Genomic DNA, 72,089 nt, shown 5'->3' on the forward strand with positions numbered 1-72,089 from the left:
TCATTTAGTTCCAAATTAGTTTTTCAACTAAATTCGCCAAATTCATTAATTCAAATATATTTAAATTAAGGAAAACCCGTTTAATGAATTTTTTTTGAAATTTCGAAATTTGGAAAACCAAAATCAGAAATTTGAAAATCCGAAAATCCAAAATAATAAACTAACTAATAATAACTATTACTAACTATTAAATTACAGGTATTGGATATTCTTTTTTTTTTTTTTTTTTTTCACAAAGGTTTTTTTTATTGATTGAACATGTAATTACATGGTAGCATTGTAATAGTACATTTGCATAAAAATGGTACATATGAGATTTGGTTTAAATATAGTAAAGGACGGTATATACATACAATATGGTTATAGAAAGTTACAAAAATGAACATTTTTATTTATGCTAAATATATTTTCAAGTAACATCATGGAAATCTTGAATTAGAGTTTTGGGTAATAAGTGACCCAGATTGTGGCTTTAAGGGAAAGAAAAAAAAAAAAAAAAAAAAAAAGGGGGGGGGGGATAGGGGATTGTTTAAATGACCTGTTATTTTCGTTATGTTTTCTTAAACCTTCTTATGAAACCTATTAAATGTTGAGTGCTTTGTACGTCTGAGAATTTTTGAATTCTATCCATTTGTACCATGTTGAAGCAAAATAAGTTATTTTCTCCTGAGATATGCTTATGAGTTCTTCTATTTTTTCTATATTGTTTAATCTGCGGAACCATTCTTTTTTTGACAGTATAGAGTTAGAGCGCCAGTGGCATGGGATACAGTGTCTTGCAGCATTTACCATAAACATGGTTAGAGATTTTAGGTATTGTTTTTTGGGAATAGTATTGTAGTGTAATAGGTACTGTGCTGGGTTGAAACTTAAATTTACTGAGGTGATTGAAGTGATGGTTTCGTGAACCATTTTCCAAAAATTTTTGATTAGTGGGCAAGTCCACCAGATGTGTATCATCGAGCCTTCCTCCCGTTTGCATCTCCAACATCTGTTCGAGGTCTGGGGAAAGAATTTGTGCAATAGGGTGGGGGTTCTATACCATCTAGTGACGATTTTAAAGCCACATTCTTGAGTGGCAACGTTAAGAGAGCCTTTATGAGCGTATATAAAAATTCTTTCCCAGTTTTCTTTTGACAGAGTTAGGTTAAGATCTTGTTCCCAGGTTTGGCATGACGAGCTGGAGAATTCAGAATTACTCACAAAGAGCGAGTTATATAGAATAGATATGATATGTCTCTGTGGGGTTGTTTTAGTGCAGAGGTCTTCTAGAGTCGTAAGAGGTCTAGTCCAATGTTGGGTTTTCTCATTGCTGGTCAAGTAATGTTTAATTTGTATGTAATTCCATTGAGAGATCTGGGGAGGTTCGCTGTCTTTGTTTATTTCGTCTCTTGATAGTAGTTTACTATTTTTGAAGAAGTGTTTGACAAGAATTTCTTTGTGTGGCCATGACTTAGATAGAAAATTTTTTTCTGTACCTGGGAGAAAGTCTGGATTATTCTTTAATGGTGTTAGAGGACTCATCCAAGGGAGTGGGTTGTTTTTTTTATAAGTATTGTTAAATGTTTCAAGTGTGGAACCGATAAGTGGGTGGGATTTAGTGTTTTTTGGGTGGTGCTTCGGACAGATCCATGGGAAGGATTTCAATTGGTGGGAGAAAAGGGATTGTTCTAAATTAACCCAGTCTTTAACTTTGTCGTGGATGTTCCAGTCTACTATTCTTGTCAGAAGGGCTGCTTGGTGGTATTTCTGTAAGTCCGGCAGAGCTATCCCCCCTTTATTTTTAGGTAGGTTTAGTCTGGAAAATTTTATTCTGGGACGTTTGCTCCTCCAGATAAAGGAAGCGCATGCTTTACGGAAGGATTTAAAGAATGAGGATGGGAGTTTGATGGGGATCGTTTGCATTACATACAGAAACCTAGGAAGGATTGTCATCTTGATTAGAGAAGCTCTGCCAAACCAAGAAACATTTAGAGAATTCCATCTTTTTAAATCGTCCTGTGTCTCTTTTAGGATGGGTAGGTAATTGAGTTTGTAGAGATCATTTAAATTTGTAGGGATTTCAGTTCCAAGATATGTTATACTTTGATTGGCCCACGAGAAGGGAAAGTTTTTTTTACATAATTCTACTGATTTTGGGGGTAGTGTGATATTTAAGGCGCTAGATTTTGAATGGTTGATTTTTAAGTTTGAGAGTGATTGGAAATATTCTAGGTCTTGAATGACATTGGGTAGGGATATATGGGGTTCTGAAAGGAATAGAAGCATATCGTCGGCGAATGCTGCAACTTTATACGTGCGTTTGTGGATATCGATACCCTTGATGTCTGGATTGGATCTAATTTTATTTAATAGTGGTTCTAATGTGAGGACGAACAATAGTGGTGAAAGGGGGCAACCCTGTCTTGTGCCATTACGAAGATTGAAGGCGTTTGACAGGTGGCCGTTTACTCTGACTCTTGCTGATGGATTTGAGTATAGTACTTTGATATAGGACCTCATTAAAGGTAGAATTCCTATATGTTTTAATGTAGCATCGATGAAGTCCCAGGCCACTCTGTCAAACGCCTTCTCGGCATCAAGGGAGAGGAAGAAACCCTGTTTCTTTTGGGTTGTTAGCCAGTGATTAATGTTTATTGCTTTGGTTGTGTTGTCTCGTCTTTCTCTTCCAGGGATAAAGCCTACTTGGTCTAAGGAAATGAGGGATGAGAGCAGGGGTAAGAGTCTATTTGCTAATATTTTGGCGTATATCTTAATATCGACGTTAATTAGGGAAATTGGTCTATAGTCAGTAACCTGAGTTGTATCTTTGCCTTCTTTTGGTATTACCGAAATATGTGCTTCCAAGAGTTGTTTGGGGGGATATTGTTCAGAGTGAAGAGACTGAAAGGCTTTTAAAAATCTTGGTTTTAGTATGTTGGTAAATGTTTTGTAATATTGAAGGGGTAATCCGTCTGGGCCTGGTGCTTTTCCAATTTTCATATCCTTTAAGGCTTTATCAAATTCTAGACCAGTTATGGGCATTTCTAGTTCTTGTGCTGAAATTTTCGAAATTTGAGGTGGGCAGTATTTTTCTAGGAACTCTTGAATAAGTTTTGTTCTCTCGTTTGAGTTTTGTGGGCATTTGGGGTTAGATGGGATGTTGTATAAGGATTGGTAATAGAGCTCGAACTGTTTGGCAATCTCCTCATTCGAAGAGTGTAGTGCACCTTGTTTGTCTCTTATTTGATGAATTGTTGAAGCAACTTTCTTGTTTTGGACTGCTTTTGCGAGCAACCTTCCGCTTTTATTGCCTTGCTCATAATATATTTTATGTCTCAAGATATATTGTCTTTTAGTTTTCATGCTCAGCTCTTCTGAGAGTAGAGTTCTTGCTTTAGTTAAGTCTTCAAATGTAGAGAGTGCCACAGTTCTTTTATGGGTTAGTTCTAATCTATGAATTTGTTCTAATAACGATCTTATTTTGGATTGTTTTTCCTTCTTTAGTTTAGCTAACTTATTTATGAACTCACCTCTCATAACACACTTGTGTGCTTCCCACTGAGTGATCAAAGATGTCTCGTCATTTCCATTTAGTGAAAAGTATTCATTTAGTTTGTCATTAAAGTGTATTACGTCTAAAGGGTCTTTCAGTACCGTTGTGTTTAGTCTCCAAGTTTTAGTTATGGTAGATTTTTCTGGGAAAGTTAATGTTATGGTGATCGGGTGATGGTCGGATAACGTCATGGTTTCAATTGTAGAGTCTGTCAGTAAGTCAAGGTCAGGTTGTGAGATCAGAAAGTAATCAATCCTAGAGTACTTTTGATGAATTGTGGAGAAGTAGGTGAAGTCTTTGGTTTGGGGGTTAAGGATTCTCCAGGTGTCATGTAACATTAGCTCTTGTAGTTGGATTTTAATTTGTTTCAGTGCTTTAAAAGGAAGGCTAGATGTACCACTCGAGGTGTCTATGAGCGGATTTAGTGGAATATTGAAATCTCCCCCTAAGATAATCATACCTGCCGCAAAGTTTGTTAAAAGGTCCTTTATTTTACGAAAGAAGGTTACCTGTTTTGAGTTAGGGGTGTATATGTTGGCAATTGTGATGGGATGAGGTCCCAGCTTCCCTTTAATGAATATGTATCTTCCCCCTGGATCAAGCATTGTGTCATGGACCTGAAGGGGAGTTTGTTTGGAAATCAAAATTTAGACTCCTTTGGATTTCCCCTCAGGATTGGTGGCATGATATGCAGTTGGAAATCTTTTATCTTGTAGTTTGGGAGCTTTATTAGTTTTAAAGTGAGTTTCTTGTATGCAAATGATATTAGCTTTGAGTTTATGAAATTCATTGAGGAATTTGGTTCGTTTTTCAGGGATGTTAAGTCCATTGGCATTTACTGAAATTAGCTTGTGTCGTTGAGGCAGTTTGGTGTTTAGGAATAGGCATTTTTAGTGTATTCCTGTATCTGAAAGTAAGGGAGTTTGGGCTCAGGGTTATAAAAAGGTTTACTTTAAATGTGTGTCTTGTTTTAGGTCAGATACACGTTCTCTGGGGCTAAGTGGGGTTAGGGAAGTGGAAGAGGAGAAAGAGAAGAAAAAAAAAAAAAAAAAAGGGGGGGGAAGGGGGGATGTGGGTGGGGGAAGAAGTTTTCCTACCTCAAGGATAGGGTGGTAGAATGTACCGGAGGTAGATTTAGATCAACTAATCTACCCTGTTAAGAAGAGCCGGTAAGTTCAAAGAGCGAAAGTTATTTCACTCCTTGTGTGGGGGCAATGTCTAAGTAGGATCGGATGGATTTTAATTCGAGACTTTATGTTCTCTTTTCTTTTTCCTTTATTTAGTTTACTAAAATTCTTAGCACTTCGGGGCAACTACCTAATTGTAGTGATCAGATCTTACAGGATGTATGAAGGATATTTTGAGCATGGGAGAATATGAAATATTGTATGCAATTTGTGTGTGGATAGGGATTTGGGAGCGTTCTAATGATTATGTACAGAAACGTGTTGGTAATGGATCCTGTTTTTTTTTTTTTTTTTTTTTTTTTTTATAGGATCCTTTTGAGCTTTGGGTTTTGATGTGGTTACTGGGTGTATATAAGATATAATACCCCAGATAATTATATTCGTTAGCCACTGGGGGGAGACCTTGTCATAGGAATTAAGAGCGTCTTGTGTTTAAGGGGATCTGTATGTTATATGGAGAATCTTCGTGTACATTAATTAGTACCATAGCGTTTACTTATTCTATAAATCTTTAACTGTAACAAACAAACTTGGAAAAGAAAAACAAAACTCCTTTTTCAAAGGAAAGAAAATTTTTCCCTTAGATAGGGATTGCAGGTATAAGGCATTATGGTGGTCAACGTGACTTTTTTTTTTTTTTTTTTCTTCCTTTTTTTCCTCAAAAATTCGGCTGTTGTTAGGAGTGCTGTTTACCATTGTTAATTTCCTCCTATTTTACAAAATTTGGAAAAAATATTATATTTTTGTGTATGAAAGTGTCCTTATGTGGACGCAATTGAGGTATGTCTTGAGTGAACCACCATCATGCTTATTCCTTATGTTGAATATAAACATCTTCTGTAATTATCATAACCTTGGTTGGTTTAAGTTCAACCCTTTTTACGAAAATCAAGACGTTAATCAGCCATTTTAGATCTAATAAAGTCAATGATATTCAGTACCACAGTAACTTTTTGCGACTTTTGGTATTTATAAGAGCAGGTGTGTTACCAGTTCTATTATATTTAGAAGAATATATACATTTCTCTCTGAAATTCACCCCTCTCCCTCTCCCTCCCCCTCCCCTCCCCCCGCCCGCCCACCTCCCCTTACCCCTACCTCCTCCCCTCCCCCACTCCCCCCTCCCTCCCCCCTCCCTGAACCCGCCCCATCTTGTATTGCTTACTTGGTGTATTTTATATGTAACAAATTTTTGTAAAAGATTAATAGATTCACTGAGGATATTATCGATCGTGAAAGTTTAAGAATGGTTAATGGTTCGTAGTAAATGAAGTAAAGGGTAGAGCCGTATCTTAATATGCTACAGGGTAAAGATGTAAATATTCTTTAGGTATCTTACTTACAAACATACATTTTTTAGTTTAAACATATCTATCATACCCTTGTGTTGATAGTTATGATCAGGATATCTGTACATATTTTCTTTGGCTTGGTTGTATTGATGTGCTTCTGATCTTGTACGGCCCCGTTGCTAAATAAGAGAGTAGATTGGAGAGTAGAAAAGGGGGATGAAAAGGGGGGAGAGAGAAGAGAGCAAGAAAAAGGAAAAATATAAAGACGAATAAGGGGGGGAAAAAAAGGAAAAAGATGCAAAATATAGGGGGGGGGTGTGAAAGCCAACGTTTTTTTTAGCTTTTAAGCAAGAATTCTAATCTCTGTGGTTGAATAAGTTCTTATTGAGTGGTCTGAGGTTGTTCCAACTGAAAGTCCAATGGCTGACTTGATAGCTGGAGTTTGATTGAAGATATTCGTGCGTGGGGTGGTTTCTGCGGTTCTTATGGTTGAATGCAATTCAGGTGTCCATTTGGTCTTGTCTATCCATGCGATCTCTGCGTCTAGGAGGGGAGAGTCCTGGACTTCCTTGGTTATTTCCTCTTCTGTTTTGATGTGATGATGGTGATCTGCGACGTCTATCTCTGTTTCTTTGAGCTGTAGGAGTATAGTTGTTTGTTACTTCGATCCATGTTTCATTTAGCATAAATGTATTATACCAATCTGGCACTTCAGTTGGCGGGATATTGAGTGTTTCACAGAATGATTGTAAGTCTTCGGGTGTGCGTAGCAGTGCTGTGTGACCTCTCCAGGTGGCTGATAGACAGAATGGGAACTTCAACCTGTATGGTATACCTCTGGTACGCAATTGGTCAAGTATCGGACGCAGAGCCCTGCGTTGTTGTAGTGTGATGTTTGATAAATCTTGAAATAATTTTATCTCAGTTCCATTAAACAACACTCTATTTTTTTCTCTCGCCTTTTTTAAGATGGCTTCTTTCAGGGGGAAGTTTACCAAGCAACATATTATGTCCCTGGGGGGATCTGTGTCTCTTCCTCTCGGTCTGAGGGCTCTGTGAATCCTTTCGAAGTCAATAGGGGAATCTGGAGGTCTGTCTAATAAATCATTGAATATGGTCGTGGCAGTGTGTTCTACAGGGTTTTGGTCTGCTGTTTCTGGTACCCCTCTAATTCTTATGTTATGCCTTCTTCCTCTGTTATCGAGGTCTTCTAAGTGGCGATGAATCTCAATAATATGGTTTAGATGTATATCAGAAGATTTTTGTACCTGTCTTATTGCCTCTGCATGGCGTGATGAGGCCTGCTCCACCGATCCCATCCTTGTTGCAATGCCCTGCATCTCTGTCTTTAGATCCGTGATGGCTGCAGACAGCGTGGCTTTAATGTCCATAGCCACTGCTTGTAGGTCTGCCAGGCAAAGGGTTTGTGAGGCTGATGGGTTGCAGGGATGGGGAGAAGGGTGCTGGGTTGGAGGCTGAGGAGTGTGGCCTTGAGCGCCGATCGCGCCGTCCGTCGCTAGGCCGGAGCCGCCGGGCGGGCCGGGTGGTTTAGGCGAGGCCGCGGCTTTGAGGCCTTCTCCCTGCGGCATCCGGAACATTGCTGGGATGTTGCCTTGAGACATCTGACTATATTCCAGGGGTTCTCGGGCTGTTGAGGGGATCCGGTCACCCTTTCCCATGTTTGGGATTGCTTTAGTGTCTCCTGTATAGCAGTTTAGTTGCCCCTGTGTGCAGGAGAGAGTGGATTAAGCGTCCATTCAGGTCCGGAGTTAGGCCACGCCCCCCGGATATTCTTTTCAAATTTGGCTGTTAGTGAACATAACAAATGTGAATTCATCCAAAGTTAGGAAGTATCCAAAATAACGAATTACACATCTAAAGGAAGGGAACGTAAACAAAATCAATAATAATAAAAATGTTTTATTATTATTTATTATTGATTTGTTACATTCCATTTGTTTGGATGTGGCATTCGTTATTACGGATAATTCCTAACTTCGGATAAATTTGTATTTGTAATGTTCACTAACAGCCAAATTTGAAAGGAAATTCCATTACCTATAATTTAATAGTTAGTTATTATTAGTTAGTTATTATTTTGGATTTAAAATATTTCGGATTTTCGTTATTATTTTCGGATTTTCGTTACATGTGGCAGAGCACATTACATGGAACAGGGCACATGATAGGGGGCATTACATGAGACAGGGCACATTGCATGGCACAGGGGACATTACATTGGACAGAGCATATTTCATGGGACAGGGCACATGACAGGGGACGTTACATGGGACATGACAGGGGACGTTACATGGGACACAACAGAGGACATTACATGGGACATGACAGGGGACATTACATGGGACAGGGGACATTACATGGTACATGACAGGGGACGTTATATGGGACATGACAGGGGACGTTACATGGGACATGACAGGGGACGTTACATGGGACATGACAGGGGACGTTACATGGGACACGACAGAGGACATTACATGGGACAGGGGACATTACATGGTACATGACAGGGGACATGATAGGGGACATTACATGGGACAGGGGACATGACAGGGGACATGACAGGGGACATTACCCCTATGGGGGCAGTGCTACACCAGTTACATAAGCCCAATAGAAGCCAAATGGGCAGCAGTGCTTACAGCAGGGTGACAACATTGTTGACTTTGAAGCAATAGCTTAGTGTTTATGAATTTTATGTGTCAGTAATAACAAAAATCAAGTGATTTTATATATCTATTTATCCCTGAGTGGTACCTGTAAAGTAATATACACTCACTGGCCACTTTATTAGGTACACCTGTTCAATTGCTTGGTAACACAAATTGCTAATCAACCAATCACATGGCAGCAACTCAATGCATTTAGGTATCTAGACATGGTAAAGACGACTTGCTGAAGTTCAAATCAAGCATCAGAATGGGGAAGAAAGGGGATTTAAAGGGGTTGTAAACCCTCATGTTTTTTCACCTTAATACATCCTATGCATTAAGGTAAAAAACTTCTGACAGTGACCGACCCCCAACCCCCCCCCCCCCCCCATTTTACTCACTTGACCCCCTTTGATCCCTCGGCGGAGACGTGCTATACCTCTCTGCCTGGGGTTCTCTGCTCTTGATTGGATAGATTGATAGCAGCGCGGCTATGGACGCCGAATGTTGGACTCGGGAGTGCGCCCGCAATGTAACCCCCCCAGGAGAGCGCTTCTCCTAGGGGGTTATACGATGCAGTGAGGAGCTGATAGCGCCGCCAGGGGACCCCAGAAGAGGAGGATCGGGGCCACTCTGTTCAAAATGAGCTGCACAGTGGAGGTAAGTATGATATGATAAGCTTTACAATCACTTTAAGTGACTTTGAATGTGGCATGGTTGTTGGTGTCAGACGGGCTGGTCTGAGAATTTAAAAAGCTGCTGATCTACTGGGATTTTCACAGACAACCATCTCTCGGGTTTACAGAGAATATTCCAAAAAAGAGAAAATATCCAGTGAGCTGCGGTTGTGTGGAGGAAAAGGCCTTGTTGATGTCAGAGGTCAGAGGAGAATAGGCAGACTGATTCCAGATGATAGAAAGGCAACAGTAACTCAAATAACTACACATTACAACCAAGGTATGCAGAATACCATCTCTGAACACACAACACATTGAACCTTAAAGCAGATGGGCTACAGCAGCAGAAGATCACACCAGGTGCCAATCCTCTCAGCTAAGAACAGGAAACTGAGGCTACAATTCACACAGGATCACCAAAATTGGACAATAGAAGATTGGAAAAACGTTGCCTGGTCTGATGAGTCTGGATTTCAGCTGCAACATTTAGATGGTAGGATCAGAATTTGGTGTAAACAACATGAAAGCATGGATCCATCCTGTCTTGTATCACCGGTTCAGGCTGGTGGAGGTGTAATGGTGGGGGGGATATTTTCTTGGCACGCTTTGGGCCTCTTAGTACCAATTGAGCATTATTTAAACACCACGGCCTACCTGAGTATTGTTGCTGACCATGTCCATCCCTTTATGACTACAGTGTCCCCATCTTCTGATGGCTCCTTCCAGCAGGATAATGCACCATGTCACAAAGCTCCAATCATCTCACCACTGGACAATGAGGTCACTGTACTCCAATGGCCTCCACAGTCACCAGATCTCATCCAATAGAGCACCTCTGTGATGTGGTGGAACGGGAGATTGGCATCATGGATGTGCAGCCGACAAATCTGCAGCAACTGTGTGATGCTCTCATGTCACTATGGAGCAAAATCTCTGAGGAATGTTTCCAACACCTTGTTAAATCTATGCCACGAAGAATGAAGGCAGTTCTAAAGGTAAAAGGGGGTCCAAACCGCTACCAGCAAGGTGTACCTAATAAAGTGGCCGGGGAGTGTAATTTGGGTTTAGTTTGGGATGGTAACTGTATGGGGTTAATAACTGCAATGACAGTATTTAGTATATAAATGTATTTATTTTGCATGCCTTCATTTATGAATTTTTCTTCATATTCCTGTCAAAGAAAACCAATCTGCAGATAAAGCCAGAGGAAACGATCGTGAACATTCAGAGCGGCCGCCTCCCCCTCCGCCTCCACCAAAGAAAGGTATAGTAGCTTCAGCAACATCATCTCTCCTACAAACTATAACACACCAAAGAATGGTCAGTTACATAGATAGGAGCCCATTGGGCAGCTGAGTGCTTACAGCAGGATGACAACGTTGCTGCTGACTTTGAAGCAATAGCTTAGTGTTTATGAATTTTATATATTAGTAATAATGAAATTAAGTGATTTTATGTATGTATTTATCCCGAGTCGTACCTGTAAAGTATAATTTGGGTTTAGTTTGGGATGGTGACTGTATGTAGTTAATATTAGACATGTGCAATTCGTTTCGTTCCAAATTCATTTTTTGATGAAATTCGACAAATTCATTAATTCAAATATATTCAAATTGACGAAAACCTGTTTAACAAATTTTTCCGAAAATTCGAAAGAACGAAAATCCGAAATTGGAAAATCCGAAAACCCGAAAATCCAAAATAATAAACTAACTAATAACTTTTACTAACTATTAAATTATAGGTATTGGAACTTCTTTTGAAATTTGGCTGTTAGTGAACGTAACGAATTCGAATTTATCCGAAGTTAGACATTATCCGAAATAACGAAAGCTGCATCTAAACGAAGGGAATGTAACAATCAATAATGATAAATAATACTAATAAAACAATTTTTATATTATTTATTATTGATTTGTTACATTCCATTAGTTTAGATCATTTCAGATAAATACGTATTTGTTATGTTAACAGGCAAATTTGAAAGGAAATTCCAATACCTATAATTTAATAGTTATTTATTATTAGTTAGTTGGTTATTATTTCGGATTTAAAAATTTGCGGATTTTTGATATTATTTTCGGATTTTCGTTCTTTCGGTTTTTTGTTATTTTTTGATTTTCGAATTTGCGGATTTCCCCATTTCAGATTTTTACAAATTATCGAAATAATGAATAACGCATCTAAACGATAGACAAAAGAAAGGGTTTCACCATGTCAGATCCAAAAAGTGCGGTTGCCACATCCCTAATACATGATTAAGAAAAAAGGAAATCCCCCTTCATTGGGACTTTAAAGGCAACACATACTTGGGTAATGCAAAAAAATCGAATTTATTAAGTGTACATAAAAATAATCGATCATGGGGATGATCAATGGTTAAAAAACATCACAGTTTGTGCAACAAATACATACAAGAAAAACAGAAGAAACAAAAAACAAAAATTTTTTACATGAACAGTATGATAACAAAATAATACTCTCCAGTACTGGGGATTACTATATGCCGGAGAATTTTTTGCATTATCCAAGTGTGTGTTGCATTTAAAGTCCCTAAGAAGGGGGATTTCCTTTTTTCTTAATCATCGAATCATCGAAACGAATGGAACGTAACTAATTAAAATTTTTCCGAAGTTACAGATTTATTCGAAATAACTACTTTCAATCATAACGAATGACCTGGAAAAAAAAACAAAAAAACGAATGAGACGAAAACTAACAAATTTTTCGGCAGTGCATATGTCCAGTTAATATCTGCAATGACAGTATTTAGCATATGAATTTCTTTATTTCACATAAGTTCGCTTCTTTAGCATAATTTCTCCTATAAATTGTAACATATATCTACAGTGCATTCCCTGGTGTACTGTTTCTACTACACTTCTGGTGGTGCAGCCGTAGTGCAGTTGCTACTACTTTTCTGGTGGTGTACACAGCACACAATACAGTGCAGCCATAGTGCAGTTGATACTACTATTCTGGTGGTGTACACAGTACACAATACTGTGCAACCGTAGTACAATTGCTACTACTTTTCTGGTGGTGTACCCAGTACACAATACAGTGCAGCCGTAGTACAGTTGATACTACTGTTCTGGTGGTGTACACAGTACACAATACAGTGTAGTGTGGTGTTGCAAAACAAAATATACATCATGTCTGGAAGGCCACCAAGGAGAGGCAGACGCTCACAGGCCAAAAAAGAGGGCAAGAAGCCTCTGTGTCTACTGTCAACGCTACTGGTCATGAACATGGTGCATCCTCTGCATGTGGCCGTGGGGCACGCTTGTCCTTTTTTTCTGCTGCTGGTCGTGTTGTTGAGCCAGAACATGCAGAAGTGTTGGTGGAGTGCATAACAAAGCCGTCCTCATCCTCTGTCACCCAGGCTCAGAGTAGTTTGCCTTCTTATGCAGCTGCCAAAGTGGCCTATTCCACCGGCTCCTTGTCCACAGTCACTCCTTTCCGTAGCCCCACCATTATGCACAGAGGAGTCCCCTGAACTATTTGACCACAGTGTCGGGTACAAACTGCTGGAGGATGCACAGCATTTTGAAGGCTCCGATGTTGGTTCCCAGGTTGAGGAAGGAAGTAACGTGAGCCTAGAGAGAGGGGGTGCCCAAGAAGGACAAGAAACTGGCAGTCATGTTCCACCAGCTGCAGCATACTGCCAAGTTTGCTCCAGTGATGAGAAGGGAGGGGATGATGAGGTCACTGACTCTACTTGGGTGCCTGATAGAAGAGAGGAGGAGGAGGAGGAGGCAGTGGCACAACTACAACGAGGCAGGATGTCCTCTAGGGGGAAGCCACCCTACTGCATCACACCACAGAGCTCCGCAGGTGCAGGGTCTTTTTTGACACATGTGCAGCAGATCGCACTGTTGCTGTTTGCAACCTATGTCTGAAGTGGATCAAGCGTGGCCAGAACAGCAACCGCTTGGGCACCACATGCTTGACCAGACATATGATGACCTCCCATGCAGTCTGTTGGCAACAGCACTTGAAAGACCCACATCAAAGAAAAAGGCGGACTTCTTGCTCCTCATCTGGGATCTCCAACCCCACTATAGCTCCAGTCCTCTCAAATCCTGCACTGAGAGGAATGAAGGTATAGCAATAGGTGTCCCAAGTACTTGCAGCCAATCTGCTATCAGTACACCACCATCTGATTTTAGCAGGCAAATTTCCCTACCCCAGTTGCTAAACCGTAAAAAGAAATTTGGTCCCAGCCATCCACATGCTCAGCGTCTGAATGCTAGCTTGGCAAAATTGCTAGCACTGCAACTGCTGCCTTTTCAGCTGGTAGACTCGGCCCCCTTTTGTGAATTTGTGGAATGTGCTGTACCTCAGTGGCAGGTTCCAAAACGCCATTTCTTTTCACAGAAGGCCATTCCGGCTCTCTACCGGCATGTGGAAGGCAATGTTTTGGCCTCGTTGGACAGGGCGGTCAGCAGTAAGGTGTATATTATCGCTGACTACTGGTCTAGCAGGCATGGGCAGGGACATTACCTCTTCTTCACGGCGCACTGGGTAACTCTGCTGGCAGCTGGAAAGGATGCAGGACAGAGTTCAGTATTGTTGTATTATTGGAGCTTGTTCTGCCACCACGCCTCCAAAATGCTAGTGGTGATTCTGCCACAGCTATCTCCTCCACCCCCTCCTCTTCTTCTTCCTCTATGGCCTCTTCTGCAGATTTGTCCTCTGAACCAGCGGTGCTCCGTAAGCATTCAAGGGGCTACGCAAGTACTAAGGCAAAAAGATGCCATGCGGTGCTTGAGTTTGTCTACTTGGGGGACAGGAGCCACACTGGGGCAGAGATTCTGTCAGCTCTGCAGGGGCAGGCTCAGAGGTGGTTCATGCCAGGCCAGATTCAGCCAGGAATGGTTGTATGCGACAATGGCACCAACCTTCTCTCCGCCCTCCGACAGGGACACTTGACCGATGTTCCATGTTTGGCACATGTCCTGAATTTGGTGGTGCAGCGGTACTTGAGCAGGTACCAAGGCTTACAGGATTTCCTGAGGCAAGCCAGTAAAGTCTGTGGTCCCAAGGAGTTGTACGTGGCTGGGTAGTGGTTGTTACGGATCATGTGATCCTTAGTTACCTAGAGGACTCAGAATCGAATGCCTCTGCAAACTTACGCTGCATGGCCTCCCTGATTCTGCAAAGCCTGTGAAAGGACCCTAGGATTCGTGGTATCAAGGAGAGGGGTCATTACTGGCTGGCCATCCTTCTTGATCCACGTTACAAGGTAAGGTTGCAGAACTCACCCTACCTTCACAGAGGGAGCAGAGGATGAAACATCATCAGGAGGCCTTGAAGAAAGGTTTGTGCAATGCATTTCCAGACCCTGGGAGATTACCATTTTCTAGTGCTGGACAACGTGTTGCTGAAGTTTCATTCAGTCAGAAGAAGAGCAGTGGAGAAGGTGGCCAGCTGACCAATGCCGTTAAACAATTTTTCAGTCCTCAGCGCCAAGGTCTGATTGGTTCAAACAACCATCACCAGTGTCTGCATTACATGGTGCAGGAATATCTAGGGGCAAGAGCAGACTTGGAGACCTTTCCAACAGACCATCCACTGGGTTACTGGGTCTTGAGGATGGACCACTGGCCAGAACTTGTTCAATATGCAATTGAGCTACTGGCCTGTCCTGCATCCAGCGTTCTTTCTGAACGCATATTCAGTGCTACTGGAGGGTTTGTAACAGATCATAGAGTGTGCCTGTCCACAGACTTCGTTGATAGGCTCACATTTAAAAAAAATTTAATCACTCTTGGATCAGCAGCTATCAAGCACCTGATGCTGATGTAACTGATTGATTTTTTCTTTGGATGTGGGATCCTTATGTGAGATAGGGATGTGGGATGTGAGACTGCCTATGCTGAGTGACTATCCTATTCCTCCTCAATCTTGATGATGCTAGCTTCCAACAATATTTTTGGTTTAAGGCACCACCACCACTGCCTAAGGCCCAATTTTTCTGCCCCTGTTTAACAGGGGCATGTAATTACAATTCTTGATCCAATATTTCACAGCAGGGCCCATTCCTGCGCCCACCAAGAGTAACTGTGAGGGCTTACAGTGTTGTGGCACCACCACCACAACTAAAGGCCCAATTTTTCTGTCCCTGTTTAACAGGGGCATGTAATTACAATTCTTGATCTAATATTTCACAGCAGGGCCAGTTCCTGCGCTCACCAAGAGTAACTGTGAGGGCTTACAGTGTTCTGGTACCACCAACACCTAAGGCCCAATTTTCTATATTCTATATTTCTATATTTTCTAGTATATAGGGCAGGCTGTATAGTATATATACTTCTGTTCAGAGTATATAGTGCCTGGGGGCCCCCCACGCCATTTTTTTAAAATTTGGGTGCGGGGTTCCCCTTAATATCCATACCAGACCCAAAGAGCCTGGTAATGGGCTGGGGGGTGGGGGGGGGGCCATGCCGTTTTTCTTAATGATTTTCATCTATATATCTGGGACCTGACAATACATTACAGCCGCAAGCAGTTTTAAATGACTTTCTTTCCTTTATGACTTTTTGCTGTGGTATTGTTCTAAACACAGGAAAACTGCGCCACTTTACAGGCATACTATAGACACCCCGCAGGCATGATATTTAATTATTAAATTCACTGCTCGGCCATTTTTAAAACTTTTTTTTGCATTGATACATGTCCCCTGGGGCAGGACCCGGGTCCCCAAACACTTTTTATGACAATGACTTGCATATAAACCTTTAAAATTAGCACTTTTGATTTTTCATGTTCGTGTTCCATAGACTTTAACGGTGTTCGCGTGTTTGAACAAACCTTTTGCATGTTCTGCTGTGAAACCGAACCAGGGGGTGTTTGGCTCCTCCCTAGTATTTAGTATATGGAGTCATTTATTTATTCTAGGTGCCTTTATTTCAATTTTTTTCTTCATATTCCTGTTAAATAAAACCAATAAAATCAGCAGATAAAACCAGAGAAAACTGTCCTGAACATTCAGAGCAACTGCTTTCACCAAATAGAGGTATAGTAGCTTCATTAACATAATCTCTCTTACAAAGTGTAACACACCAAAGAATGGTCAGTTATCAAGCCACAAAAAGGAGATGCACACAAAAGGTTTTGTTACCTTAATACAGAGAAAGCATTAAGGGAAAAACCTTTTACCTTTACCACCACTTTAAGGTGCAAGTAGAAGTACAAAAAAGCAAGTATTTTAAATGCTTAAAAGTTTACAACTTTATTGGAAGTGCTACATGTTTACATTTTAATCATGCCACTGCTCAGCAGCACGGTGCGTTTTGCTGCTGTGTGATGACATGTGTTGGCATCCAGTGGAGTGCAGAAAAATTCAGACACAGCACAGCACATGATGCCAGAATTGTGATGTTAACCAGGCACATAGAAAACAAATGTTTTCTACAGTATCTCACAAAAGTGAGTACACCCCTCACATTTTTGTGAATGTTTTATTATATTTTTTCATGTGACAACACTGAAAGTGGTTGTAAACCTAGTTTCACCACTTGTACCTACAGGGAAGCCTATAATAAGGCTTCCCTGTAGGTACTGTAAATATCTCCTAAACCTGCACGGTTTAGGAGATATTTACCATATATACGCTTGCCCCCAACATCATCGGCACATGCGCTGTAAAGAAACGGCCCACGCCGTTTCTTCACTAGCAAGTGCCGTGACTGACGAAGAGGGGCGAAGATGGATGCGGCCACCAGCGGAGACAGTGCGGGCTTCGTTTGCAGGTAAGTGCCACATAATGAGCTAGTACGCCATGCAAACTAACCCATTATGCTTTTACTTTGCAGGGGGGAAAAAAGAGGAAGTAAAACCCATAGGGTTTACTTCCTCTTGAAGAAATGACACTTTGTTACAATGTAAAGTAGTGAGTGTACAGCTTGTATAACAGTGTAAATTTGCTATCCCCTTAAAAAAACTCAACACACAGCCATTAATGTCTAAACCGCTGGCAACAAAAGTGAGTACACCCCTAAGTGAAAATGTCCATATTGGGCCCAAAGTGTCAACATCTTGTGTGGCCACTATTATTTTCCAGCACTGCCTCAGCCCTCTTAGGCATGGAGTTCATCAGAGCTTCACAGGTTGCCACTGGACTCCTCTTCCACTCCTCCATGACAACATCACAGAGCTGGTGGATGTTAGAGACCTTGCGCTCCTCCACCTTGCGTTTGAGGATGCTCCACAGATGCTCAATAGGATTTAGGTCCAGGGACATGCTTGGCCAGTCCATCACCTTTACCCTCAGCTTCTTTAGCAAGGCAGTGGTCATCTTGTAGTTTTTTGGGGTTTTTGGGGTCATTATCATGTTGGAAAACTGCCCTGCGGCCCAGTTTTCGAAGGGAGGGGATCATGCTCTGCTTCAGTATGTCACAGTATATGTTGGCATTCATGGTTCCCTCAATGAACTGTAGCTCCCCAGTGCCGGCAGCACTTATGCAGCCCCAGACCATGACACTCCCACCACCATGATTGACTGTAGGTAAGACACACTTGTCTTTGTACTCCTCACCTGGCTGCCGCTACGCCTGACACTATCTGAACCAAATAAGTTTACCTTGGTCTCATCAGACCACAGGACATGGTTCCAGTAATCCATGCCCTTAGTAGGGATGAGCCGAACACCCCCCGGTTCGGTTCGCACCAGAACCTGCGAACGGACTGAAAATTCACGCAAACTTTAGAACCCCATTAAAGTCTATGGGACTCGAACGTTCAAAATCAAAAGTGCTAATTTTAAAGGCTAATTTGTATGGTATTGTCCTAAAAAGGGTTTAGGGACCCGGTACCTGCCCCAGGGGACATGTATCAATACAAAAAAGTTTTAAAAACGGCCGTTTTTTTCGGGAGCAGTCATTTTAATGATGCTTAAAGTGAAAAAAAAGTGAAATATTCCTTTAAATATCATACCTGGGGAGTGTCTATAGTATGCCTGTAAAGTGGCGCGTGCTTCCTGTGCTTAGAACAGTCCCTGCACAAAATGACATTTTTAAAGGAATAAAAGTCATTTAAAACTGCTTGCGGCTTTAATGTAATGTCGGGTCCCGGCAATATGGATGAAAATCAGTGAGACAAATGGCATGGGTACCCCCCCAGTCCATTATCAGGCCCTTTGGGTCTTGTATGGATATTAAGGAGAACCCCGCACCCAAATTAAAAAAAGGAAAGGCGTGGGGCCCCCAAGCCCTATATACTCTCAACAGCAGCATACAGGCAGTGCAAACAAGACAGGGACTGTAGGTTTGTTGTTAAGTAGGATCTGTTTGTAATTTTGAACTGGTACATTTTTAAAGTGTAGCTCCAGCCAAAAAATCTATTTTTTAAGCTTTTTGGAAAACATAGGGAAGGGTTATCACCCGTGTAACATTTGTTTTGCTGTCTGTGCACCTCTTCAGAAGATTTCACCTCACTTTCTGTTCCAATGACAAATGTTTTTTGAAAATGTGGGGTTTTTAGTGAAACAAGGCTTGGTGATAAAGCATCAGTGAAGAGGAGAAAAGTTTTTCCCATATTAACTCTTACAGGAGAGAATTTCCCTTCCTAGGGGTAGATTTCATCTCACTTCCTGTTGTCTCCTTCCGTTTGCAAGTAGGAGTCGTTTGTAAGTTGGATGTTTGAAAGTAGGGGCCTGCCCTATATACTCTGCAGAAATTGGGGCCTTAGGTGTTGGTGTTGCCACAACACTGTAAGCCCTCACAGTTACTCTTGGAGGGTGCAGGAAAGGGCCCAGCAGTAAAATATTAGATCAAGATTTGTAATTACATGCCATTGTTGAACAATGGTAGAAAAATTGGGTTTTTGGTGGAGGTGGTGGTGCTGGTGCCACAACACTGTAAGTCCTCACAGTTACTCTTGGTGGGCGCTGGAACGGGCCCTGCAGTGAAATATTATATCAAGAATTGTAATTACATGCACCTGTTGAACAGGGGCAGAAAATCTGGGCCTTTGGTGGTGGTGGTGTTGCTACAACACTGTAAGCCCTCACAGTTACTCTTGGTGGGCACTGGAACGGGCCCTGCTGTGAAATATTAGATCAAGAATTGCCTGAATGTTCAATCAAAGCTAACAGTCAAGTTTTTGTCAGCATGTTGAATTACCCACCAGAGGGGGCGTGACCGGATGCAGGTGTGAGCGGTGAGTGAGTGCTCTCTCTGGCTCCAACCCTGATGCTGCACTAGCGCTGCTGTTTGGGCTTACCCAGCCCTGTGAGATCCCGGTTCCTGCCTGTGATTTTTGAAGGCCCCTTCTGGTTCCTGACGGAGGGATGGTATGCTGACTGGCTGGGGCGACAGGAGAGGGGACCAGGAAGGAGTATCTGCCCTGCCTTACTGCTGAACTGAGCGGAGCGGAGCGGAGTGCCGGAACAAATATCGCAGCTGTGTTTGTGGTTGTGTCTGGTTGCCTAGTGACACACTGCAGACACCGCGAGAGGCTGAGCAAGCTGAGTAAGCCAGGTCCGTGACGGACGTAAGAGAGAGCGACGGAGACCACCTCAGACGCTGAACGAGGTAAAAGTAAGGAGATCCAGAGCGGTAGACAACGGGCCTGGATGAGTCACCTGTGAGTAGGCTGCAAACACCCTGCAAACATCCCTTAAGTTAACTGGAGAGAGGTAAAGAACTTGATTCTTATATATTTATAAAGCAAAGTGCCAGTGACTGTTATAGCAGGGTGCCTGGGGCTCGTCTTTTATTAATGAGACCGGATACTTAAAAGCAAGGACAGACTGGTTGATAGCCAGGGCTATAAAGTATTTAAAGTTACCTAGTTTGTTATGACTAAGAAGAAGGGGGAAGACCAGCAACAACAGCCCCAGGAAAGTATGCCTATCCAAACTACCCACTCAACTAAAGAAAAGGAGAAGGGGACTCAAAATGTGGCTGCAGCGGCAGCTGCTGTGAAACTGGAAACATTTGCTCATAGCTCTATGCAGTCCCCTACTAAAAGTATTCAGCCACCTCCGGGGAAAACGTCGGTAGGGGGCCTTGGGGACAGAAAAAGCCTCGGGAATGGTCCTGATAACCCGGCGGTTAGCAGAAGAATAACAAATAAAAAAAGTCCTGAGAGGGAGCACTCGGGAAAAATAGGGGATAGCAGTTCCAATGCAGCCGGAGTCAGTGAACAAGAACCTGCCTTAAAAGAGGTATTATGCGCTGTAAATGCTTGCAGGAGCTCGATAAGTGGGATGTGGGAAGAATTAAAAGCTCTAAGCGAAGAATTTGGCACTATTAAACAAGAGCTTCAGAAAACAGTGGAGAGAATTAAAGGTGCAGAGGAAAGGGTTATTCAACTAGAGGATATTGTAATCCCAATGCGGCAGGAATTTATCAAAATGCAAGCCCAGCTGGATACTAACAAGCTTAAACTGGATGAATGGGAGAACAGGTCGCGAAGACAAAATGTAAGAGTGATGGGTCTCCCCGAGAAAAGTGAGGGTTCCCGCCCCGAAGAATTCATGGAAAGATGGCTTAAGAAAGTTTTTGGGGCTTAGACTTTTTCGCAGTTTTTTTCTATTGAGCGAGCTCATAGAGTGCCTTCCAGGCCAACACATGTAGGAGATCGCCCGAGACCAATGATAGTGCGGTTGTTTAATTACAAAGATAAGCTGAACTTAATGCAAAAATCGAGAGAGAAAGGTGATATCTTCTTTAATGGGGTTAAAATCTCGATATATCCAGATTATTCCCCAGACCTTCAAAAAAGAAGAGCAGGTTTTTTGGATATTAAACGGGTCCTACGGAGCCATAATATACCATATGCTTTGCTATATCCAGCACGGTTGCGTATTGAGGCCGTAGGGACTATTCGTTTCTTTGAATCTGTCAAGGGAGTCACGGACTGGTTTGAAGAGAATAAAAAGAACTTATAAAGATGACATTGTATATGTGTAAATGAACGTTTTGTTCTTTTTTTTTTTTTTTTTTCCATGTGCAGCATTAAGGGTTGGGAGGGAGAGGGATGGGTGGATGAAGTGTCGGATGAGAGTAAGGTTTAGATTGGTGACGGGGGTCTTTTTGGTCCTCAGGGTGTTGGGGCTGGTGGGGGGGAGGGAGGGGGGGTCGAGAGGGGATTGAGAGGGGTGGTGGGGTGGATGAAGTGGGGCGAGGGGATTAGTAAGGTCACAAGGAAGGCCCCTAGGGCACGCCGAGTTAGGCAAGGGGGGGAGAAGAAGGGATTATTTACAATAAGGGGTATCACAGTTGCAACAAAAAAGGTAAAAATGCACAGTTCACTGTTAAAAAATTGTTTGAAACTGAAAGAAGTGAAGTGTAAACACGTAAAGTTTATAAGCACTAGTAGGATTAGGAACACTGACCTGGATAGAGTCGGGAGGGGGGTGGGGTGTGGGGGTAATTTTCCTCCGGACTCTTTCGGCCCCCTCCTCACAACATTAGCACTGAGGGTGGTGAGAGGGAGTACTGATGAGGTGAGTCAGAAGGTTAAAAGGCCAAGGGGAATAAGGGCACATGTGGTGAATTGGTATTATCAGAATGGAGGTTGGAGTTTGTTTTTTTTGCAGTTTTTTACAAAATATTATGGGTTTAGAACGGTGTCATATTTATGGCCGTGACCACGGTATATAAAAGTAGAAGGTTAATCTCATCCCGATATCTCTTTAGCTGGTATTTTTCTCTATTGATGTTTATTTGGAATGCAGAATAGAACAATTGGTTTAATTTCCTGGAATATTAGGGGGATGGGTGACCCTATGAAAAAAGCCACTGTATTCCAGGAATTAGAATCTTGTGCTGCCGAGGTGATATGCCTGCAGGAAACTCATTTGACTAATGAGACCAAGTTATTTATTAAAAATAAAAAACATTTTCAGACACAATATCATTCAGTGTACTCCTCCTACTCAAGGGGAGTGAGTATTTTGATCAGGAAAGGGTTGACGTTTTCTTGCAGGGATGTCAGTATCGATAGTTTGGGTTGTTTTATTTTTCTGTATTGTTTAATTGAGGGTAGGCCATTTGTCATAGTAAATGTGTATATCCCCCCACCATTTAAGATGGAGATCCTGTTTTTGCTACTGGGGTTCTTGGAGGATAAGAGAGAGGTCCCGCTTATTATAGCGGGAGACTTTAATAATGTGCTTGATAGCAGGTTAGACAGGTTCCCGCCTGGGCTTAGTGGTGGTAGAGGGTTGGAGGGAAGGCTGGCACAGTTCCTCGAGGAGGTAGGGTGTTGTGATATGTGGAGAGCGCGTAACCCCAGTTGCCAGCAATATTCTTGCTTCTCGGGGACCCATCACACTCTCTCCCGTATAGACATGGCCATTGGTAATCAAGAATTCCAACCCTTAATAGGTAGAATTGAATATCGCCAACATGGTTGGGGTTATTGGGGAATAGGGACGAAATTGGTTTAAGACTGAGAGAATTTATCGAATTTAATACTGGCACTGCCTAGGGGGGTGTGTTCTGGGACTCCTAGAAAGCATACCTCAGAGGGCTCTTGATACAGCAGATATCTAAAATAAAGAAGCAAACAAGGGCAAGGGGAGAGTTGATTAGAGAAGAGGTCCGGGAATCAGAAAGAAAGTATATAGTGGATCCAACTACTGAAAATCGGGAATTCTGGGTAATGAAGCAACAAGAATACAAAAAGGAAGAAATTAGAAGAGCTGAAAACAGGAAGGTGTTCCAGAGGCAGAGGAACTTTGAGGAGGGGGAAAGAGTGGGTCGGACGTTGGCCTTATTGGCCAAAACTAATTCTCCCTCTTCAATAATTCCCATGATTAAAACTAATGAAGGGGATATTTCATCAGATCCTGGGGTAATTATTCAAACATTTGCAGAATTCTATAGAGATCTATATAAGACGCGTCATTGCCCGGAACAAATAGAGATGGAGACATTTTTGGAAGGTACTTACTTACCGGTGTTGTCAGATACAGATATGAATAGCCTGGAAGCACCGATAACACTGGAAGAAATTGGGCAAGCAATAAAGAATATGCCGAATCAAAAGTCCTCAGGCCCTGATGGATTGCCATCTGAGGTTTACAAACATTATGGGGAGGTGTTGGCCCCGGAGCTTTTGAAGACACTGAATTGGTCAGCTGCAGTTGGTAGTTTACCCTTGTCAATGTCTGAAGCTATTATAGTACTGATTCAGAAAGAGGAGAAAAACCAATTAGATACATCGTCATATAGACCAATTTCATTTTTGGGTACAGATGTCAAGATTTTGGCAAAAATCTTGGCATCCAGGCTGAATAAATGTATATCTTCCTTGATCCACCCGGATCAGTCTGGGTTAATGCAGAACAGGTCTACTAGTAAAAATATAAGAAGGGCCTATTTGAATCTCCAGACCCCGGTAGAGAACGCGGGTTCCAGGGTTGTCTTGTCCTTGGATATTGCCAAGGCATTCGACACCCTGGAATGGGGATATTTATGGTGGGTACTGGAGAAATTTGGGTTCGGCCCCCTATTTATTAACTGGCTTAAGATCTTATATCAGCATCCCAGCGCTAGATTAAAAATAAACAACACATATTCAGAACGGATATCACTCGAGAGGGGGACTAGGCAGGGTTGCCCCTTGTCGCCCCTGCTATTCGCCCTGGCAATGGAGCCTTTCGATGAGGTAATAAGAAACTCATCAGGTCTGCAGGGTTATAAAAGAAAAGGGACAGAGGAAAGAATAGCATTATACGCTGACGACGTACTGTTGTTTCTGGGCGACATGGGGCCATCGCTAGTAAAGGCGATGCATTTGGTGTAAGGGTTTGGGAGGATATCGGGGCTAAAAGTCAACTGGGAGAAGTCTATACTTCTGCCGCTTGACTCGACTACTGGTTCTCCCCCTCAGGGGTTTCCCCGTTTCAGGGTGGTAGAGAAGTTCAAGTATTTGGGTATAGTGTTAACCAGCAACCCAACCCAGTATAATAAAGACAATCTAGCTCCGTTTTTAGAAAAGTTTAAAAAGAAGAAAGATATCTGGTGTCGGCTCCCCCTGTCTATGGCTGGACGCATAAATTTGATAAAGATGATTTGGATGCCACAATTAATGTACATATTACACAATTCACCGGTCTGGATTGGGAGGGACTGGTTTCTAAAAATCAATTCTCTCTTTCGTGAATTAAAATGGAAGAAGGGTCAGGCCAGGATTAGTCTCCAGACCTTGCAGCGCCCTAATAGGGAGGGGGGATTGGCGGTGCCTCATCCATATAGACATTTCTTGACGGCCCAGTTGCAACATATGGGGGGGTGTGAACGTATGGGTGAGGTGAATTCCAGCGTAAATATTATGTTATCAGGGAATCCGCATAAATCCTTAATAGGTGCACTGGAAGCCGGGTCTGTAGGAGGCCCATTTCCAACATATAAATTGGTCATGAAAGTTTGGCGGTTAGTGAAGATTGAAATGGGATATAGGGGTGTTACGGAGTTCTCACCTATATGGCAGAATGGGCAACTACAAGAATTAAAGGCTATTGAAATAAATAGGATCTGGGAACGGTCGGGTATAAATAGGCTGGTGCAAATATTTGATGGTAATATATTAAAGTCCCTTTCGGACCTGAGAGGGGAGTTTGGAATGGAGCAGCGTACCGCTGCTTAGTAAGGTGGTAAGGGCACCCAGCCTTAAGGGATTAATATCAGGAATTTATGATCAATTAATGGCTAGGGAAACTAGTTTAGCTTCACTCTCGCGCGCGAGGGAGGGGTGGGAGACTGATGTGGGGGAGTTGAGTGATGATCAGTGGGAGAGAATATTGGAGCTTGGTCCACTGGTATCCCTCTCTCCATCACAGCGGGCTTTGCACCTCTTGCTCGTACACAGAGCTTACTATACCCCCAAGAGATTGCATAGATTTGGTCGAAGACCAGACGATAAATGCCCTAGATGTCTAGAGACAGATGATCTTATTCATATAATGTGGAGATGCCCGAAACTAGTCTAGTAAAGGGAAAGAAAATGAAATGAAAGGGAAAAATAGCAAGGTTAAGCTAATAGGTATGGATTGTGTTACGGGACAATACGTATATGAATGTTTGTAGTTTTATATTGGTTATGATGAATAATGTATAACCGGAAAAATTTATAAAAAACTACTTGATTTAAAAAAAAAAAAAGAATTGTAATTACATGTCCCTGTAGAACAGGGGCAGAAAAATTGGGCCTTAAGCACTGGTGCCACAACACTGCAACCCCTCACAGATGCTATAGTTGGAGCACAGAAATGAGCCCTGCTGCAAAGTATTGCATCAAAAATTGTAATTACACGCCCCTGTTCAACAGGGGCAGAAAAATTGCCACAACACTGCAACCCCTCACAGATGCTATAGTTGGAGCACAGGAATGAGCCCTGCTGCAAAGTATTGCATCAAAAATTGTAATTACATGCCCCTGTTAAACAGGGGAAGAAAAATTGGGCCTTGGCCACTGGTGGTGGTGCCCAGAACCAAAAATGTTCTTACAAGCTATCAGCATGAAAATTGGGGAGGAAGAGGATTGTCACTCAGCATAACAGGATAGTCACTCAGCATCAGCATAGGCAGTCTTGAAGGGATCTCACATTAAAAAAAAATCAATCGGTTACATCAGCATCAGGTGCTTGGTAGCTGGTGATCCAAGACTGATTCATTTTTATGAAGGTCAGCCGATCGACCGATTCAGTGGACAGGCGCACCCTGTGATCGGTTACAAAGCCTCCAGCAGCACTGAATGTGTGTCCTGAAAGAACGCTGGATGCAGGACAGGCCAGTTGCTCAATTGCATACTGTGCAAGCTCTGGCCAGTGATTCATCCTCAAGACCCAGTAACCCAGAGGATTTTCGGTGAATCAGACGCTGACGATGGTTGCTGGAAACTGATCAGACCTTGGGGCTGCGGACTAAAAAATTGTCTGAACGCATCGGTCAGATGGCCGCCTTCTCCAACGCTCCTCCTGTGACTGACCGAAGCCTCAGCAACACGTTGTCCAGGAGCACCAGGAAATTGTAACCTCCCAGGCTCTGGAAACGCGCTGCACAAACCTTTCTGCAAGGCCTCCCGAAGATGTTTCATCTTCTGCTCCCTCTGTGATGGCAAGATAAGGTCCGCAACCTTACCCTTGTAACGTGGATCAAGGAGGGTTGCCAGCCAGTAATCATCCCTCCCCTTGATACCACGAATACGAGGATCCTTCCGCAGGCTTTGCAGGATCAGGGAGGCCATGTAGCGTAGGTTTGCTGAGGCATTTAGTCTAGAGTCCTCTGGGTCACTAAGTACAACATGATCGAGCAGCCACCTCCTCCCAGCCACGTACAAGTCCATGGGTTTCTTCGGGCTGTATATGATCCCTTGAAGACTGCTGCTGATGCTGAGTGCCAGGCTCCACCTTCATGCTGACACAATCCTCCTCCTCTTCCTGTGTGATCGGCGTGCACGCAGGATCACTGTCTGGATAAAAGGGACCTTGAGAGGTAAGGAAGTCCTCCTCTTCCTCCCTCTGTTCTGCCTCAAGTGCCCTGTCCATTATTCCACGCAACGTGTGCTCCAACAGGTGGACAAGAGGGACAGTGTCACTGCTCACCATCCTCGTGGCCTCCTCAAATGGTGACAATGACAGTGCATGCTTCCCTGATCATAGCCCACTGGCGTGGGGAAAAAAACCAAGGTCCCCTTACCCTGTCCTAGTGCCATAGTCGCATAGGTACTCATTGATGGCCCTCTGCTGCGTGTGCAGCCACTGCAGCATGGTCAACGTTGAGTTCCACCTGGTGGGCATGTCACAGATTAGGCGGTTCTTGGGTAGGTTAAATTCCTTTTGGAGGTCAGCCAGCTGAGCAATGGCATTATATGACCTGCGGAAATGCACACAGACTTTCCTGGCCTGCCTCAAGACATCCTGTAAGCCTGGGTACCTGCCCAAGAACCACTGCACCACCAAGTTAAGGACGTGAGCCAAACAGGGCACATGGGTCAGTTGTCCCTGTCGGAGGGCGGAGAGGAGGTTGGTGCCATTGTGGTAAACTACCATACCTGGCTTAAGCTGGCGTGGCGTCAATCACCTTTTAACCTGCCCCTGCAGAGCTGACATAATCTCTGCCCCAGTGTGGCTCCTGTCCCCCAAGCACACCAGCTCAAGCACTGCATGGCATCTTTTTGCCTGCGTGCTTGCGTAGCCTCTTGAACGCCTACGGAGCACCGCTGGTTCCAAGGACAAATCAGCACAGGAAGAGGCCATGGAGGAAGAAGAAGAGGAGGGGGTGGAGGAGAGAGGTGTGGCAGAATTACCACTAGTAGAATTTTGGAGGCGTGGTGGAAGAACAACCTCCAACATTACTGCACCCTGTGCTGCATCCTTCCCAGCTGCCAGAAGAGTCACCCAGTGCGCGGTGAAAGATGGGTAACGTCCCTGTCCATGCCTGCTGGACCATGAGTCAGGGGTAATATGCACCTTATTGCTGACCGCCCGGTCCAGCGAGGCCAAGACATTGCCTTCCACATGCTGGTAGAGAGCCGGAATCGCCTTCCATGAGAAAAAGTGGCGTTTGGGAACCTGCCACTGAGGAACCGCACATTCCACAAACTCACGGAAGAGGGCAGAGTCTACCAACTGAAAAGGCAGCAGTTGAAGTGCTAGCAATTTAGCCAAGCTATCATTCAACCGCTGGGCATGTGGATGGCTGGAAGCGAACTTCTTTCGGTGGTGCAGCAGCTGGGGCAGGGAAATTTGCCTGGTACAATCTTACATCGGTGTACCGATAGCAGATTGCCCGCAAGTACTTGGCTGTGACACACCTAATTCTACACCTTCATTCCTCTCAGTGCAGGTTTCAGAGAGGACTGAAGGTATAGTGGGGTTGGAGATCCCAGCTGATGAGGAGCAAGGAGAGGACCGCTTTGTTCTTTGGTGTGGCTCTTTTAGGTACGCTTGCCAACGAACTGCATGGCAGGTCAACATGTGTCTGGTTAAGCATGTGGTGCCCAACCGGGTGATGTTTTGGCCACATGAGATACGCTTGAGACATATGTTGCAAATAGCAGTGGTGGGATCTGATGCACTCATCTCAAAAAAAGGCCCACAACAAAGAACTTTTGGAATAACGCACAGAGACAGCAGCGCCCTGCACATGCGGTGTGATGCAGTTGGTGTGCTGCCCTTAAGCTGGCCCCTGGAGGGCATCCTGCCTCGTTGGAGATGTGCCTCCTCCTCCTCCTCCTCTCTCCTATCAGGCACCCACGTGGAGTCATCCCTGTCCGCCTCATCACTGGAGCAAACCTGGCAGTATGCTGCAGCTGGGGGAACATGACTGCCAGATTGCTGTCCTTCTTGGGCACCCCCTGTCACGTTACTGCCTTCCTCTAGCTGGGTAACATCATCGGAGCCTTCAAAATGCTGAGCATACTCCTGGAGCATGTACCAAACACTGTGGTCAAACAGTTCGGGGGACTCCTCAGGAGGACATGGTGGGGCTAGGGAAGGAGTGACTGATGCCATTGAGCCGAGGGAAGAGGCCACGTTGGCAGCTGCTTTGCCAGACAAAGTACCCTGATCCTGGGTGAGAGAGGATGAGGAGGATGAGGACGGCTTGGTTATCCACTCTACCAAGTCTTCGGCATGTTGCGGCTCAACGCGGCCAGCTGCCGAAAAAAAAGGACAAGCATGTCCCACGGCCACGTGCTGATGAGAATGCACCGTGTCCATGACCAGCACTGTTGCCTCTAGACACAGAGCCTGCTTGCCCTCTTTTATTGGCTTGTGACTGTCTGCCTCTCCTTGTTGGCCTTCCAGACATACTAATGGCCTGCAGTGAGATGTAGCTGCACAAAGCTGGGATGTGTATATATATATATATATATATATATATATATATATATATATATATATATATATATATATATATATATATATATATATATATACTGATGCTGCAGCTAGCAGAATCAACTGCCTGCCTGTAGTATTATTAGTATGAGAACACAAGCAATTGTCTTCAGGTAGCTTTAGGAGGACACAGTACACTAACTGTAAATACTGCAGCTGCCTGCCTGTGGTACTAATAGGATCAGAGGAACACCACCAATTTTCTTCAGGTAGCTTTAGGTGCACACTGTGTCCTCTACACAGTACACTAACTGTAAATACTGTAGCTGCCTGCCTGTGGTATTAATAGGATCAGAACAACAGCAATTGTCTTCAGGTAGCTTTAGGTGCACACTGTGCAGAGGACGTAGTACACTAACTGTAAATACTGCAGCTGCCTGCCTGTGGTACTAATATGATCAGAAGAACACTACCAATTTTCTTCAGGTAGCTTTAGGTGCACACTGTGCAGAGGACGCACCACACTAACTGTAAATACTGCAGCTGCCTGTGGTACTAATAGGATCAGAAGAACACCACCAATTTTCTTCAGGTAGCTTTAGGTGCACACTGTGCAGAGGATGCACTACACTAACTTTAAATACTGCAGCTGCCTGCAGTACTAATAGGATCAGAAGAACACCACCAATTTTCTTCAGGTAGCTTTAGGTGCGCACTGTGCAGAGGACGCACTACACTAACTGTAAATACTGTAGCTGCCTGCCTGTGGTACTAATAGGATCAGAAGAACACCAGCAATTTTCTTCAGGTAGCTATAAATACTGTAAAAACACCTGCCTGCCTGCCTGTCAATAGGAAGAGAATAACAGGAACGGATCTTGCTAAACTGAATACAGTGTATATATATATATATATATATATATATATATATATATATATATATATATATATATATACACACACACAACACCTAGGATGCATATATATATTTACACAATACACTGTAAGTGCAGCTAACTGAATCGCTTGGCTGCTAACTCAAATGAAATGACACTGTCTCTCTCTCTCTCTCTCTCAACGCCGGAACACACTACACAGGGCCGTCGTGCAGGCGGCCTTATATAGTGTGGGGCGTGTACTAGACCCCCTGAGCCATAATTGGCCAAAGCCTACCTGGCTTTGGCCAATTACCGCCCTCTGTACAGACGGCACTGTGATTGGCCAAGCATGCGTGTCATAGTGCATGCTTGGCCAATCATCACCCAGCAATGCACTGCGATGCCGCAGTGAATTATGGGCCGTGATGCGCCACTTGAATTTGGCACGAACGGCCCATAATGTTTTGCAATTCGATGAATGGTCGAACATGCGATGTTCGAGTCGAACATGGGTTCGACTCGAACTCGAAGCTCATCCTTAGTCCTTAGTCTGCTTGTCTTCAGCAAACTGTTTGCAGGCTTTCTTGTGCATCATCTTTAGAAGAGGCTTCCTTCTGGGACAACAGCCATGCAGACCAATTTGATGCAGTGTGCAGCGTATGGTCTGAACACTGACAGGCTGACCGCCCACCCCTTCAACCTCTGCAGCAATGCTGGCAGCACTCATATGTCTATTTCCCAAAGACAACCTCTGGATATAATGCTAAGCACGTGCACTCAACTTCTTTGGTCGACCATGGCGAGGACTGTTCTGAGTGGAACCTGTCCTGTTAAACTGCTCTATGGTCTTGGCAGCTCAGTTTCAGGGTCTTGGCAATCTTCTTATAGTCTAGGTCATCTTTATGTAGAGCATCAATTCTTTTTTTCAGATCCTCAGATAGTTCTTTGCCATGTTGAACTTTCAGTGACCAGTATGAGAGAGTGAGAGCGATCACACCAAGTTTAACACACCTGCTCCCCTTTCACACCTTAGACCCTGTAACACTAATGAGTCACATGAGACCGGGGAGGGAAAATGGCTTATTGGGCCCAATTTGGGCATTTTCACTTAGGGGTGTACTCACTTTTGTTGCCAGCGGTTTAGACATTAATGGCTGTGTGTTGAGTTATTTTGAGGGGACAGCAAATTTAGACTGTTATACAAGCTGTACACTCAATACTTTACATTGTAGCAAAGTGTAATTTCTTCAGTGTTGTCACATGAAAAGATATAATACAATATTTACAAAAATGTGAGGGATGTACTCACTTTTGTGAGATACTGTATATACCCTAGCGTTGACCTGCAATTATCCAATGTGGGAAAATTGTAGGTTGCTGCAGAAAGTAAGATTGAGCCCTAATAGTCTATGGAAGTTCAACGGGTTTTCTCCTTTTAGAGGGGATAAACACTTTTTTTTTGTCTAGTGGATGACTGCAGATTTCTTCACCATATATTCCAACCCAGGATTTTTTTAAGTTTTTTTTATAGAGTTGCACAACCATACCATGATCCATAATATGTAGGTGGTACTGATCATATGCATGTGATGATGCAAGATTTTCAATTCTTAAATAATTTTATATTGTTTGAATGTTGCATTGTATTTTTTTTATGTGTTCTTCCATACACTGACATTGAGTATGAATTTCTACAGCAGAGCTGCCTGATCCAAAAATTGGAGAAATAATGGTACCAGAACTGATTGAAGGAGAACCTGCCACCCTGAAGTGCAGAATCTACAATTATGAGGAGAGTTTACACAGAATGGAAGGGTATCAAATGCTAGAAAAGAAACCAACAAAGACATATAATAACTTACCTGTAGAAAAAGACAAAACATCTGATGACCCAAAGACCTACATAGCGACCCTAGAATTGGAAGCTGTCCAGATGACAGATGATGGATCAGAATACGAGTTCAGACTACAATTTCCAGGTGCACGGGATCCCATAAAGAAAAGTACAGGCCCAATACAGGTCAAAGGTGAGAAAAAACAACATATTTTATAGAAACCCTGTAGTATTTGTAAAGAAACACCATGCAGAAGTAACATTTGGGTCATTATAAAGCAATTTTGTATTAATAAGACTTAATGTGACCCTGTCACCACAGGGTCCCTTACAGCACAAAAAAAAAAAAGCTGCCCTGTAAAGGACGAGGCACTATAATGAACTTTTAGTTAGCGTGTTCCTTGAAATACCACTGCTTCACCACTCACCAGCCATGGCATGCATTTGAATGGTCAGGTGGGTTGAATACCTGCTCCCCCGTCACAAGTATATGTATGAGCTGGTGGGAGAAATACCGGGTGCAGTAGGAGGAGCAGATATTCACATGCCTGAAAATTTGAAAATACCTGCGGCTGCCAATGTGGAGTTTTAAGATGCAGGTTACTGGGAAAGTAAATATAAAGCCTGTTTGTTTATGGGACCTTTTTTTTTGTTTTTTTACTTTCAGTCTCGGTTCACACTGGACACGGACTCTGAAGCCGCCCTGCACATTGCGACTTCAGCGTGGCTTTCAAATGACTTCTTTAATAGAAGTCAATGCAAGCCACTCTGAAGTCGCTCCCAAGTAGTACAGGAACCTTTTTTCTAAGTCGGAGCAACCTGAGTCGCTCCAATTAGAATGGTTCCATTGCGTAAGAGCGTGACTTGTCGCCTCAGTGTGAACCGAGACTCAATCTTTTTAGTATTAATAGGGAAAGACAAAATACAAGAGATTCATTATACAAAGATACTGTAACAATTTTTTGTGGTAATTTTAAGCCAAGTGCCTCTAAACTTTCTAAACAAAGTACCAGTTTACTGTCCTTCAGACTTTAGGGTGGCCGGACTGTGGCCAGTGGCAATAGAAAACTGTCCCAGCAACAGTTGGAGTGGACAATGTCTCAAGCTTGGTGGCCAGTGGGAGTAAAAAAATATATACAGTTGTAGCGCCCTGGGGTTTAGTCAGGGAGCTCCTCACAAATTTATTTGCCAAGAAGAGTTATCTTGGTCGATTGATAGAGATCTATTGATATCTCCCTAAGCTTGGCCTTGTTGCACTTTTCTCTTCTACCAATAGGTGGCCGGGTACTTGGTGGTACTAGATACGAAAAGGGCAACCCAAGGTCAGGTTATGGGTTTGTGGGTGTCCCAGCCAATGGGCAGGGGTTTTCTCTAAGTCCTTGGCCTGCTGGGAGAGTCTATATATTCGGGTGAGGTCTGGTGATCCATGTTCTGTGCCACCCAGACCACTGTCTGGGTGGACATGTGTCGTCTGCCCCAGGCTGCTAGGTCAGAGATTGGGCCTATCCCAGAGGAATCTGGCTGCCAGGCTGTGTGAGGGCCTATCCAGAAGTAAGAGGGCAGTGCAGGGTTGGGACTGTGACAGTTCTGCCGGCTGGAGAACCTGTCAGTGGTCGGAAGTAGAAGGGAAGCTGTCACCATGAAGTGACCAAATCGCCTTTACCAGGGCCCACAGTGAGTAACTGAAGCACCGGCTGCCCCTCCTCTGTACAGGTTGCATGTGGCCTCAGGTGGTCGACCTGAGGGCCTGAATCTGAGTAAAGCTGCAACCCATATGTCCTGCAGAGCTGTCTAGAAGGGAGACACACCAGGAAGGATCTGTTACTGCCTACTGTGAGTACAGACCTGTGTCATGGGGCCTGTCCTGTGAGGGCCACCCCTTCAGCTAGTAGAGTCAGTGTATGGATGTAAGCCAAAGTGCTAGTGAGTGTCCTGAGGATAAAATATTCAAGTCTGCTGCCAGAGCAAGCAAAGGACTTATGTCTCCCATACGGGTGCAGTATGGTATAGCGGAGAGTCTGCTACCACCACACTCAACCTGGTGAGGCAAGTGAGAGTTGTCCTCATCTGTAAATAGTTCCAGTTGGGGTATCCCACTAATCTCTTCTCCTATCCAAGTTCCAACAATAAATAAATAAAAAAAAAACCCTGGATTGATTATTGGATAACGATGAGAGTACGATTGGTCGTGTGAAAACACCTAGTAACTGGCTGAAAGATAATCAGAGGGAGGCCCAGGGAAGTTCACACACAGCAATCCCTATGGGGGCAGTGCTACACCAGTTATATGGATAAACCCAATAGAAGCCCAATAGACAGCTGAGTGCTTACAGCAGGGTGACAACGTTGATGCTGATTTTGAAGCAATAGCTTAGTGTTTGTGAATTTTATACTTTAATAATAAATATAAAGTGATTTTATGTAAATAATAAATAACAAAAAAGTAATATAATTTGGGTTTAGTTTGAGATGGTGACTGTATGTAGTTAATATCTGCAATGACAGTATTTAGTATATAAATGTATTTATTTCATACGTCTTCATTTATATTTTCTTCCACACTCCTGTCAAAGAAAACAAATCGGCAAATAAAACCAGAGAAAACCGACCTGAACATTCAGAGCGACTCCTTCCACTAAACAGAGGTATCGTGGCTTCATCAACTTAAAGCGGAGTTCCACCAGCTACAAATACTGTATCTGCTGACTTTTAATAAGGACACTTACCTGTCCAGGGAGGCCGTGATGTCAGCCCCCCGAGGCCGATCCGTCCATCGGATCAGGTTCAGGTGCCGCCATTCTAATTAAGGGAAACAGGCAGTGGAGCCTTGCGGCTTCACTGCCCATTTCCTACTGCGCATGCATGAGTCACGCAGCACTTTGTGAATGGCTGGCTGTCTTCTGGGACACACATTCAGATGGTAGGATCAGAATTTGGTGTAAACAACATGAAAAGATGAATCCATCCTGCCTTGTATCACCGGTTCAGGCTGGTGGAGGTGTAATGGTGGGGGGGATATTTTCTTGACACACTTTGGGCCTCTTAGTACCAATTGAGCATTAATTAAACACCACGGCCCACCTGAGTATTGTTGCTGACCATGTCCATCACTTTATGACTACAGTGTACTCATCTTCTGATGGCTCCTTCCAGCAGGATAATGCACCAAGTCACAAAGCTCCAATCATCTCACCACTGGACAATGAGGTCCCTGTACTCCATTGGCCTCCACAGTCACCAGATCTCATCCAATAGAACACCTTTGGGATGTGGTGGAATGGGAGATTGGCATCATGGATGTGCATCTGACAAATCTGCAGCAACTGCGTGATGTTATGTCAATATTGAGCAAAATCTCTGAGGAATGTTTCCAACACCTTGTTGAATCTATGCCACAAGGAATGAAAGCAGTTCTAAAGGCAAAAGGGGGTCCAACCCGGTACTAGCAAGGTGTACCTAATAAAGTGGCCGGGGAGTGTAATTTGGGTTTAGTTTGGGATGGTAACTGTATGGGGTTAATAACTGCAATGACAGTATTTAGTATATAAATGTATTTATTTTGCATGCCTTCATTTATGTTTTTTTCTTCATATTCCTGTCAAAAAAAACCAATCTGCAGATAAAGCCAGAGGAAACGATCGTGAACACTCAGAGCGGCCGCCTCCCCCTCCACCTCCGCCAAAGAAAGGTATAGTAACTTCAGCAACATCATCTTACCTACAAACTATAACACACCAAAGAATGGTCAGTTACATAGATAGGAGCCCAATGGGCAGCTGAGTGCTTACAGCAGGATGACAACGTTGCTGCTGACTTTGAAGCAATAGCTTAGTATTTATGAATTTTATATATTAGTAATAATGAAATTAAGTGATTTTATGTATGTATTTATCCCCAAGTGGTACCTGTAAAGTAATATAATTTGGGTTTAGTTTGGGATGGTGACTGTATGTAGTTAATATTAGACATGTGCAATTAGTTTAGTTCTGAATTCATTTTTTGACGAAATTCAACAAATTCATTAATTCAGATATATTCAAATTAACAAAAACCCGTTTAACAAATTTTTCTAAAATTTCGAAAATTCGAAAGAACGAAAATCTGAAATATGAAAATCCGAAAACCCAAAAATCCAAAATAATAAACTAACTAATAATAACTATTACTAACTATTAAATTATAGGTATTGGAACTTCTTTTCAAATTTGGCTGTTAGTGAACGTAACAAATTCGAATTTATCCGAAGTTAGAAATGATCCGAAATAACGAAAGCCGCATCTAAACGAAGGGAACATAACAAAATCAAAAATAATAATAATAATATAACTTTAATAATAACTTTTTTTTAATGATTATTTATTAAAATAATCGATCATGGGGATGATCGATGGTTAAAAAACATCACAGTTTGTGCAACAAATACATACAAGAAAAACAGAAAAAACTAATTTTTTTTTACATGAACAGTATGATAATAAAATAATACTCTCCGGTACCAGGGGTTACTATATGCCGGAGAATTTTTGCATTACCCAAGTGTGTGTTGCCTTTAAAGTCCCAGTGAGGGGGGACTTCCTTTTTTCTTAATCATTGAATCATCGAAACGAATGAAACGTAACGAATTAAAATTTTTCCGAAGTTACAGATTTATTCGAAATAACTACTTTCGATCATAACGAATGACCCGAAAAAACCCCAAAAACGAATGAGACGAAAACGAACAAATTTCTCGGCAGTGCATGTCTAGTTAATATCTGCAATGACAGTATTTAGCATATGAATTTCTTTATTTCATATAAGTGGCTTCTTCAGCATAATCTCTCCTATAAATTGTAACATATATCTATAGTGCATTCCGTGGTGTACTGTTTCTACTACACTTCTGGTGGTGTACGCAGTACACAATACAGTGCAGCCATAGTGCAGTGCTACTCAGTGGCGGCTGGTGAAATTTTAGGATGGGGGTCCAGACCCCACCCTTCCTTTTTGACCCCTCCCACTTGGTGAAAATGGGCATGGTTTCAGTGAAATAGTGGGCGTGGCTCTAAGGTGGTGTAGTTAGTGTCTGAGATGAACGAGGGATGGAGGGAGAGAGGGATGGAGGGACAGCAGGCCCAGATACTACACAACAATAGAAATATGTGTATCCTAGAAAGTTTAACAATCAGAAGATAAAGATACTCCAAACACCTGGTGTTAGCGCTTCAATCATCCCGGCACCATGGTTGTTATGGTGTCAGGATGATTGAAGCGCATTATTTCTATTATTACATTGTAATATAAAATGAAATCATTCAACTCACCATAATGCAGAATCAGTGGGAGCCCTGAGCGTGTCACTAGCCACGTTGCCTGCCACCAGATGCCATCAGGTGTCCCTAGCGGAGTCCCTCCTTACATCAGGTGCCCCCAGCAGAGTCCCTCCTTACATGCAGCCTGTGTCACATAAAATGCAGCCTGTGTCCCACCAAATGCCGCAGTCTGTGTCACCACCAAATGCAGCAGCCTGTGTCCCACCAAATGCAGCAGCACGTGTCATCACCAAATTGCAGCAGCATGTGTCACCACCAATTGCAGCAGCATGTGTCACCACCAAATTGCAGCAGCCTGTGTCACCACCAATTGCAGCAGCCTGTGTCACCACCAAATTGCAGCAGCCTGTGTCACCACCAAATTGCAGCAGCATGTGTCACCACCAAATTGCAGCAGCATGTGTCACCACCAAATTGCAGCAGCATGTGTCACCACCAAATTGCAGCAGCGTGTGTCACCACCAAATTGCAGCAGCGTGTGTCACCACCAAATTGCAGCAGAGTGTGTCACCAACAATTGCAGCAGCATGTGTCACCACCAAATTGCAGCAGCCTGTGTCACCACCAAATTGCAGCAGCCTGTGTCACCACCAAATTGCAGCAGCCTGTGTCACCACCAATTGCAGCAGCATGTGTCACCACCAATTGCAGCAGCATGTGTCACCACCAAATTGCATCAGCATGTGTCCCCACCAATTGCAGCAGCATGTGTCACCACCAAATTGCAGCAGCATGTGTCACCATCAAACCCCCCTCCCCCGGTTACTTACCTTGCTGTGTGTTGTCCTCTCCAGCGGTGTCTCCTGTGGTGAGGGCCGTTCCTCTCATACTTCCTGTTTCCTCACTCCTGGGCGCAATTGGAGAGAGAAACAGGAAGTGACATCATACTCAGATGTCAATCAAACCGCCCGGCCATAGTAATAGATACTAGCGCCGGCCGGAAGCTACTCAGCGCTTCAGAAAGCACTGCAAGGCGGGCTGAACGCCCGCAAATGATGCGCCACATCTGCAATCTCTTAAGTGCACTTTGTCTGGCATCACACTGTGTCCGGCGTCCAAACACAGTGCACTTAAGGACCTTTTTTTGTATTTTTATTTTTAAAGTGCCAGCTTTAAAAACTTTTTTTTTTTTTTACTTTTTTTTTCGTGACTGCCTGGAGGGGGGGCGGCGCTCAGGCGCCCCCTATGGACGGGCCGCCACTGTTGCTACTACTTTTCTGGTGGTGTACACAGCACACGATACAGCTCAGGTGTAGTACAGTTGCTACTACTTTTCTGGTGCTGTACACAGTACACAATACAGTGTAGTATGGTGTTGCAAAACAAAATATACATCATGCCTGGAAGGCCACCAAGGAGAGGCATACGCTCACAGGCCACTAAAAGAGAGCAAGCAGCCTCTGTTTCTACAGTCAACAGTGCTGGTTGTGGACATGGTGTATCCTCTGCAAGTGGCCGTGTGGCAAGCTTGTCCATTTTTTATGCTGCTGGCTGTGTTATTGAGCCAGAACATGCAGAAGAGTTGGTGGAGTGGATAACAAAGCCGTCCTCATCCTCCTCATCCTCTGTCACCCAGAGTAGTTTGCCTTCTTATGCAGCTGCCAAAGTGGCCTATTCCACGGGCTCCTTGTCCACAGTCACTCCTTTCCATAGCCCCACCATCATGCACAGAGGGGTCCCCCGAACTTTTCGACCACAGTGTCCGGTACAAGCTGCTGGAGGATGCGCATCGATTTGAAGGCTCCGATGTTGGTTCCCAGGTTGAGGAAGGGAGTAAAGTGAGCCTAGAGAGAGGGGGTGCCCAAGAAGGACAAGAAACTGGCAGTCATGTTCCACCAGCTGTAGCATACTGCCAAGTTTGCTCCAGTGATGAGGAGGGAGGGGATGATGAGGTCACTGACTCTACTTGGGTGCCTGATAGAAGGGAGGAGTTGGTGGCACAACTCCAACGAGGCAGGATATCCTCTAGGGGGAAACGTAAGGGCAGCCACCCTACTGCATTACACCACAGAGCTCCGCAGGTGCAGGGCGCTGTTAACTTCCCGCTGATTTTGAAAAGTTCCTTGTTCCTACACGTGTGCAGCAGATCGCACCGTTGCTGTTTGCAACCTATGTCTGAAGCAGATCAAGAGTGGCCAGAACAGCAGCCGCTTGGGCACCACATGCTTGACCAGACATCAGAAAACCCAATCAACATTATCACAATAGCAGAGTTAAAGTGGGGTTCCACCCAAAAAAACAAAAATACCTCAAAAATTCTAAAAAACAAAACAAAAAAATTTGGATATTTTTTTTTTCACTTACCTCTAAATGCCTGTTGCTAGGTGGTCCCTCGTAGTCTGCTTCTTCCTTTGCCTGGGATGGTGACATCACTTCCCCCTCGGCACAGGAAGGGCTCCGCTCAACTCCCTCCCTCCTGTCAATCATCTGGGACCCATTACAGGTCCCAGATGATTGAGCGGCCAAGCACGGCACGCGGCGCCGCTTGCGCATGCGCAGTGGGTGCCAGGCTGTGAAGCCACAGCCCGGCGCCCACAGTTGAAATGCCGGCGCCGAGGAGCAGAGGGGGGGGACGAGCGGGGCTTCGATTCCCCGCATCGCTGGACCCAGGGACAGGTAAGTGTCCAATTAAAAGTCAGCAGCTGCAGTATTTGTAGCTGCTGACTTTTAATTTTTTTTTTTTGACGGCCCCCCTGGGTGGAACTCCTCTTTAATTAACACAAACAACAATGGGGATCTAATGACTCTTAGATCCCATACTAGAGACTTATTTACAATACACATTCTAGCAGGCAACAGACATTCAGGTGGCTGGAATTGACATCAGCATCTCCTAACAGTATTTGTCCCAGCTTTATGAATCAGCCACTATTCCTAATATGGCAAATTCAGGGTCCCCAGAGTCTGTGTGTCCCGGGGGACCAGGACCAGAATCCACAGTAATACCGCCTCAAGGCTCCCCAGGCATGCAGCTCACAAAGAGCACCGTTCCCCCAAATGCCAGGGCCCACGATCGATCGGCAAGAGGCTAGCATTCAGTCCCCTCCAAAAGTCTCTCTCCCGGCTAGGTCTGTCACATTTCTCCCCTTTCGGCAGGAGACTAACACAGGAGAAGACCCCAGACGGGTTGACTCCGAAGTTAGTCAGTAGTTCCAGTCCTCTAATGCCTGTACCCACACAGTACCCCAAACAAATTGTTCCAAACAAAGCATTACTCACCCAGCCAACCTCTGCCTGTCTCAGAGAACATATCTGCCGCTGGGGAGAGGTCTGGACTGGCCCTTCTTCCTGGAGTCCTTTCTGCCGCTGGAGAGAAGACAGGGTGTCTGGGCTCACTCCGTCATGCTGTTGGGGATCTGGGCCGACTGCCCAGCATCCCTGGGGTATACAGGTGAAGACTGAAGTCCCATCCACCTTCACATGAAATCTATCCTCTGTTAGTTGAGGGCAGAGTCCAGCAGTACTCGGCCCTGTTGCCAGCCCTTCTGCTGGGGACTCCGCATCCTCCGCTCCAGCTAACCGTTGAGGCAGGAGGCTGGCTTCCTCCACTCCTAAACTGTGTTGCTGCCATTGGGGAGGTGAGCCGGCTGCTTCCCTTTCCATTCCCTCATCTGGATGTTGGGACGATATGTCTGTGGTACTGTCTTCCAGGTGCACGGATCTTTGCTGGGGAGGAAAGACCACTTCCTCCACCCTGGCCAACTGTTGGGGAGGGACGACGAACACCTCCTCTCCCTTCTCCCCCTGTATCCTGATCTGCTGCTGGGAAGTGACCACTTCCTTCTCACCCTGAGCCTCCGGAACCGCCGCAGGTGTAGGGCAGAGATCTTGGACCCTCTGTCCGGTTGCCAGCGCTTCAGCTGGGGAAGTTCCTTGTAACTTCACAGATACTTCTGTTGGTGCTGGGCAGAGCACAGTGAAGTTTGACCCTAATAACAGCTCTTCTTCTGCTGGAGGCTCACCAGGTTGTTCTTCCTCAGCAGAAAAGTCTATCAAATCCCCTGTCTCTGCAACTGGTGTCTGGGGATAAAGGTTCACCATCTCCTCTCCGTGGAACCCAGAAGATTCTATCAGTGCTGGGCAGAGGTTAGCAGAGCTCTGCCCCGTTGTCAACACTTCAGCTTTGGGGATTGCGATCTCCAGATTTTCCTCTGCCGATTCTCTGGCATTCTGCTGGACAGGCACATTCCTCCATCCAAGATCATCCAATGCAGAAACAGGTTCATCAAGGTCAGTTAGCACTTGCTGCATCCGCCATAAGACCTCCGCCTCCATAGCTGCGGGGGCAGGTTGGCAAAGCACACTGTTACTCTGCCACATTGTCAACTCTTCAGCCAGGATTTCAGAGTTGTCAACTGGTATTTCCTGATAGTCCCAGGCAAAGGGAGCCCCACCCTGCTGCTGAGCCAAGTATAGCAGCTGTCTGTAGGCCATCTCAAGCTCCCATTCCTGAACGGCCAGAAACTCCCAATCTTCCTGTGCCCAGTGCACTTCCGAGACATTCAGTCTTCGCTCTCTGTGCTCCATTATTTCCTCCAAACGCCACTCCCGATCACTCCCAAAGTCAGGGTCCTCGGACAGCCTCCAGTACAACAATCCCAGGCCATCGTAGTCAAAGCCTTCAGTGGGGCTGTCATCCGCTGTCTACGGGTACACTTGGGCTACATACCACTGGAGGGCTCTGTAGCTCTCGTCCAACCGCATTTCTGCCCGGATTAGCCTGCTTAACTCAGCTGTCCATTCCTGGTTCGGCTGTTCCCCCAATAACAGCATTCGCACTTCATACTGCGACCAGTACCTTACACGGATGGAGGGGAGAACTTTTCCCTGGTTTCGCTGCTCATGGGCTAGCGCTTCCTTCCAGAGTTCGCAGCGGATAGAATCAAACCATCCTAGCAGGACCTGCTCTGATACTGGTCCTCTGTGCTGTATCTGCATCTCTCGCAACCTCCTTCTGAATTCCTATTCCATGGTGGCTGGTATCTGTACCTCTCCTCTTCTGCTATCTGGACCTTGGATCCAGGTGATGGTTTGGATGTGTTCACGGCAAGGAAGCACGATCCCACCATTCCCTCCACGGCTCTCAAGTAAGTCTTTCAGCGTGGCTCTCCTGCAGGCTGGTTTGGAGTGTCCCAGTAACTGGAGAGCAAATCCCACTGCTGCCAACCAATGTAACGAGCCCCTGCTCGCTCGGTTCCACTCTCCCGACACTCCTCTGTGGCTATAGAATCAGACTGCAGATCGCAAAATCTGATGGTTCGGTCATACGATTCTCCGGGACTAGAACTACAGCTATGTGCCGTTCTAATCCAGTTGTGTAAATCAGAACAAACACCAGGCAGTATGTAAGTTCAACCAGGAATCTCATTTATTGCAAGGAATACTGGCTCTTTTATACAGTAAAAGAAGAGGTGTATACCTCCTGCTCATATTACTCTGAACATACACCTGTGACCAGAAACCTAATTAACATGGGCTAATTAACTAATCCCTTTAGACAGCCTAGATGACTCAGACATGACCTTTAGGCCAGACTGGCTGTCTTGAAGCTCAGAAAACCCAATCAACATTATCACAATAGCAGATCTAATTAACACAAACAATAGGGATCTAATGACTCTTAGATCCCATACTAGAGACTTATTTACAATACACATTCTAGTAGGCAACAGACAGACAGGTGGCTGGAATTGACATCAGCATCTCCTAACAGTATTTGTCCCAGCATTATGAATCAGCCACTATTCCTAATATGGCAAATCCAGGGTCCCCAGAGTCTGTGTGTCCTGGGGGACCAGGACCAGAATCCACAGTAATACCACCTCAAGGGTCCCCAGGCATACAGCTCACAAAGAGCACCGTTCCCCCAAATGCCAGGGCCCAGGATCGATCAGCAAGAGGCTAGCATTCAGTCCCCTCCAAAAGTCTCTCTCCCGGCTAGGTCTGTCACAAAACCAATCAGCAGATAAAACCAAAGAAAACTGCCCTGAACATTCAGAGCAACTACTGTCACCAAATAGAGGTATAGTAGCTTCATTAACATAATCTCTCTTACAAACTGTAACACACCAAAGAATGGTCAGTTATCAAGCCACAAAAAGGAGATGCACACAAAAAGTTTCGTTACCTTAATACAGAGAAAGCATTAAGGTAAAAACCTTCTATCTTTACTACCACTTTAAGGTGCAAGTAGAAGTACAAAAAATAACGTATTTTAAATGCTTAAAAGTTTACAACTTTATTGGAAGTGTTACATGTTTATCCTTCATTCATGCCACTGCTCAGCAGCACGGTGCGTTTTGCTGCTGTGTGATGACATGTGTTGGCATCCAGTGGAGTGTAGAAAAATACAGACACTGCACAGCACATGATGCCAGAATTATGATGTTAACCAGGCACATAGAAAACAAATGTTTTCTACAGTATCTCACAAAAGTGAGTACACCCCTCACATTTTTGTGAATATTTTATTATATTTTTTCATGTGACAACACTGAAAGTGGTTGTAAACCTAGTTACACCACTTGTACCTACAGGGAAGCCTATAATAAGGCTTCCCTGTAGGTACTGTAAATATCTCCTAAACCTGCACGGTTTATGAGATATTTACTATATATACGCTTGCCCCCGACGTCATCGGCGCATGTGCTGTAAAGAAACGGTCCTCCACGCCGTTTCTTCACTAGCAAGTGCCATGACTGACGGCTCCCGCGCGCATGTGCGGGAGTGAGGTCACGCGACTCGAGCCAGTCACAGAGCCCTAGTCTCCGGTCCCAGGAGGAAGAGGGGAGAAGATGGATGCGGCCACCAGCGGAGACAGTGCGGGCTTCGTTTGCAGGTAAGTGCCACATAATGAGCTAGTACGCCATGCAAACTAACTCATTATGCTTTTACTTTGCAGGGGGAAAAAAGAGGAAGTAAAACCCATAGGGTTTACTTCCTCTTGAAGAAATGACACTTTGCTACAATGTAAAGTGTACAGCTTGTATAACAGTGTAAATTTGCTGTCCCCTTAAAATAACTCAACACACAGCCATTAATGTCTAAACCGCTGGCAACAAAAGTGAGTACATCCCTAAGTGAAAATGTCCAAATTGGGCCAAAAAGTGTCAACATTTTGTGTGGCCACCATTATTTTCCAGCACTGCCTTAACCCTCTTGGGCATGGAGTTCACCAGAGCTTCATAGGTTGCTACTGGAGTCCTCTTCCACTCCTCCATGACGACATCACAGAGCTGGTGGATGTTGAAGAATTTGCGCTCCTCCACCTTGCGTTTGAGGATGCTCCACAGATGCTCAATAGGATTTAGGTCCAGAGACATGCTTGGCCAGTCCATCACCTTTTCCCTTAGCTTCTTTAGCAAGGCAGTGTGTCATGAGAGGGTTTACCCGTTGGTGGCGCTATCGGTCTCTTGGATCGCAGTACCAGTGTCCACCAGCGGGTGTCTTCCAACACCTGGGACCTGCAGTAAGAGGTCTCTCCTGCTGGTGGCACTGTTGCATCCTTGGGCCGTAGTACAAGTGTCCACCAGCGGGTGCACTCCAGCAGTGTGGAGCAAACAGCACCCTCTGCGCTCAGGTGTGCCTTGAAGTCAATTATAGTCAGTCCTATAAATACCCGGCAAGCCCTCATATGCTTGCCTTGGTATCTTTCTCCCTGTGCCCTGACTTGCTGCCTGTATCCTGATCGTGAGCCTGTTTCTGTCCTGCTCTGATCCGCTCCGATCCGATCCCTATCCCAAGCCCATCCTGTTCTTGTCCCTCCTGATTCCCTTGGATCCCTGCCCTGCAGCTTTACCATCCATCCTCTCCCTGTCCTGCTGGTTTCCCGTCCTTGCCCATCTGCTGACCTCCCTGTGTATGACCTTGGCCTGGCTTTGTTTATGATTCCGGTATCTCCATTTACTTGTATATATTGTTGTTTGTAGTGGGTTTGTTGTGTTGGTTTTGCACTGTTTATATTCCTTTTACTTGTCACTTGTTTAATAAACACCATTATTTCTTCACTTACATGTGTTTCTGGTCTCCTCTGTGCAGTCCACATGGTCTGGTCAATTAGATTCCCTGACAGTATACCAAGGCCATCCCTGACCAGACGTGGCTGCATTGAGGAAACCATCCTGGTTTGTCGGGTCTGCTAATATGGATTTCAATGAAATCATTTATTATTCTCTGCTAGCAGAAGAGGATGGTGAATATTGTCGCCAGATTTTAAAAGGGTGGACTAGTGACCAGCTGATGGAAACTATCCGATCAGCTCATTCCCTAGTGGATCAGGGGTATATGTATTTTGAAGATGTTCAGCCCCTGATCCAGTTGTGTGCAAAACCAGCCCTGTCATGCATTCCCGAGGGAAGTGATGATTTTTCGCCCCCCTTCAATTATGGCCAAGTTGAATCCTTGGTTTGGTTGTTAGAGGATGATCCAGCCTATTTTATGGAACATTATTCCTCCTGTTCACAGCAAGTGTTGTCTAATTGCATCCAGTCGGTGCAATCCTTGATTAGTCAGGCTGTGTGTGAATCAGCGTTTGTTCAACCTGTGCTGCAGGCATGGTCAGATCTCCTGTCTTTAGCTAAGCCACAATATTCCAGCCCTGCCATTAATCATCTGCCTTCCCAAAAATCGATCTCCCCGTCGCCTAAGGCAACCTTAGCTACAGCCCAGTTTAATCAGCCCCCTACCAAATACTACCACCCAGTCTCCAAGTGTCGCACCTATCCTGCCTTCAATCCACCTGTCTCTTCTCCTCCACCTGTAACAGTCCCACAAAACCCTTCTCTAGCTAAAGTTCCTTGGTCTTCCTTCGATCCAGCTACTTTCTTTTCTTACAGCCCTGCACCTACATACAAAACTGCACGGGCTAAACCAAAAAAGAAACAAAAATTCTTCCCGACCCACACCATCTTGCCAGTAACCCAACCTGCTCCTGCTACCCAGTCTGAAGTCTCGATGCCTGCCTTCCAGCCGGACGTCTCGGTGCCTGCCTTCCAGCCGGACGTCTCGGTGCCTGCCTTCCAGCCGGACGTCTCGGTGCCTGCCTTCCAGCCGGACGTCTCGATGCCTGCCTTCCAGCCGGAGGTCTCGATGCCTGCCTTCCAGCCGGACGTCTCGATGCCTGCCTTCCAGCCGGACGTCTCGATGCCTGCCTTCCAGCCGGACGTCTCGATGCCTGCCTTCCAGCCGGACGTCTCGATGCCTGCCTTCCAGCCGGACGTCTCGATGCCTGCCTTCCAGCCGGACGTCTCGATGCCTGCCTTCTAGCCGGACGTCTCGATGCCTGCCTTCCAGCCGGACGTCTCGATGCCTGCCTTCCAGCCGGACGTCTCGATGCCTGCCACCCAGCCTGACGTTCCAGTGCCTGCCACCCAGCCTGACGTTCCAGTGCCTGCCACCCAGCCTGACGTTCCAGTGCCTGCCACCCAGCCTGACGATCCAGTGCCTGCCACCCAGCCTGACGTTCCAGTGCCTGCCACCCAGCCTGACGTTCCAGTGCCTGCCACCCAGCCTGACGTTCCAGTGCCTGCCACCCAGCCTGACGTTCCAGTGCCTGCCACCCAGCCTGACGTTCCAGTGCCTGCCACCCAGCCTGACGATCCAGTGCCTGCCACCCAGCCTGACGATCCAGTGCCTGCCACCCAGCCTGACGATCCAGTGCCTGCCACCCAGCCTGACGTTCCAGTGCCTGCCACCCAGCCTGACGTTCCAGTGCCTGCCACCCAGCCTGACGTTCCAGTGCCTGCCACCCAGCCTGACGATCCAGTGCCTGCCACCCAGCCTGATGATCTAGTGCCTGCCACCCAGCCTGACGATCTAGTGCCTGCCACCCAGCCAGATGATCTAGTGCCTGCCACCCAGCCAGATGATCTAGTGCCTGCCACCCAGCCTGACGATCCAGTGCCTGCCACCCAGCCTGACGATCCAGTGCCTGCCACCCAGCCTGACGATCCAGTGCCTGCCACCCAGCCTGACGATCCAGTGCCTGCTACCCCGTCTGACGCTTCAGTGACTACTGTCCAGTCCGATGTACCTATTGTCCAGCCTGGTATGCCAGCACCTGCTGTTCTGCCCGATGTGCCAGCGCCTGTGTCTGCTGCCCAGTCTAAAGTTCTAGTAGCCGCTGCCTGGTCTGATGTCTCAGTGTCAGCTTTCCAGTCCGCTTCCCAGTCTGATGTGCCAGCCTCCCAGTCTGATGTGCCAGCCTCCCAGTCTGATGTGCCAGCCTCCCAGTCTGATGTGCCAGCCTCCCAGTCTGATGTGCCAGCCTCCCAGTCTGATGTGCCAGCCTCCCAGTCTGATGTTCCAGCCTCCCAGTCTGATGTGCCAGCTTCCCAGTCTGATGTGCCAGCTTCCCAGTCCGATGTGTCTGCTTTCCAGCCTATTGTCCCAGTGCCTGCCTTCCAGCCTGATGTCTCAGTGCCAGCTTCCCAGACTGATGTGCCAGCTTCCCAGACTGATGTGCCAGCTTCCCAGACTGACGTGCCTGCTGCCCAGCTCGAAGTGCCCATGCCTGCTGCCCAGCCTGATGTGCCTGCTGCCCAGCTCAAAGTGCCCATGCCTGCTGCCCAGCCTGATGTGCCTGCTGCCCAGCTCGAAGTGCCCGCTACCCAGCTTGGTGTATTCCTGCCCGCTGTCATCTTTGATGTGCCCGCTGTCATCTCGGATGTGCCCGCTGTCTTCTCAGACATACCCACTGTCCAGTTTGATGTACCCGATGCCCGGCCTGATGTGCCCTCATCTGTTCGGTTGGAGGCCATGAACTTTGGACAATCGCACCTTGTTAGAGTGTCCGGAGGCCGCTCCTTTAGGGGGGGTACTGTCATGAGAGGGTTTACCCGTTGGTGGCGCTATCGGTCTCTTGGATCGCAGTACCAGTGTCCACCAGCGGGTGTCTTCCAACACCTGGGACCTGCAGTAAGAGGTCTCTCCTGCTGGTGGCACTGTTGCATCCTTGGGCTGTAGTACCGGTGTCCACCAGCGGGTGCACTCCAGCAGTGTGGAGCAAACAGCACCCTCTGCGCTCAGGTGTGACTTGAAGTCAATTATAGTCAGTCCTATAAATACCCGGCAAGCCCTCATATGCTTGCCTTGGTATCTTTCTCCCTGTGCCCTGACTTGCTGCCTGTATCCTGATCGTGAGCCTGTTTCTGTCCTGCTCTGATCCGATCCGATCCCTATCCCAAGCCCATCCTGTTCTTGTCCTTCCTGATTCCCTTGGATCCCTGCCCTGCAGCTTTACCATCCATCCTCTCCCTGTCCTGCTGGTTTCCCGTCCTTGCCCATCTGCTGACCTCCCTGTGTATGACCTTGGCCTGGCTTTGTTTACGATTCCGGTATCTCCATTTACTTGTATATATTGTTGTTTGTAGTGGGTTTGTTGTGTTGGTTTTGCACTGTTTATATTCCTTTTACTTGTCACTTGTTTAATAAACACCATTATTTCTTCACTTACATGTGTTTCTGGTCTCCTCTGTGCAGTCCACACGGTCTGGTCAATTAGATTCCCTGACACAGTGGTCATCTTGTAGGTGTTTTTGGGGTCATTATTATGTTGGAAAACTGCCCTGAGGCCAAGTTTTCGAAAGGGATGGGGATCATGCTCTGCTTCAGTATGTCACAGTACATGTTGGCATTCATGGTTTCCTCCATGAACTGTAGCTCCCCAGTGGCGACAGCACTCATGCAGCCCCAGACCATGACACTCCCACCACCATGATTGACTGTAGGTAAGACACACTTGTATTTGTACTCTAGACATGTGCACACTGAAATATTTCGTTTCGGAATTTCGTTTTCGTCCGAAAAATAAATGTATTTAGTTACTCCCGAAATTCGTTTTTATTAATCTCGTTTTTCGTTAAAAATTGCATTCGTCCGAAAATCCAAATTAAGGTTGAATCTGTTATTGAAGGCTTATGGTGTCTGTCGAATGTGCAAAGAAGATTCGACGGAGCAGCTAAACTGTACAACGCCGTATAGTTTACTTGCACCGTCGAATCTTCTTAGAACTTTCAACAGACACCATAAGCCAAAGTACGTGTGTACTTAGTTCTAGCTATTTTACTGCTCCTCCTCTTTGGTTACAATCAGCCAATAACATTCATCATCATCATTATTTTTATTTATCTTTCCTCCCCTACGTCGAATCTTTCCTCCCCTACATCGAATCTTTCCTCCCCTACATCGAATCTTTTCTCTCTATGTAGAATAATCTTGGACTAATAGAGCTAAGCTTAGGCACATTCGACCACAGGTTTGATGGACACAGACTGTTATTGTCGAATCTCCTATCTGAATCGAACTGTTGTAGCAACGAAAATGAAAATAAAGCATTTGTTTATGTCGGATCTTTCGTTTTTCGGACTCTGCACTTTCGTTATCGTTTGTTAAAACCTGAAATTCGGACAAAAACGCATTTGGACGAAAACGAATGCACATGTCTGTTGTACTCCTCACCTGGCTGCCGCTATGCCTGACACTATCTGAACCAAATAAGTTTACCTTGGTCTCATCAGACCACAGGACATGGTTCCAGTAATCCATGTCCTTAGTAGGGATGAGCCGAAAAAAAACCCCGGTTCGGTTCGCACCAGAACCTGCGAACGGACTGAAAGTTTGCGCGAACTTTAGAACCCCATTAAAGTCTATGTCTGCCGCCATACACGCTTGACACTATCTGACCCAAATAAGTTGGTCTCATCAGACCACAGGACATGATTCCAGTAATCCATGTCCTTAGTCTGCTTGTCTTCAGCAAACTGTTTGCAGGCTTTCTTGTGCATCATCTTTAGGAGAGGATTCCTTCTGGGACAACAGCCATGCAGACCAATTTGATGCAGTGTGCGATGTATGGTCTGAGCACTGACAGGCTGACCGCCCACCCCTTCAACCTCTGCAGCAATGCTGGCAGCACTCATATGTCTATTTCCCAAAGACAACCTCTGGATATGATGCTGAGCACATGCACTCAACCTCTTTGGTCGACAATGGCGAGGACTGTTCTGAGTGGAACCTGTCCTGTTAAACTGCTGTATGGTCTTGGCCACCGTGTTGCAGCTCAGTTTCAGGGTCTTGGCAATCTTTTTATAGCCTAGGTCATCTTTATGTAGAGCATCAATTCTTTTTTTCAGATCCTCAGATAGTTCTTTGCCATGTTGAACTTTCAGTGACCAGTATGAGAGAGTGAGAGCGATAACACCAAATTTAACACACCTTCTCCCCATTCACATCTCAGACCCTGTAACACTAATGATTCACGTGAGACCAAGGAGGGAAAATGGCTTATTGGGCCCAATTTGGGGACTTTCACTTAGGGGTGTACTCACTTTTGTTGCCAGTGGTTTAGACATTAATGGCTGTGTGTTGAGTTATTTTGAGGGGACAGCAAATTTACACTGCTGTACACTCACTACTTTACATTGTAGCAAAGTGTCATTTCTTCAGTGTTGTCACATGAAAAGATATAATACAATATTTACAAAAATGTGAGGGGTGTACTCACTTTATACCCTAGCATTGACCTGCAATTATCCAGTGTGGGAAAATTGTAGGTTGCTGCAGAAAGTAAGAATAAGCCCTAATAGTCTATGGAAGTTCAACAGGTTTTCTCTTTTTAGAGGGGATTTACACTTTTTTTCTTGTCTAGTGGATGACTGCAGATTTCTTCACCATATATTCCAACCCAGGATTTACATTATATAAAAAAAAAAAAAATGTTATACCATGAACCATGATATGCATGTGATAATGCAAGATTTTCAATTCTTAAATGATTTTATATTGTTTGAATGTTGCATTGTATTTTTTTGTGTGTTATTCCATACACTGACATTGAGTATGAACTTCTACAGCAAAGCTGCCTGATCCAAAAATTGGAGAAATAATGGTACCAGAACTGATTGAAGGAGAACCTGCCACCCTGAAGTGCAGAATCTACAATTATGAGGAGAGTTTACACAGAATGGAAGGATATCAAATGCTAGAAAAGAAACCAACAAAGACATATAATAACTTACCTGTAGAAAAAGACAAAACATCTGATGACCCAAAGACCTACATAGCGACCCTAGAATTGGAAGCTGTTCAGATGACAGATGATGGATCAGAATACGAGTTCAGACTACAATTTCCAGGTGCACGGAATCCCATAAAGAAAAGTACAGGCCCAATACAGGTCAAAGGTGAGAAAAACAAACATATTTTATAGAAACCCTGTAGTATTTGTAAAGGAACACCATGCAGAAGTAACATTTGGGTCATTATAAAGCAATTTTGTATTAATAAGATTTAATGTGACCCTGTCACCACAGGATCACTTACAGCACAAAAAGCTGCCCTGTAAAGGAAGAGGCACTATAATGAACTTTTAGTGAGCGTGTTCCTTGAAATACCACTGCTTCACCACTCACCAGCCACTGCAGGCATGCATGTGAATGGTCAGGTGGGTTGAATACCTGCTCCCCCGTGACAAGTATATGTATGAGCTGGTGGGAGAAATACTGGGTGCAGTAGGAGCAGATATTCACATACCTGAAAATTTGAAAATACCTGCGGCTGCCACAGTGGAGTTTTAGGATGCAGGTTACTGGGAAAGTAAATATAAAGCCTGTTTGTTTATGGGACCTTTTTTTTTGTTTTTTTACTTTCAGTCTCGGTTCACACTGGGGCGGCTTCAAAGTTGCCGGACTCTGAAGCCGCCCCGCATGGTCATTTTAAGCCAAGTGTCTCTAAACTTTCTAAACAAAGTACCAGTTTACTGTCCTTCAGACTTTAGAGTGGCCGGACTGTGGCCAGTGGGAATAGAAAATGTCTCAGCAACAGTTGGAGTGGACAATGTCTCAAGCCTGGTGGCCAGTGGGAGTAAAAAACTACTACTTCTACATCATTGTTACCCCACTCTGGGTGCAGTTATGCATCTTCCTCCTGGGCAAATGACTTTGTCCCTGCACTGTTCACAGGGATACAAGAGATATGAGGGAGGATCTCCAAAATTTAGTCTTATATAGAAAACACAAAAAATATTAGCTTGTTCCTGTCCTATGTGAAACGTGTGTAATAGGCCATTTTAAATTTTTAATAAAAGAGAAAAACCGCGCTGCAGAGCCAAATATAAAAAAACAAATCGATAGCTGCACCTAGGACACACCAATATCTGTGTATAAATTCAAAAATAAGAAAATAGAAAAAAGTGCGCTTACAATCTGTGATAACATATAATAGTACAAAATAATTAAATGTGCAAACCACAATATGTTGAGAAGAAAAATAGCAGCAAAATATGTTACATAAATGCACACATATGTAGGGTGAAGAGGTATAATGATGTGAAGTACGACAAGTGAGATAAGAGCAAATCTAGTTCAAATAATAAATATGAAAAATGCATCTAAACAGTTGTGGGGGAACTAAAAAGTCCCAGTCCATAAAGTGAATCAAACAAAGTTCATCAGTGAAAAGAACCTCCATCCACTTTATAAGAACCCATTATCCTTATGGATAGATCAACAGGAGAGAGGGATATACAGGATGATGTAACTCCACTTGCGGTGACTCCAAGAAATGAAAACAAGGTAAAAGATGGACCCTTACCCTCCGTGTTGGACCCCCTCACTGGCGAGGTCTATCGAGCGTGCAGACTTTGCCCTCTGCGGGGACCGTATCACGATGGTATCTGTAACAGCTGACAAGAACGGTGTCTCCGGTCCGGGCTGGTCCAAGTCGTGAGCATGGAGGGGGGGAGAGGGCTCTCTTGCTCCAAGAGTGGTATAGAGGAGAGAACGAAAAAACAGGGCTCCAATAGTGTAAAAAAGTTTCGGTTTTAATAATAAAAAAGTGCAACAAAAACGGAGAGTGCACACTCCGTACAAGTAATAAAACGATAAAATATGCTGGCATTAAAATAAACAGCAACCCGTGCAATACATGGGGCAATCAACGTAACGGCTTACAACATGTAGCCACGCCCTACATGTTTCGTCATAAGCTGACGTCTTCAAAGGGGCACAGGGGACGTGTTAAGCCATCACCTATGTAGTCTCAGATACGCACCAAGCCTCGTTTCAACCTCCAATCACGTACGGCTCAGCCTAATTACAATACAGATCAGATTGGGGAAACCAAGCCTCTACCTGGTGCCCTTCACTCAATGGATGTTGCCATAGTGACACACCGGGAAACAGAATAAACTGGAAGAAACTTTAACTCCTCAGAGGGTCACGCCACAACACACCACCCGGAGGAAAATCCTAGTACTACTAGGCTATTATTAAATCCTCTGAATGACGATTTAAAAGGTTCAATAGCAAGGCAAAGAAAGAGGGCTTTACTTGATACCAAAAAATATGGTTGAGATTAATGTGAAAATAAATATACAGTGTAATAATAAAGCAAGAATAATCCGGTACGAATTCTATGTTGCAAAGAAATAAAAAATGTAGAGTGTGAAAATATCTATGTGACACCAAAAATTGTATATAAATCCCAGTGTAAACATGGAGGCCCATCCATTGGCATGAAAAGCACCCAGTATTACAAAATGCAACCATATTTCATAATTCATAATACATATTAGAATCAAACTATACATTCCCTTGGAATAACTACTCTCTCAAAACGATTCAAGAGGCCAAATTAATAGGTCATCAGTGTGTCTGAGAAAGCTATAAAGTGGATGAAAGTAGGAAAAGAAAATAAGTATAGACAAAAATAAAATTAAAAATAAAAATAAATATAAAAATCATACACCCAAAGGAGAAAAATGCAAAATTGCTTATACTCAGTATTTCCTAGGGGGAAAGTGAATGGATGAAAAAAAAGGGGGGGAATGGAAAGACCAAACAAAACCTACGAATTATCAATGAATGCATTCAACTCAATGTCCACGTTTAAACCTGAGGGCCTGAGAGAGCGGATCTTATAGATCCACTCCATCTCTAGTCTAGAGATGGCACGTCTCTTAGATCCCCCCCTCCATGGAGGTTTGAGTTTATCAATCCCCATGAGATGGAGTGGATCTATAAGATCCGCTCTCTCAGGCCCTCAGGTTTAAACGTGGACATTGAGTTGAATGCATTCATTGATAATTTGTAGGTTTTGTTTGGTCTTTCCATTCCCCCCCTTTTTTTTCATCCATTCACATAAATTACACAATAAGTCATGATCCATTGTCACACAGAGAGCAAAGATAACAATCAATATGCATGTGTACATTTGTTACTGTAATTAGACCCAAAAATAGCCATGACAATTAGGACAAAAAATTAAAATAGTAAAAGAGACTTAATGACATGACAGATACTTATGGAGGTAAGTGGAATAATTGAAATCTTGGTATTCCATGATAAGGGAAGATTGGTAATAATCAAAGCTCTGCGCGTTTCGCGGTATAGCAACCGCTCATCAGGAGCATACGTCATGGAATGATTCTAAAAAATATTTTTATTAAATAAAAAAAAAAAAAAAATTATACAGTAAATAAGCAGGAAATGAAAAAAGGTTTTGTATAAGAATAGTTTAGTTGTATAAAATTAATTAAAGGTTGTGCGTCCAAACTCACGTCTGCATCAGCGATCCAGTAAAACAGCATCCAGAATCACAGAGAGCTGCAAAGCAATGCTGCCGGACGCCAGGGTGATCTGCGGGAATGAGAACAACCGCCATAGGCAAAACCATAGCTGGTGGGTGAAATGAGTGTAGGATGCAGACCTCCATGTGGGAAACCTAGATGGAACAAATCGTAGTGATAGTGTTGATGTGTAATGCCCCGTACACACAGTCGGATTTTCCGATGGAAAATGTCCGATCGGAGCGTGTTGTCGGAAATTCCGACCGTGTGTGGGCTCCATCGGACATTTTCCATTGGATTTTCCGACACACAAAGTTGGAGAGCAGGAGATAAAATTTTCCGACAACAAAATCCGTTGTTGGAAATTACGATCGTGTGTACACAAATCCGATGGACAAAGTGCCACACATGCTCAGAATAAATAAAGAGATGAAAGCTATTGGCCACTGCCCCGTTTATAGTCCCGGCGTACGTGTTTTACGTCACCGCGTTCAGAACGATCGGATTTTCCGACAACTTTGTGTGACCGTGTGTATGCAAGACAAGTTTGAGCCAACATCCATCCGAACAAAGTCCGACCGTGTGTACGGGGCATAAGTGTGAGGAAATGTGAAAAAGAGTGATGTGGTGACAAACGTGGAAATAAGGAGAGCGGGTGGGATAGGAAGGAGTGAAAAAAGAGAGAAAAAAATGAAAGAAATGAGGCCAAGAAAGAACATAAACAATAAAGACTGATGAAAAAGAAAACCAATGACCGGGATGGAGGCGAGCATCCCTTTGGTGCCAGCCTTATTTAAAGTCCCAAATTTACTTTTCCTTTTTTGAATAGCTCCTTTGATATGTGACTTTGGTGGAAGCTGCCATTCAACACAAGGAGTCTCCCCCCCTTACTTCCCCAGAACCCTGAAATACTGCACTATAATAAAACAAAAGATTCGCCCCGGGACTTTAAATGAAGTGGGTACCGTTTCCGCCAGTAAACATAACAGTAGTAAATAGAGTATAAGGTTTATTAAAGTAAAATTGTTTACATACATAGATAACACCAACAGTTGCCAATTTAAAAAAGATACATAAACAAGAGGTTTTGGTACATAGCTGTAATGGTAGTCATAGTACACGGGCATCATACTACCTGACTAGTTTCGCGAGATCCAGCTCGCTCTTCAGGGGTGGATGTGTATAACAATGTACCTAGGATGAAAAATAAGGTATATATTTTTGGCAATATGGCACAGTATTGATTATAAAGGCACAGGGTAGGAGGGGTCATAGGTCCCCATACTTACCACTGAGCTTGACCATGGCTAACAGGTGTGCAGCTCCAAGAGGTAGCACTGAGCGGTAAGGTGATCACTTTACAAATATCATCAAAAAAGTATTTATAAAAAAAAATTTATTTAACTTTACAGTTGAGGATGCAATAAAAAACTTAAAGGCATTTTAAATGTTATCCTATGTGTTCATATACACTTGAATTATTTTTTAAATCTTTGCAGGAAAGAACCAGGCTTCACTTCAGGAAAGAAAGAATTGTACAAAATTCCATACAGCAGAAAACAACAAGCCTCAATCATCTGACCAACAACAAACATGCAAACCAGAAAATGAAACCTTAAAAGAAAGTTATGAAAAGCAACCGCAGTATCTTGTGAAAAAAGACAACATTGACACGGACTTAGCACCCGATAGTTCTTCCTCCAAATCGGAGCCAGATGATCAGGCGCAATCCACTAATCTCAATGACACTGAGGAAAAAAACCTTAAACAAAACCCTCCCAATTCCACATATTCAGAAGAGAATGTAGCAGACTCATCTATGAAGATGGAAAAAGACTATAAAGAAGATCCTTGTCTAGGAAGTCAAACACCCAACCAAGAAGAAATCACTGACTCCATCTTACCATTAGGCATGACTAAGGGATGTGCCATATTATGAGGCTCCCCTAATTAACCTTACACTACCTATTACCAGAGGTGGGGGACTTGAGTCACATGACTTGACTTAAGTCATACTTAAGTCACCTGTTTGAGGACTTGCTTGACAAAATTAAATAAATTACTCGACTTGACTTTGACTTGTCACTAATGACTTGCGACTTGACTTTGACTTGGGCTATTTGACTTGCAATGACTTGGCACCACCCCCCCGAAAATATTACCCACACACTCCGCCCACCACTGCCTCTGAGCCAATCAGCATTTGCCAAATGCCATTGGAGCTGTTCAGGGTAGCGGTAAGAGTTATGTCAGTCCCTGCATCAAGCACACCTGTTGAACGTGTGATCAGCCATGGTGGGGTGATAATGTGACCCCATCGCTCACAACTGAGCGAGAAAGTACTTTCCAATTTAATTTTTTGCAAATGCAATGCATTTTAAGTGGCTATTCTTATCACCATTCAAGTGTCCAGATGTTGGCATTGTGTCAAGTTCAAACTTTAAGCTTAGTTATTTTCCCCCTCAGCAAGGACTACATTTTTTCAGGCTTGTTGGTCATTTAATTTCTGAGTGTTCTGCTCCTTGTCTGCTGTTTGGGCATTCAAAGTGTTTCTTTAATATGCCAAGAATAAAGCACTAAGCAGTTTTGTTAATGTTGAAAATAAAACAAAACCTTTCCTGAAAACTGACTTTTAACTCATTTAAAGGTGGAAATGGGGTAGATCAGTATTTTGACTTCATTTGTGACTTGACCAAAATAAATGACTTGACTTGACTTGCTTGACTTCTAGCAGGGACTCGACTTGACTTGCTTGCTTTTCGCCACAGTAACTTGGGACTTGCTTGTGACTTGAAGGTTAAGACTTGAGACTTGCTTGTGACTTGCACATATGTGACTTACTCCCATGTGTACCTATTACCCTTTTTCTTACCAAATGACCAGACGACACAGTACTTTTTTTATGTGACTTACTCCCATGTGTGCCTATTACCCTTTTTCTTACCAAATGACCAGACGACACAGTACTTTTTTTGGAGTCGAATGGCCACAGCAGCCTTTTATTATAACAAAATAAAATTACCAACACTTTTTCAAACATATAACTCAATGTATATAAAACATTTTCAATAAACATTAACCAAATTCACATCCTTATAAATTTTTTGATCTAGAGGTCTTTGAAGGCCAATTACAAATTCCACTAACTAGTTGTATCTGTACACCCATGAAAGGCCCCACGCCGTGTATTACGCGAGCTCAGGGACAAGCAGCTACTTCCTTCCAGATACAACCCATTAAACACCATTGTAAGGAAAAGGTCGCCCATATCTCCGTATGGGCCCAACCCCCTCCCAAACCTCCATTATTTTTATCACCACCTTCAAAGACTCCATAGACCTCCTGCCACAGCACACACACGTGAAACCTTACGTGTGTGTCGCCCTCCACAACCGAAAAGCCCGCTGTACCCCATCCTGCAAACCAAGCTGCCACAGGTCGATACTGATAGCATTCAGGTGCATGCCATCCGAGCGCAAAAAACGCCATATTTCCTCCTCCAATTCCCAGTGACGAACCACTAAACCCCCGTTCCTCACAAAAAATTTTGATACCACTTTGTTAACTTTTATCCGGGCTCTGTTCAATCCTGCAACAGAGCGAGCCAAACGCCACGCTGTTCTGGCCACAATATCTGACCATATAAAAATAGTATCCGGGAAGAATGATTGGAGCTGCAGCAAATCAAATTTGATGTCCCTGATCAACTCCCTCGCACACCGTAACCCCAGGTTATTCCCCCCACATGCAGCAAAACCACATCAGGGGGGCGATCCAATCTAGCAAACCGTTGCATTTCCGGAACTACCTTTGACCACAGCATGCCCGGGAATCCAATCCATCGCACTATCCCGTCACCCCCAGACAAACCCAACAACCTGCCATCCTTCCTAACATCTGCCCTTCTGGCACCCCAATACACATATGAGTGTCCAAGTATCCACACCAAGCAGGTTGCTGAATCTGAAAGAAAAGAAACAGGGAAAAAGGGATAGGGAAAAATAAAACACATCACCCCATCTCCCAAAAAATTGACCCCTTTGAAGACCTAACATGTAACATAAGAAAAAAAGGAGAGAGAGAGGAGCCACAACCGTAATCCCCCGTGCTCCCCCCCCCCACTTCCCAAACACGGGATTTAAAGATTCCTTCTTTATTAGGATTATTATCTTTTTTTTTTTTTAAATAAATGCTCACGACAAAGTTGGTATAATCTAAACCTTGATGATTCCCACCGTCCAATACGCTGAACCACTTTATCATCCAAACCCCACCGAACCGCTTTGGTGGCCGCACCAATTCGGCAAGTATGAGAAGAATAATCTGCCACCTGCAAACCCACAGTCCCTAAACATTTTCTAAAAAACGCTTGAAACTGAAAACGGGACACAGCCGTCCCATCCTCATGACGGAAGAAAATCCCCCCGCCAGCCGGCCTAATTCTCCAAAATTCCCCCACAGCCGCCACCGGACATATCGGAGAACCTGGAACCGATCTCAACTCCACCCAAGCCCCTTTTCCCAATTGATCCATCTTGGATCTTCTTAGGAACACCCCCAGAGCATCCCCTTCCAGCCACACATCCTGAAATTCCAAACCACCTTCCCCTTTTTTATTCCTGCTCACCAGCTCACCCACCAGAAAAGCTCAGAAAAAGTAAACACGGCCCGAAACAAACCCACTCAAAACAAGACACGCAAACTTTTTCCAACTGTGCAACCACTTCCCACAGGACCGCAAAAGAAACTGGGCGTCTGGTATCAGCTGCCGTTCTACCCGAACGATAACCACGCATAGCACGCTGAACCATAAAAGCCTTAGTAGCATCCCGTTGACCTGCCAACTGAAACATAAAGGCCAACCCAGCCAACTTACGGGACATATAAGAAGCCGATACCCCACTCTCAAAATTCCGACCTATAAAGTAAAGCAGCACATGTACTCTACCTTCATCATGCCCACACCCCCTACTTCCTGCACCAAAGCATCCCATTCCAACCAAACCTTACTGTATGCTTTCCAGGTAGCCGCAGAAACCGATCGACGTATCAACAACTATGCAGTGGTCAGCACTGAGGGCGTGACTGGATGTAGATGCCGGAGTGAGAGCATGTGAGTGATCTCTCCCCTAACTTCTAAACTCCTCACTCCCCTCTCAGGCTCTCAAGCTTACCTCCTCCCCCCGGCCGGAGGGACTCATGGATGCCTCAGCGGTGCGGTGCTGAGGGCAGGGGATGCCGGTTGTGTGTCACTGAGCCTCCGGAGTCTGGAGTCTATCCCTCTGTGGAGAGTTGGGGTCGAGCGGCCCCACTGGGCTTGTTGCAGCCTTAGGATTTCCCAGCAAGCAGCAGCAGAGGTGAGGAGGAAGATGGCAGCGGTGTGAGAGGTCTCCATCTATACTCCTCTCACCCTCTGATGGAATGATCTCTGGTGGAAGCCAGAAGGATTGGGAGCACCCTGAAGCCTGGGATACAGTACTGTGAGCTGAATAAGGCACGTTACAAAGCACGGTGTAAAAGAAGAGCGATAGCAACCCCTTCTGGCATTTGCATGACATTTGCTGTGGCTGGGTGAGAACTTTCTAATTTTTTTTTTTGGAAAAAGTATGGGGGCAGTCTGTTTTTCTTTTTGATTTCCCCTGACCCCTGGACTGGAAACCTATGCAGCTGCATAGCATATAGTTACTCATACAGAGGCTCACACAGAGCTCGGTCTCACCCGTGCCCGTATAAACTGGCTTAGGAGCTCAGTGACTGCAGTCGTATTATTGAATCCTCTCCCTGTCGTTTGGGTTGAGATGGATTATCCCTGTTCCTGTTTGGATTGATAATTTGACAGAGGAGTCTCCCTATTGTGGGAAATTCTAAAATCTATCACTCTTCTCTGGCCTCCCTCCCTGACCCCCTTTTTTTCTTCTGGATTATGTCAACACAACGCACTACAAAGGTGAGCCAGGCCACAGCTGCCAGGCTAAAAGAATTTTCACACACACAAGGGCTGCCCTCCCCAAAAAACAGTCAACAGACCCAACACGTCAGCATGCTGTCTAAATTTCAGACGGGAACTGGCATTTCTAGAAAGAGCTTGGGGCAGGGGCAGGTGACTCTGGCGAAAGGCTCAACCCCCCCCCCCTGATGAAAGGCGTAACCCCCCCTACTGAAAAATTACCATGTGAAGGGATGGAGGAAGGCCAGGGACAAGGAACATTATTACTTAACACGGACACTTCAGGAGCAGAAGAACCATCATTAAAAGAAATATTGCTAGCAATTAATACCTGCAAAACCGAGATGTCTGACCAACTTAAAACTGTGCGGGAAGAACTGTCACTTATTAGGCAAGACATGCAAAAAGTATGGGAAAGGACTACCGCCCTTGAAGGGAGGGTTAGCCTGGTAGAGGATGATTTGAACCACCTGAAACGAGAGATATAATTGATAAAGGATCAGATGGCTAACTGTCAGATAAGGATCGATGGAATGGAAAACAGGATGCAAAGGAAGAATATAAGAATAGTAGGACTCCCTGAACGATCTGAAGGCCCAGAACCTACGATTTTTTTTGGAAAAATGGTTCAGGGAGTCATTTGGAGATCAGTCCTTCTCACACTTTTTTGCACTAGAGAGAGCCCATAGAGTCCCTTCCAGGCCCCCTCCAGCCAGGTGCCCCTCCTAGACCCCTCTTGGTGAAAATGCTTTATTATAAAGATTAAATGACCATTTTGAATAAAGCCAGGGAGATGGGTAATATACTATTTAATGGCAATAGGGTCTCAATGTACCCCGACTTCTCACCTGATTTGCAAAAACGGAGGGCCAAGTTCGTAGAGGCTAAACGCAAACTGCAACACTTAAAAGTGGACTACGCTTTATTGTACCCCGCTAGATTGAGAGTAAAAGCCTCAGGGGAGACTGTTTTCTTTCACAACCCGGAGGGGGCGGAGGACTGGATCATATCCTATACAAGGAGACTGTAATATAGCTGTGTTTTCCCCCTTTTTGTTTTTTCTCTTTTTTTTTTCCTTTTTTCTTTCTCTTTTCTTTTTTGAGTTAAACCACATCACAAGCACAATGATGGAATAAATAGGGTGTGGAGGAGGGGGGGAGGGATTATGTGTGAGGGAGTAATGAGCACATTACCCCCGGTTAATACGGGGTTTGGCGAAGAACTCTCTTTTTGTGTGTTTTTTGTTGTAGGTCTTTGTCTTGTGGTTTTATATGCTGGTTGTATAGAGGTTGGGATGGGGGTGGGTTAGGGAGGGAAGAGGGTAAGGAGATAAGACTAATTGCACTAGTATTACTTAAGATGACAGATATAGGTAACGGTCCCATTAGAATGCCCCCAAGTAGGCCCAAAGGGCAGAAGAATAGGATGTATGAGAGCACAAGTTTGAAGAAGAGTTAAGATTGGTCTGATTGGTACACAGGGGTGTTTGAAATTTATTACAGTTCTGAGGGTGTGCAATATAGGATGGAAGGTTTGATAAAATCACCACAAGATAACCGCGTAACAGAAAAAAGACACTGGTATTTTGTTATAAGCAGGGCTTTTTTTCTCCCAAAATAGGTGCAGGAACTCAACCATGACCCCCCCACACACACACACACACACACACACACACACACACACTCTCCAAACTGCATCAAATAGTGGGTGCGGTCACATTTTACGTCAAACAGGGGAAGGGTCTTAAAGGGATTAAAGGGGCATTAAATACCAGGAGTCCATTATGTACAGATCGCACAGTTCATGGGGGAAGTGTTACACACAGATTGCAGATTTCAATGGTGCAAGACACACAGAGCGCAGAGTTCAGCCTTCTTCCACAGCTGCTTACCTCTGCATCCCCATCCACATTTCACTTTCACCCCTCTTCAGCTCTGACCTCAGCTGGACTTCTGTGATTACAAGTGATAGTGGTGAGCAGGGGTCCTGAGCCAGAGGTGGTGGAACTGAGTTCCACCAAGTTCCAGCTGAAAAAAAGCCCTGGTTATAAGACACATTGAAATTGATTATTATGGCTGGAAACACTTTTATTAATTTGAATTCATGTTCTTGGAATGTGCGGGGAATGGGAGATCCAAAGAAAAAGGTAGCAGTTCTCCTGATTGCAAAAACATATGCGGCAAGTGTACTTTGCTTACAGGAGACACATCTCACAAAAATCACTAGTCCCCAATTAAGGTCGCGGGACTACCCCATACAATTTCACTCAGTTCATACTTCCTACTCCAGAGGGGTGAGTACCTTTATCAGGGTCAGGGTGGCCTTTACCTGTATCCAGACTAAGATAGATGAAAAGGGACGATACATTTTCTTATTTTGCAGGATTGAAAACAGAACCTGCATACTGGCAAATGTGTATTTCTTTCTCAAACATCACGGGACACAGAGCCACAGTAATTACTGATGGGTTATATAGGGTATCACTGGTGATTGGACACTGGCACACCCTATCAGGAAGTTCAACCCCCTATATAATCCCTCCCCCTGCAGGGATACCTCAGTTTTTACGCCAGTGTCTTAGGTGATGGGCGTGTAAAGATGTGCTGTGCTGAGCTCCAAAGGGAATATCCTATATCCTATACTGGGGCAAGCCAGGCGAACCGGATCCATTCAAAGTGTCCTTTCTAGGCCGAATTGGATGGTACCTGGGCCTCGTGTCCGAAAAAACGAGGTTTTACCTGTAATGCTTCTCTTTTTAGAGAGCTGGACCCTGCAGATCAGAAAATGGCTTTAAACCTCCTAATTTCTGACTGAGTGCTTTACAGGGCCAGAACTGCAGGATCCCCCTATTCGTAGGGGGCCCCAGTCTCTGACGTTTTTTTCAAACGGAGCCCACCGTGAGAGGTGAAGATTGGGTCTGTGTAAACTGAACCCTGCGGCTGGATAAGGTAAGAGGAGATTCCACAGAATTTTCTAATTCTAGTAGGTTTCTCCTTTAAGGTAAATGCATGCTATGCCTATTGTGACCACCGGGGGCTGCCAAGAGCACAAACCTTGTCATGCTGTATTGTCTGTCTCAGTGTTCATTCTGCACATGTTTCACAGCGTCTCAGGCCGGCTCCAAGGTAGGATGGATGGGGGGATTTCTCATGTTGAATCTTCCCCCCCAGGCTAGAGGGAGGCCACAGGGGTCTAGAAAGCGGTTATACCGCTCGGGCACCGCTGCCTCGGCCGTCATTTCCGACCATTGCCATTTTTTAAGCAGGCTCTTCACTACCAGCTTCTCTCCCTCCTCCCCCTCCCCCAGCCTTCCTCCATAGTATTTCAGGAGAGTCGGCCAGCGCGGGAACTGCTAGTTTTTTTCAAAATTCGAGGGGGGGGGGCGGGACGTCAGCACAGGTGCTTAGACTCCCACTCAGGCCAGCTGCAGGCTATTAAAGCACTCTGTACAGGTGCACACAGCCTTTGAAGAGACACAGAGCTGACGGTCGCATGTAAGGTGGGACACAGGCATTCTCCTAGGCAGCATTTACTGAAGTAACACCAGACTGAGCATTGGGTAGCAAGGCTACATCGCTCAGCAGGCAGTGTTCATTTGTATACCTCACACCTTGTTGCTTTGCACTATGGGTAGAAGAGGTTCAAGCACCCCAAGAACCAGAGACACTAGGGGATCTCGTTCAGGTTCTGAGGGCCCCCTGTCAGCAGCATCCTCCCCCCCTGCAGGGCCAGGGATGGCTAGCCAGGGAGAGCCGTCGGGGTCAGGGGCTACACCTGCTTCTGGCACTTCAGCCCCTGTATACATTACTCAAGAGGTTTTTTTCCTCAACCATTAATGGTTTAGAGGAAAGATTAATGGCCGTGATTACAGCTTCACTCAGTGGAAGAAAACGTACTAAGCCTTCCTCTGTTCCCCAAGACCCTCAGGAAGAGGAGCTCTGGGATAAAGGAGACAAATCCCTTTCAGAGGATCGGGATGGGACGGATGATTCCTCTTTGGAGGAATCAGGTGGAGAGGGACCCTCTGTGACTTCCCAAGAGGAGAAAGTCTTAGTGCAGATCCTTACTGGATTGGTCCGCTCCACATTTAAGTTGCCCGTACCTGAAACTGCTAAAGAATCCTCTTCTGCTTTGGCGTTTTTTTCCGCCAAGAAAGTTTTCAACACTTTATCCGATGGAAGAAAAGTTTATCAAAATGTGGGGAATACCGGCCATTGATGCCGCCATTTCCTCCGTAAATAATAGTCTGACTTGTCCTGTAGACAATGCTCAGATGCTCAGGGATCCTGTAGATAAAAAGATGGAATCCCTATTGAAAGATGTTTTTTCCTTAGCAGGTTCAGTGGCTCAACCTGCAGTAGCAGCTATTGGAGTCTGTCAATACTTAAGAGACCATGTTAAGCAGGTCATCAAAGTATTACCTGAACAGCAGGCCCAGGGGTTTGCTAACCTTCCAGCGGCCTTATGCTTTGTGGTTGATGCCATTAGAGATTCTATCGTGCAAACCTCCCGTCTTTCACTGGGGTTGGTGCATATACGTAGAATCCTATGGTTGAAAAATTGGTCAGCCGAAGCACCATGTAAGAAGCTCCTGGCGGGGTTTCCATTTCCTGGTGAAAGGTTGTTTGGAGAGGACTTGGATAACTATATCAAGAGAATCTCTTGCGGGAAAAGCACTCTCTTACCTGTTAAGAAGAAGAGTAAGCATCCCTCTTTCAAATGGACTCTTTCCCCAGCGCAGGGGGCTTCAGCCTCCAGGCAGTCTCGACGGCCGCCTCCATCTGGGTCCAGAGACAAGAGTCAACCCCGGGGACAAAAGAAGTCCTGGGGGAAGAAGCCTACTAGGCAAAACACTAAGACATCTGCATGAGAGGGTGCCCCCGCTCAGTCGAGTGGGGGGAAGACTGCGACACTGCCGTCGGGGTCAGGGGCTACACCTTCTTCTGGCACTTCAGCCCCTGTATACATTACTCAAGAGGTTTTTTTCCTCAACCATTAATGGTTTAGAGGAAAGATTAATGGCCGTGATTACAGCTTCACTCAGTGGAAGAAAACGTACTAGGCCTTCCTCTGTTCCCCAAGACCCTCAGGAAGAGGAGCTCTGGGATAAAGGAGACGAATCCCTTTCAGAGGATCGGGATGGGACGGATAATTCCTCTTCGGAGGAATCAGGTGGAGAGGGACCCTCTGCGACTTCTCAAGAGGAGAAAGTCTTAGTGCAGATCCTTACTGGATTGGTCCGCTCCACATTTAAGTTGCCCGTATCTGAAACTGCTAAAGAATCCTCTTCTGCTTTGGGGTCACTGAAACCTTTCCAAGCAGCACAGGCTTTTCCTGTTCATAATTTACTTGAAAAGCTCATTTATTCTGAGTGGGATCACCCAGACAAGCGTTTTTTTCCACCAAGAAAGTTTTCAACACTTTATCCGATGGAAGAAAAGTTTATTAAAATGTGGGGAATACCGGCCATTGATGCCGCCATTTCCTCCGTAAATAATAGTCCGACTTGTCCTGTAGACAATGCTCAGATGCTCAGGGATCCTGTAGATAAAAAGATGGAATCCCTATTGAAGGATGTTTTTTCCTTAGCAGGTTCAGTGGCTCAACCTGCAGTAGCAGTGATTGGAGTCTGTCAATAATTAAGAGACCATGTTAAGCAGGTCATCAAAGTATTACCTGAACAGCAGGCCCAGGGGTTTGCTAACCTTCCAGCGGCCTTATGCTTTGTGGTTGATGCCATTAGAGATTCTATCGTGCAAACCTCCCGTCTTTCACTGGGGTTGGTGCATATACGTAGAATCCTATGGTTGAAAAATTGGTCAGCCGAAGCACCATGTAAGAAGCTCCTGGCGGGGTTTCCATTTCCTGGTGAAAGGTTGTTTGGAGAGGACTTGGATAACTATATCAAGAGAATCTCTTGTGGGAAAAGCACTCTCTTACCTGTCAAGAAGAAGAGTAAGCATCCCTCTTTCAAACGGACTCTTTCCCCAGCGCCGGGGGCTTCAGCCTCCAGGCAGTCTCGACGGCCGCCTCCATCTGGGTCCAGAGACAAGAGTCAACCCCGGGGACAAAAGAAGTCCTGGGGGAAGAAGCCTACTAGGCAAAACACTAAGACCTCTGCATGAGAGGGCGCTCCCGCTCAGTCGAGTGGGGGGAAGACTGCGACAGTTCTCAGGGCTCTGGCAGGAGGATTTCCAGGACAGATGGGTAATCTCCACGGTAACCTTAAGGTACAAGCTGGAGTTTCAGGAATTTCCCTCTCCTCGGTTCCTCAGATCAGGTGTTCCCAGCGACCTTTGTCGCAGGAGGTCATTATGATGGTTCTCGCAAAGGACCAGGGATTGGGCTTCTATTCCAACCCTTTTACGGTCCAAAAGCCAAATGGGGATGTCAGACCCATTCTGGATTTAAGGGATCTGAACCGATTCTTAAGGATTCAATCCTTCCGCATGGAATCAATTCGGACAGTAGTTCCCACCCTGCAGGGAGGAGAATTTCTGGCATCGATAGACACCAGAGATGCATATCTGCATGTGCCCATTTTTCCTGCTCATCAGAAGTTTCTGTGCTTCGAGGTAGGAGGGCGCCATTTCCAGTTTGTGGCTCTGCCTTTCGGGTTAGCCACTGCACCTCGAATGTTCACAAAGATCTTGGCTCCTCCTCTGGCCAGATTAAGGGCTCAGGGTATAGCTGTCATAGCATACCTAGACAACCTGCTCTTGATAGACCGGTCGGTAGCCTCTTTGAATGGAAACTTGAGGACCACAGTCAGGTATCTAGAAACCCATGGGTTGGATCCTCAACCTAGAAAAGTCTTTCCTAAAACCAGTAAGAAGAATGGAGTATTTAGGTCTGATTATAGATACAAGCCAGGAGAAAATATTTCTACCCCAGGCAAAGATCGCTGCTTAAAGGGAGCTGATTCTGGCAGTCAGGACCAAGAAGGGTCCCTCTGTCCGCCTTTGTATGAGGCTACTAGGGAAGATGGTGTCTTCATTTGAAGCAGTTCCCTATGTTCAGTTTCATTCAAGAATGCTGCAACACAGTATTCTGTCGACCTGGAACAAGAAGGTTCAGGCATTAGACTTTCCAATGCACCTGTTGCATGCGGTGCGTCAGAGCCTCAGTTGGTGGCTCATACCCGAAAACCTGCAGAAGGGGAAATCCTTTCTACCGGTTACCTGGACGATGGTAACAACAGATGCCAGTCTGTCAAGTTGGGGAGCAGTTCTGGAACAGTCTGCGATCCAGGGGCTATGGTCCAAGACCGAGAGGACCTTACCCATCAACATTCTGGAGATCCGGGCGATATATCTAGCCCTAAAAGCCTGGACTATCAGGCTACAGGGTTGTCCGGTCAGGATCCAGTCCAACAATGCCACAGCAGTGGCTTATGTCAATCATCAAGGAGGCACCCGGAGCCGAGCTGCTCAAAAGGAGGGGAGCCAGATCTTAGTCTGGGCAGAGATGCATGTGCCATGCATACCGGCAGTTTTCATCCCGGGAATAGAGAACTGGCAGGCGGACTATCTAAGTCGCCAGCAGTTACTTCCAGGGAAAGTTCTCTGCATCCCGACGTCTTTTGGGCCATATGCCAAAGATGGGAGGGTTCTAGATGTAGATCTCTTTGCATCCCGATTCAACAAAAAGATAGACAGACAGATTTGTGGCAAGGACAAAAGATCCTCTTGCATGCGGGACGGATGCGTTGGTGATTCCGTGGCATCAGTTCTCACTGATTTACGCATTCCCGCCTATTCTGCTACTGCCACGACTCCTTCGCAGGATCAAGCAGGAAAGGAAGTCAGTGCTTCTGGTGGCCCCCGCTTGGCCCAGAAGGACTTGGTATGCAGAAATAGTAAGGATGACGGTGGGTTCCCCATGGACCCTACCGGTACGCCCAGACCTGCTATCTCAAGGTCCAGTGTTCCATCCTGCCTTACAAACGCTAAATTTGACGGTTTGGCTATTGAGACCCACGTTCTGAAGAGTCCTGGGCTCTCAGGTCCTGTTATATCTACCTTGATTAATGCAAGGAAGCCTGCTTCCAGGATGATTTATCATAGAGTCTGGAAAGCTTATGTGTCCTGGTGTGAATCCAGAGGTTGGCTTTCAGGAAATATGTCATAGGTAGAATTCTTGATTTTCTACAATTAGGATTAGAGATGAAGCTGGCCTTGAGTACCATCAAGGGCCAGGTCTCTGCTTTATCAGTATTATTTCAGCGGCCACTTGCTTCGCATTCTTTGGTCCGAAGCTTTATGCAGGGGGTGATGCGTCTTAATCCTCCAGTTAAAGCGCCCCTAAACCCCTGGGACTTGAACTTGGTCCTGGCTGTGTTACAGAAACAGCCTTTTGAACCAATAAGTCAGATTCCTTTGGCCTTGTTGACAAGGAAGTTAATTTTTCTGGTGGCCATCTCTTCTGCTAGAAGAGTTTCAGAATTAGCAGCCCTTTCCTGTAAGGAGCCTTATTTGATTATACACAAGGATAGAGTGGTACTGCGCCCTCATCGTAGTTTTTTACCGAAGGTGGTTTCTGATTTTCATGTAAACCAAGACATTGTTCTGCCTTCCTTTTTTCCAGATCCCTGTTCTCCGGAAGAGAGATCTCTACATTCGTTGGATGTAGTAAGAGCAGTTAAGGCCTATCTCGGGGCAACTGCTCAGATCCGCAAGACGGATGTTTTGTTTGTGCTGCCAGAGGGTCCCAATAGAGGACAGGCAGCATCAAAAGCTACCATTTCTAAATGGATTCGACAATTGATCATTCAAGCTTACGGTTTGAAACAGAAGATTCCTCTGTTTCAGATCAGGGCACATTCCACAAGGGCTATTGGTGCTTCTTGGGCAGTGCATCACCGGGCCTCCATGGCTCAAATCTGCAAGGCCGCAACCTGGTCTTCAGTTCATACATTCACCAGATTCTATCAGGTGGATGTGAGAAGGCATGAGGATATCGCCTTTGGGCATAGTGTGCTGCAGGCAGCGGTACAGGGTCCTCAGGTCTGATTGCACCCTACTTGGTCGTGCCCCCCCCCAGGTAGCATTGCTCTGGGACATCCCATCAGTAATTACTGTGGCTCTGTGTCCCGTGATGTTCGAGAAAGAAAATAGGATTTTTTAAAACAGCTTACCTGTAAAATCCTTTTCTTTCGAAGGACATCACGGGACACAGAGGTCCCGCCCCTCTTCTAATACACTATATTGCTTGGCTACAAAACTGAGGTATCCCTGCAGGGGGAGGGATTATAATGGGGGGTTGAACTTCCTGATAGGGTTGCCAGTGTCCAATCACCAGTGATACCCTATATAACCCATCAGTAATTACTGTGGCTCTGTGTCCCGTGATGTCCTTCGAAAGAAAAGGATCTTACAGGTAAGCTGTTTTAAAAAATCCTATTTCCCCCCCCTTTCAACTTATCGATCCTCTGTGAACTCACTAAGTTTACTCTGGATAAACCAGGGGTGCTGGTGTTAGTAACAGGGGATTTCAATATGACAATGGACCAGAGTTTAGATAGACTCCCCCCGGGGATATATACAAATAGAACAGCGGATACCAGGCTATCAGAGTTTTTGACAGAAACAGGATTGAAGGATATTTGGAGAATACACAACCCAGGGGCCCGACAATATTCATGTTTCTCCATGACTCACTCTACACTCTCCAGGATTGATTTAGTCCTGGGAAATGAGGAGATAATGCCACTAATAAAAAATGTGTGTTATAAGCCAAGGGGTCTGTCAGATCACTCTCCTGTGATAGCTTTGCTGGAACTAGGTAAGCGTGATCACCCTGGGGAGTTGAGACTGAGTCCCTTACGGATTGAACTAATGGGGATATTGGGGGCCCTGGGGGAATTTATTGACTCAAATTGGGACACCGCCCCGGCGGGAATAGTTTGGGACACCCTAAAAGCCTTTTTGAGAGGATTGATGATACAGCAGATCTCAAAAATTAAGAAGCAGACCAAGGATTGGGAGAGAACAATGGGAGAGAGGGTAGTAATTGCGGAAGAACAATATATTAATAATCCCACACCAGATACACTTGGGAGCTGGATTAAGGAACAACAGAATTATTTGCTAATGACTCTTCAGAAGGTAGAGAACAAATTTCTTTTTCAAAGACAAACCGCCTTTGGAGAGGGGGAAAGTGTAGGACAGATGTTGGCACAATTAGTTAGAACAAACTCTCCCACATCCACGGTGCCTACGATTACCGTGGATGATGGGATAGTATCCTCAAATACCCCAGAGATAGTGAATAGATTTAGAGAGTACTACGAGGATCTTTATAGACCCCAGCAGGGGGAGATGAGTGAAGAGATGGACTCTTTCTTTGGGGAACTGAAGTTACCTTGTCTTAGTGAAATGGACAGAGCCGAGTTGAACCGCCCCATAACATTAGAGGAGATGACGCATATAACTAACGAGATGGCGAGACAGAAATCTCCGGGACCAGATGGCCTTCCAGCCAAGATACATCGGCATTACCGTAAGGTACTGCTCCCTGAGCTGTTGAGGGTCCTGAACAGCTCGAGTGTACAGGGAGAGCTTCCTTCTTCAATGATGGAGTCTCACATTATTATTATACATAAGGAGGGTAAAGACCCGCTCGATGTACCTCATATAGGCCAATTGCCCTGTTAAATGCCGACATAAGATTTTGGCGAAGGTCTTGGCGGCTAGAATAAACAAAGTAATCTCGAACCTCATCCATCCCGACCAGTCGGGTTTTATACCTGGGAGAACAACAAGCGCTAACATTAGGCGCCTATACTTGAACCTCCAGGTCCCTACGGATGAGGATGGGGAGAGGGCCATCTTGTCTCTGGATGCCGCCAAGGCCTTCCACAGCCTAGAGTAGCAGTACTTGTGGAAGGCCATGGAACTGGCCCAACTGGGTCCGGGTTTCATCGGCTGGGTCAAAATGCTCTATAAAGCACCAGAGGCCAGAGTAAGGGTGAATAGTGAGCAATCAGTTAAGTTTGGACTGGGAAGGTGGACTAGGCAGGGGTGTCCCCTGTCGCCCCTCCTTTTTGCCCTTGCAATTGAACCTCTGGCCATTGCACTTAGGTCATCTGACCAGGTGAGGGGCTTCAGAAGAGGTGATGTGGAAGAGAAAGTTGCACTATATGCAGATGATCTTCTGTTATTCCTAGGGGATATGCAGGATTCCCCTCGGAAGGCTATGAATATCATCAATAGATTTGGTCAAATCTCTGGATTAAAAATAAACTGGGCAAAATCTAGTCTGCTACCAGTAGATTCTCTAGTAGGCCCATTACCTGAGGAGGCAACTCAGATCCCAGTGGTGAACAAATTTAAATATCTGGGTATAAATATCTCTAAAGACCCTCAACAGTTAGCCTCAGATAATATCGAC

General features: G+C 45.0%; 1 protein-coding gene across 1 annotated transcript; it reads left to right on the forward strand.

Moving 5' to 3' along the window:
- Positions 1–10,563: 10,563 nt before the first annotated feature.
- Positions 10,564–56,931, forward strand: LOC141148586 (uncharacterized). Its single transcript, XM_073636166.1, has 6 exons — positions 10,564–10,627; positions 31,740–32,069; positions 34,450–34,521; positions 35,496–35,564; positions 51,039–51,368; positions 56,251–56,931. The coding sequence occupies exons 2-6, from the start codon at positions 31,772–31,774 to the stop codon at positions 56,688–56,690; spliced, it is 1,209 nt and encodes a 402-aa protein (XP_073492267.1). The 5' UTR covers positions 10,564–10,627; positions 31,740–31,771; the 3' UTR covers positions 56,691–56,931.
- Positions 56,932–72,089: the final 15,158 nt, after the last annotated feature.

The sequence above is a fragment of the Aquarana catesbeiana genome, linkage group LG06, assembly GCF_042186555.1.
Source record: "Aquarana catesbeiana isolate 2022-GZ linkage group LG06, ASM4218655v1, whole genome shotgun sequence".
Taxonomy (NCBI): Eukaryota; Metazoa; Chordata; class Amphibia; order Anura; family Ranidae; genus Aquarana; species Aquarana catesbeiana.

Excerpts from the sequence above, each read along its gene's own strand:
- LOC141148586 (XM_073636166.1), top strand. The coding sequence starts at position 31,772 with ATGGTACCAGAACTGATTGAAGGAGAACCTGCCACCCTGAAGTGCAGA. Across the intron at positions 35,565-51,038 it reads TCCACCTCCGCCAAAGAAAG|CAAAGCTGCCTGATCCAAAA; the intron begins GTATAGTAACTT and ends GAACTTCTACAG. Across the intron at positions 51,369-56,250 it reads AGGCCCAATACAGGTCAAAG|GAAAGAACCAGGCTTCACTT; the intron begins GTGAGAAAAACA and ends AAATCTTTGCAG.